The sequence below is a fragment of the Cannabis sativa genome, chromosome 7 (genome assembly GCF_029168945.1).
Source record: "Cannabis sativa cultivar Pink pepper isolate KNU-18-1 chromosome 7, ASM2916894v1, whole genome shotgun sequence".
NCBI lineage: Eukaryota > Viridiplantae > Streptophyta > Magnoliopsida > Rosales > Cannabaceae > Cannabis > Cannabis sativa.
The window spans coordinates 6,144,173-6,195,323 of NC_083607.1; the positions used below are offsets into that span (position 1 = coordinate 6,144,173).

Sequence of the window (51,151 nt, forward strand, 5' to 3'; positions counted from 1 at the left end):
AAGTTCTCATCAGCATTTTGAATGGAAACTTCATCTTCCTCAGCTACTATCTGAAGCTCCGTGTTTTCCCAATCTTCATAGACGGTGATTGCATTCTTAGTCTCCCATGTTTGAAAAACCCGATCTGGACCAGGCTGCCACAAGACCTCCCCATTGCTGTCTTTAAGTATGAACTTAAAGTGGATCGATTTTCCAATAGGTATATCCTATCATAGTACAAAACAAAGCACCATATCAAACATTGTCTGTAACAATCAACTTGTAAATATGTAGTAGTCTATCTGAATTCCAACTCACCAGCTCAACAATCCACGCATGCCCATCTGACCAGTTCAACGGTATTGCACTTTCTGGATCCCACAAACCGAAAATAGGATCATCTCCCACTATGAAAAAATGCTCACCAAACATACATTCTTTCTGTAACTTGAATATGACACGAGCTGTTTTTGATTGATCTACAATACAGAGATGTGGCATTGAAACTAAAAGTTGCAGAAGAAAAGATAAGGAATTAGATAACTCAAAGTCCGAACTCACATCTGCCTTTAGCTTGAACATTCTCTGCCTCCAAGTCCACCTGAAAATGAAATCAGATGGGGTTGTCAGTATCAACAACAAGATCACTTTCTCCCAATCTACTTACATTAAGAATATTAAAAAAGGAACTTCATTACAATGTGGTTACTATGTATATGCCCTCTTCAGTTTCTAGTTCTTATTTTTCAAAAAAAGTAACCATTCTTCAAAAATGGGGTAAAAAACTACAAAAAGAAAGAATTTAAAGTACAGAACTAAACTTTGTTAGCAGTGCTGACAAAGTTTATTGTATTCCTTGCTTGATCAGCAAACAAAAAGAGAAAAAAAATATATAAATTGAAAGAGCTGTAAAGGCAAAAAGGGTCATTTTGGTATGAAGCAGCTTATATAGAATAAGCAAAAATAGAAGTAAAATAGTCAAAAATTAACTTCATGGGATTCTTTAAGCTCTGACACACACACATACAAACACAAAAGCTGACAATGAAACTTCCATTGATGATCTAATCATAAATTCTGTAAATATATAAAACCACAAACCAATCCAAAAAAAGATTCCAAACTTTACTTATTGGACTTGGACACGATAAACAACAAAACAAAAGAATTATCAATAACAACTTCAAATAAAAATAAATAAGAAGAAGAAGACGAAGACAGACCTGGTTTTTGGGTGAGATACAAGAAACGGGATCAATAAACGTGTTGCTTAGCTTGACATTGTTGAAGTTCAAGAACCCAAAACCAGAAACTTTAACCCAAGGCCTTAAAAAACACGTCTCGATCAAAGACGAACAAGAAGAAGAAGAACCTCTTTCCCTGCAGTACGAGTCGAAGGAGACCCTGCAACTTGGGTTGGTTAGGGTTTTCATGACTGTGGTGACTCAGTGACTCAACTCGGTACTTCCCCAGTCCACAACAAGGTCAGTTTTTTTTTTTTTTTTTGTTCGGTTCTGTTTTCACTCTCTTTCGTTTTTTTTTTTTTGATTAAATTTCAGTTTTGAATGATTAATCTGTTTTTTCCTGGGTGGTGGAAGTAGGAGAGTTCTATATATATAGTGGTGGACCCTACCACATCTGATCCAGTGTGACGGATCTTCTGCCACGTGGTGAATGGACACGTCATCTGTGTAGGACCCGATTTGTGTTGGCCTTTACTAATCTAATAATTTACTATATATTTTACGGGAGAATCTCTAACAAAAATTAACTTAACTGTTTCTCCGGTTTACTTCCACACTAAATCATTATTATTACTTTAGTTAATTAATCACACATAAATAAAACTGATTAAGAACTCTTCTTTAAATCCTGACCGTCCATGAATTATTTCTTGAGATAAAATATTTTGTTTGGACCTTATTAAGTTAATTTTGAATCCACTTGTAAGATTAGAAATAAATTTAGGGGAGATTGAGACAAATATAAGAATTGTAAAAATGTTTTTCAACATCATTAATTTTGCCTATTGTTTTGAAGAAAAAATAAATATTGAATAAATAAAGTGATGTTGGAAATATTATTAGTAAAGCTCTTAATTATTGGAAACTTAGTGAATTATGGGATTGTGTGTTTGTATATGAGTACTTGATTAGTTCATATATTGTGTTTATGGTATAATAAAAGCTTAAATGACTTTCAACTACTTTTTACTTAAGTCATTTCATTACAACCTTGAAAGTTCTGTTGATTCCAAATAAGTATTGTTGATATTGTTAGAAAAAATAGAGAGATTACAATGGAAGAATAAAAATAAGATGAATAAAAGATTAAGACAATTACAACTCTAAACAAAATATTACAAGGACAATATATTAAATAAAGAGTTACAATCCCAAAGCACAAAATACAAATAAAAGAAAAGAGTTACAACTCAAAACTCAAAGATACAAGTAAATATAAACTATATAAAGCATATATAAATAATAGTGAATATATATATGATATAGAATATATATATATATAATAGAGTATATATATATGATATAGGATATATATAATAGAGTATATATATATATGATATAGAATATATATATATAATAGATGATATATAGTAGAGATATAAAGAGTGTATATATAGTATGTATATAAAATATATATAATACTATATAATCAATATATAAATATATGATATATAGGAGAGTTTAGAGGAGGACAAGAAAACAATATAAAACTTGAGAATAGAACAAAATAAGAAAGAAGAACAAACACCCAAAGTGGAGATGGGGATCACCAAAAGCTTGAACAAAGTTTCTACACCTTTGTCCAAGAAGATTATTTCCCCCTCTATGAAACACTTAGGGCTTTGTGGAAATACTTCTAGGAATTATCAAGCCTTAGAACTCTCTAGCTTTGTGTTTGAAAGATAGAAGAGAAGAGTGTGTCTCAAAGGATGAACCAAGACCTCTATTTATAGTGTTTAGGATCACAAACTTTGAAATTCAAACATCACACACCCAATGGCTGTTACCATTTCTTAATGGGGTGTAAATGGGATTAAATGGGTGATTTGGAGGTTATGGGAGTTGTTCAAAGCCATCCCAATAGCAAAAAACGTTCTACTATTAATGCTGAAAAAATAGTAACTAGTTACTAGTTACTAAATTTTTCAGCTTTTGCAAATAACACTCCAACATATTCCAAACCATTCCCACTTTATTTTATATCACTTATACACATTATAAATGATAAAATTCAGTCCCCAACAACTATATTTGAATTATAGTTTTTGAATTTCAAAAATTAAGTTGTGTAACCACTCTTTACACACTTAATTAGTGATCATGTGGAAGTTACAAAATATTAACTCCACCTCTTATATGTTACAACTATATGTAACTCCCAATCACATAATATTGTGATTATTACATGCACATAATTCCTAATTATATTATATGTAATAATATATATAGCATATCACAATTTTAATCTTAAACATTATATTATATAATAAATAATATAACATTCCCTCACTAGATTAAAATTTGTGATACCTCATTGTAACACTTTATTTAATCAATCAAATATCTCATATATCCCCCACTTTGATTGAATAAATCAACACTCTCTATAGAGTCCTTGCTTAAGTGCATAAAGTTAACTTGAACTTAACCATAGTGTAATCATCACAAATTTTATTGAAAATTTGGTTGACAAAGCATTGAACCAACTTTTCTTTATAATAAAACGGTAATGACACACACACCTTTGCTAGGTTCACCCAAGACCTCATGTCTCGCTTTGCACTGTTAATGGCCTTGTGCACATTCCATTCATTGACCTTGTTGAGAAAATATACTCCCTATTTCTCATTTAGGGCGGCACCACCCTCAGGTCAATATAGGTAGAATTCTTACAGTATTTGTTACCAAAATACTTGTTTTCCAAACTGAATTCTATTAAAGACTTTTAAAAGTCTAACCCTCAAATTGGTAACTCACTAAGTACTTCACAACTTTATAGGATGGGACATATAGTACTTATCACATTTGTTCACACATTGATTTGTTCTTACCTATTGAACCTAACACTAGTAAAGTTACTAGTATTAAGATAGGTTACCCTCAATTGTGAACCGGTTTAGGGAGTTTTAGTCCCATCCCTTTAGAAGTCTTTTCCACTAAATCTCTAGTTAGTGGCTTCGTAAACGGATCCGCCAAGTTTTCACTTGATCTCACATAGGATATTGAGATGACTCCTCTTTGAATCAACTCACTTACATATCCATGTCTTAGACTAATATGTCTAGACTTCCCATTATATACTCCACTATATGCTCTAGCCAATGTTGCTTGGCTATCACAATGTATCGATATTGTAGATACATCCTCTTTAATAATTGGAATCTCAATTAAGAGATCTCTTAACCATTCGGCCTCTTTCCCGGTGGCAGCTAGAGCTATAAACTTCGCTTCCATTGTGGAATGAGAAATGCAAGTTTGTTTCTTGGACCCCCAAGAAACCGCCCCTCCACCTAGGGTAAATACCCAACCAGTTGTGGACAAATTATCCCCAAGGTTGGCTATCCAACTTGCATCAGTATATCCTTCTAAAATTGAAGGAAATTTGGAGTAGTGAAGGCATAGGTTTTTGGTTTTCTTTAGATAACCCAAAACTCTCCCTATTGCCTTCCAATGATCCACACTTGGATTACTAGTAAACCTACTAAGTTTACTCACCGCAAATGATATATCGGGCCTTGTACATTGGGAAGCGTACATAAAGCTCCCTATAGCACTTGCATACTCCAATTGAGCCACTGCTCTACCACTATTTTTAACTAGTGGTTTACTATGATCGAATGGTGTGTTGGCCTCTTTAACCTTTATATGGCTAAACTTATTCAACACTTTCTCAATATAGTGTGCTTGCCCTAAAGCAAAACCCCCACTATGCCTTGTAACTTTGATACCCAAAATAGTATCGACTTCTCCAAGGTCTTTCATTTTAAAGGTTGAAGAAAGAAACCTCTTAGTTTCTTCTATTCCTTTCATGTTATCACTAAGGATTAACATGTCATCCACATATAGGCAAACAATTATCACATAATTTTTACAAGTTTTTGAATACAAACACTTGTCTCCATTATTATGCCTAAAGCCATTTGAAAGAATAGCATTGTCAAACTTGACATGCCATTGTTTCGGAGCTTGCTTTAATCCATATAAGGATTTCTTCAACTTACACACTTTATGTTCATTGTTTGGTAGGACAAACCCCTCGGGTTGTTCCATATAGACCTCCTCATCAAGGTCACCATTTAGGAATGCCGTTTTTACATCCATTTGATGAACATACAAGTTGTGTAATGAAGCCAATGCAAACAACACCCTTATGGTAGTTGTTCTAGCAACAGGAGCATAAGTATCAAAATAATCAATACCCTCCTTTTGCCTAAAACCTTTAGCTACTAACCTAGCTTTAAAGGTTTGTATAGAGCCATCAGTGTGATATTTCTTTCTAAATATCCACTTACACCCAATTGCTTTGCATCCTTGCGGAAGATCCACAACTTCATAGGTGTCATTGGAGAGAATTGAGTCCATCTCATCATCAACTGCTTCTCTCCAAAATGCACTATCTCTAGATTGCATGGCTTCTAGAAAAGTCTTGTAACGTCCCCGCTTCAAGCCTCCATTGGGTCCTTACACCCACGGAATAAATGGCTCTTATACACGAGTACGTCACTCTGGCTGCTTCCCGGATTGATGACTGACCCTACAGACCAACACGAGTGTTTTCAGCGTGCTTTGTCCTCACTCGCACGCATCCTGGGAAAACTTTCCAGGAGGTCACCCATCCTTGAAATTGCTCCAGGCCAAGCACGCTTAACTGTGGAGTTCTTTCGAGATGGGCTACCGAAAAACAAGATGCACCTTGTTGATATAGGTAGTACCAATCAATCCATTTAAGCTCTCTTCAACTATGCAGTCCCATACCCACACAGTCTCATAATCATCCCACTTGACCTTCCCCAGGCGATGTGGGATTGCACAGCTTACCCGGTGTTTCCCCTTACGGATCCCGGGACTACTGACTGTCACAATCACCCCCCCTTACGGGGTCCGACGTCCTCGTCGACCACACTTCCGGCTGGGTCAAGGCTCTGATACCATTTTGTAACGCCCCGATTTCCTGAGACGTCACACTAGCTAGTCCGTTTAAAACTATTTAAGATAAAGACAATAAAAGACTTCTTTAATGAAAAATAACTAAGCATGAGATCTCATTATTTTTAAAACAAAACATTTATTTATTCATAACCTTAAAATATAAAGCTTTACAAAAACTATTTGAATCATAATCTTAAATGAAATATTTTTAAACCAAAACATCGTGACAATCCCCTAACATGTAATCCATGCCTCGAGCTCGCCACCCTCACTGTATAGTTTTGCCTTTACCTGCACACAGAGTACCCGTGAGCTAACGCCCAGTAAGAAGAGCTATGTAGGACATAACCCCCCAACCAGATAACATAGTCATAAGTATAACAATATCACAACATCAAATCAATTCATACCATACTTGCATACATATAACAACATGTCATATCACATATTATTCTTACATACAATACAACATCATATCACAGTGTAATCTTAACGCATGCTATACTCACACACATAACACATAGTATCTTATCGCACATTGTCCTCACATACGATAATCTACTCCCACTCATGTTGATCAGACATGAAGTGTAACTTGCCCTGCCTTGTGCTGTTCTCACACTCGGCATCCAATAGGGCAATCCCTTTTCACAAGTTGTACTCACCCATGAAAGGATAACCTGCAAGTAAACCCATACAAGCAGCCAAAAATATATCCTGCAGTGCTATGCTCACCCCAGCAGCAGAAAACCTATCCTATAAGTGCTATTCTCACACAAACAGTCAAAAGCCTTATCACTATCACACACTAATAACATTAGCATAAAACAACAATCTACCATAGAATAAAACATGTAAATACAAACCCATAATACAGTTGTATGTTTCAACATACACCCTGTGCACAGATGTCCACTCTTCTTACCTCAGTTGTTAAGAACACCTTCTTGCTACTCCAAGCACCTCAATAAATTTTCTTGTTGAGGACAAGATCCTCAAATCCCACTGCTTAAGACTTGTTATCTCGTCACTACTACCTATAACAACACATGGTTCAAGGCCCTAACATTAAAATTCGTACTCTTACAGTACAGCAGAAAGATCACTATTTTTAACCAACAAATATACTAATTCAGTGAAAGTTGTCTTCATAAAAATTATAGAAAATTTTATTATCTTTCCAATGATATAAAGATCATTAAAAATGGATTAAAACTGAGGGAGTTATGATTGTTTTACTGAAACTATTTCTGAGAAAGAATATGGAGTAACGAATTACACAACTTAGCAAAAATACAAACTTTTGACATTGAATGGTTCAGAACTAGAAGATAACATCTTCATCAAAGTTTTAGGAAATTAAATTCCCTTTCCAATGATACCAAAATCTTTGAAATTGGAATTATATTCAAAGAGATATTACAATTTTACCAAAACAGTTTTGCAAGAACAAGATTCAAGAAACGAATCACATGATATTGAATAAAACTAACTTTTTGACATAGTATGACTTCGAATTAACAAAAAGTTTCTTGTATGAAGTGCATTAAATAACATTATAATGGAATTAATGTCACAAAAATTCGTAGGTTTTGATAAATTCGCAGGATTAAAAACTGTTTTACTAAAATGATCATATCTAGAGTTTTTGAGCTCCGATTGAGGTGATTCCAGTGGCTTTGGAAAGATAATTCAAAGATCTATAAATTTTGTAGAAATAGTTATGTCATAATTCGGAAGTTTTCTGGGTGAAAACTGAGCCTAAAGTTACGAAATAAAGGGCTTACTTTTAAAATTTAAAAATTTAGATATTTGTTGATTTAATAATATTTTAGCATTTTATTATATATTATTATTTTTAGTTAACATAAACCTATCAGAATACGATATCTCATAATCTTTTTATCAAACCCTAAACTATCATAGTTTTATTTTTCCTCTCCAAACCAATTAGTCAAAGCCTCATTCTTCTTCATGTTTGCTCCTCTCAAACCTTCCACAATTCTTCTTATTTTCTACCTTCATTCTTAAAGTTTTGGATTTATAATCAAGGCTTGCGGGCTTGAGACATCGAATAGAAATATGTGAAGAGGTATGAAATATTTTCTTGCTCAATAATGCTAAATTTTATCTAGGGTTCGGATCTATTATATTTTTTCGTTTTCAGAAAAACAAGTTTCAGTAAAGTGACGATATCTCTCTTGATATTGATCCGTTTTTAGAGATTTTTATATCGTTGGAAAGCTTATTCGATTTCCCATACGTTTTATGAAGAAACTTTTTGTTAATTCGAAGTCATACTATGTCAAAAAGTTAGTTTTATTCAATATCATGTGATTCGTTTCTTGAATCTTGTTCTTGCAAAACTGTTTTGGTAAAATTGTAATATCTCTTTGAATATAATTCCAATTTCAAAGATTTTGGTATCATTGGAAAGGGAATTTAATTTCCTAAAACTTTGATGAAGATGTTATCTTCTAGTTCTGAACCATTCAATGTCAAAAGTTTGTATTTTTGCTAAGTTGTGTAATTCGTTACTCCATATTCTTTCTCAGAAATAGTTTCAGTAAAACAATCATAACTCCCTCAGTTTTAATCCATTTTTAATGATCTTTATATCATTGGAAAGATAATAAAATTTTCTATAATTTTTATGAAGACAACTTTCACTGAATTAGTATATTTGTTGGTTAAAAATAGTGATCTTTCTGCTGTACTGTAAGAGTACGAATTTTAATGTTAGGGCCTTGAACCATGTGTTGTTATAGGTAGTAGTGACGAGATAACAAGTCTTAAGCAGTGGGATTTGAGGATCTTGTCCTCAACAAGAAAATTTATTGAGGTGCTTGGAGTAGCAAGAAGGTGTTCTTAACAACTGAGGTAAGAAGAGTGGACATCTGTGCACAGGGTGTATGTTGAAACATACAACTGTATTATGGGTTTGTATTTACATGTTTTATTCTATGGTAGATTGTTGTTTTATGCTAATGTTATTAGTGTGTGATAGTGATAAGGCTTTTGACTGTTTGTGTGAGAATAACACTTATAGGATAGGTTTTCTGCTGCTGGGGTGAGCATAGCACTGCAGGATATATTTTTGGCTGCTTGTATGGGTTTACTTGCAGGTTATCCTTTCATGGGTGAGTACAACTTGTGAAAAGGGATTGCCCTATTGGATGCCGAGTGTGAGAACAGCACAAGGCAGGGCAAGTTACACTTCATGTCTGATCAACATGAGTGGGAGTAGATTATCGTATGTGAGGACAATGTGCGATAAGATACTATGTGTTATGTGTGTGAGTATAGCATGCGTTAAGATTACACTGTGATATGATGTTGTATTGTATGTAAGAATAATATGTGATATGACATGTTGTTATATGTATGCAAGTATGGTATGAATTGATTTGATGTTGTGATATTGTTATACTTATGACTATGTTATCTGGTTGGGGGGTTATGTCCTACATAGCTCTTCTTACTGGGCGTTAGCTCACGGGTACTCTGTGTGCAGGTAAAGGCAAAACTATACAGTGAGGGTGGCGAGCTCGAGGCATGGATTACATGTTAGGGGATTGTCACGATGTTTTGGTTTAAAAATATTTCATTTAAGATTATGATTCAAATAGTTTTTGTAAAGCTTTATATTTTAAGGTTATGAATAAATAAATGTTTTGTTTTAAAAATAATGAGATCTCATGCTTAGTTATTTTTCATTAAAGAAGTCTTTTATTGTCTTTATCTTAAATAGTTTTAAACGGACTAGCTAGTGTGACGTCTCAGGAAATCGGGGCGTTACAAGTCTTAGGATCATCCTCAATAAGAAGTATTAAAGGAATTTTCCTTATTACTTCTTCTCTAGTTCCTTCTACCACATAGAAAGAAATTAATTGAGAATCTATTTCATCCTTATTTAGACTTTTCTCTTTTCTCACCCTTTGACCTCTCCTAGGTTCAATGGGTTGTTCTACAACTTTAGTAGAATTCTCCTCTTGAGATCCTCTTTTAGAAGTAGAAGCTTGAGAATTATTTTTATATAAAATATTCTCACCTAGAGGTGTAGAATTTTGAGAGTTGTCCTCATACAACTTATTCTCAAAAAATTCTACTTCTCTTGATTCAATTACAACATTGGATTCCACATCCAATAGCCTATATGCCTTACTATTGTTGGCATAACCAACAAATGCACATTTTATGGCCCTTGAACCCAACTTGGTTCTATTTGGTTCGGTCTTCTTACAATAAGCAAGACACCCCCACACCTTGAAGTAACCAATATTTGGTTTTCTTCCTCTCCATAACTCATATGGAGACATGTCATTTTTCTTCATAGGTATTCTATTAAGAATATGACATGCGGTTAAAAGTGCCTCCCCCCATAAGTTGTTGTTCAACTTGGAGTACACTATCATAGAATTGACCATTTCAAGAAATGTTCTATTCTTCCTTTCAGCTACACCATTTTGTTGTGGTGTATGTGGTGCCGAACTCTCATGAATTATACCATTTTCCTCACAAAAATGAGTAAATTCATTAGAGAAGTATTCACCTCCTCTATCACTTCTCAACACTTTTATTTTCATGTTAAGTTGATTTTCAACCTCCGCTTTGAAAATCTTAAAAGCACCAAAGGCCTCATCTTTTTACTTTAACAAATATACATAAGTATATCTACTATAATCATCAATAAAAGTAATAAAATACCTTTTACCACCTCTAGTTAGAATACCATTTAATTCACATAAATCACTATGAATTAAATCTAATAATTTTGAATTTCTCACAACATTTGGAAAAGGTATTTTAATCATCTTTGCTTTTACACAAGTTTCACATTTACCATAATTCCTTATATCACAATCAATCATGCCACATTTTTTAACTCTTTTCATAGTAGAAAAACCAATATGAGCTAATCTAAGATGCCACAAAAATAAAGAATCATGCTCAATCATATAAGTGGAACTAGAAGCTTTATTATTGCTAACATTAAAAGTTACATCATTGGTGCACAATTTCACCATTCCCTCACAAGAGTAACCCTTGCCCAAAAATACATTAGACTTGGTAAGTATGAGCTTACCGGATTCATAAACGGCCTTAATGCCGGGCTTTCCAAGTAAGTCACCACTAATCAAGTTTCTATTCATGTCGGGCACATAAAGCACATTCACCAATGTGACTTTCTTACCAGAGGTGAAAAACACATCAATGGTACCTTTGCCTAGTACCTTTGATTTGACCTCATTGCCCATTTGGATCTCATGGTTACCCTTTGACTCTTCAAAGGTCTTGAACAATGATTTGTCATATGTGACATGAACGGTGGCACATGTATCATACCACCATCTCTTCACTTTCCCTTGCACGGAATTCACCTCACTAGGAGTAGCAATGATATCCTCCTCGATAGCATTTACTTTGGGTCCCTTAAAGTCTTTTCTATGCTTACAATCTTTAGCATAGTGTCCAAGTTTGCCACACACAAAACATGGACCTTTTCCACCTTTGAATTGGTTTGGTTTAGACTTTGGACCCAAGTTATTACCCTTTTTGGTCTTTCCCTTGTTCTTATTAGGAACTTTGGAAGTTGCATTTGCTTTGGAAGTCTCTTCATTAGACCCCTCCACAAGCTTATCCCTACATATCGATTCCTCCTCGATTTGAATATGTTTTTGGATTTCTTCCAAAGAGTAATCCTCATTTTTATGAAGGATTCTCTTCCTATAATTCTTCCAAGATGGTGCCAATTTTGCCACTATTGCACCAACTTGGAATGCCTCGGGAAGTTCAATTTTGAGCACTTTTAATTTATTAACAATAACTTGCAACTCATGAATTTGAGGTAAAAGAGGTTTACCATCAAGAAATTTTAAATCAAAATATTGAGAAATTAAAAATTTCTTGGTACCTTCCTCCTCGGCCTTGAATTTCTTTTCAAGGTGATCCCAAATTTCTTTGACATCCTTAGTCTCGGTGTATAGGTCATAAAGCCTATCCGAGAGTGAGTTGAGGATGTGTCCTCTACATAGAAGATTGTCATCTTCTCTCTTCTTCCTTTGTGCCTTGACCTCATCGGTATCCTTGTCGGTAGGTGCGGGTAAGGGCTCCAAGGTAGACTCAAGAATATAGGCAATCTTGAGTGTGGTTAGGAGGAGCCTCACCTTGTCTTGCCACCTTGTGAAATTGGTGCCATCAAAGCGGTCCAATCTCACCAAGTCTTGGTTCATCATCTTGATAGTTTCTCCTTCCATTGAAAACAAAAAATAATCTTCTTGATTGTTAGAAAAAATAGAGAGATTACAATGGAAGAATAAAAATAAGATGAATAAAAGACTAAGACAATTACAACTCTAAACAAAATATTACAAGGACAATATATTAAATAAAGAGTTACAATCCCAAAGCACAAAATACAAATAAAAGAAAAGAGTTACAACTCAAAACTCAAAGATACAAGTAAATATAAACTATATAAAAGCATATATAAATAATAGTGAATATATATATGATATAGAATATATATATAATAGAGTATATATATATATGATATAAGATATATATAATAGAGTATATATATATATATGATATAGAATATATATATATATATAATAGATGATATATAGTAGAGATATAAAGAGTGTATATATAGTATGTATATAAAATATATATAATACTATATAATCAATATATAAATATATGATATATAGGAGAGTTTAGAGGAGGACAAGAAAACAATATAAAACTTGAGAATAGAACAAAATAAGAAAGAAGAACAAACACCCAAAGTGGAGATGGGGATCACCAAAAGCTTGAACAAAGTTTCTACACCTTTGTCCAAGAAGATTATTTCCCCCTCTATGAAACACTTAGGGCTTTGTGGAAATACTTCTAGGAATTATCAAGCCTTAGAACTCTCTAGCTTTGAGTTTGAAAGATAGAAGAGAAGAGTGTGTCTCAAAGGATGAACCAAGACCTCTATTTATAGTGTTTAGGATCACAAACTTTGAAATTCAAACATCACACACCCAATGGTTGTTACCATTTCTTAATGGGGTGTAAATGGGATTAAATGGGTGATTTGGAGGTTATGGGAGTTGTTCAAAGCCATCCCAATAGCAAAAAACGTTCTACTATTAATGCTGAAAAAAAATAGTAACTAGTTACTAGTTACTAAATTTTTCAGCTTTTGCAAATAACACTCCAACATAATCCAAACCATTCCCACTTTATTTTATATCACTTATACACATTATAAATGATAAAATTCAATCCCCAACAACTATATTTGAATTATAGTTTTTGAATTTCAAAAATTAAGTTGTGTAACCACTCTTTACACACTTAATTAGTGATCATGTGGAAGTTACAAAATATTAACTCCACCTCTTATATGTTACAACTATATGTAACTCCCAATCACATAATATTGTGATTATTATATGCACATAATTCCCAATTATATTATATGTAATAATATATATAGCATATCACAATTTTAATCTTAAACATTATATTATATAATAAATAATATAACAGATATTAGTGGAGAAAGATAAGTCATGCAAACATTTTGAATATTGGTTTGTGGAGAGTTAGAAAGAGGACATTTATATGTTGTTGTCCAAATCTTCTTGAGTTGTAATTTACATTTATACACTACTTTTCAATAGAGGCATTTGGTTTAATTATTAGAGTAATTGAGTTAAAATTTTGGTTAAAAAAATTATTAAAATTCTGCAGACAGTAGCAGTTTGTGAATTAAAAAAAATAAAGGCTTAATTATTTGTGTTAGTTTTAATTTAAGTTTAATCCTATTCTTACTCGAGGGCGAGTAAGGATATAGTTTGCAGAGTTTATTATGCTATTTTTACCCTAATATTCAAAGTATTTTTAGTAGTTATTTTCTTCTTAAATGTTAGTTTTTGGAACATAATTACGCTTATTTTCTTTAGTTTCAAGTTTCACAATTGAAATGTGCAAATTAGTTAAATATTAGAAATATGGTGTAGAATTGAAACTGAAGAAATTGGAGTTGCCATTTTACGTGCCAGGCGTTGCGGTACCCTAACACTGGCGTCTCAGCAGAAATAGCACCGCGAGGCCACCACGATGGAGAATTAACAGAAAGTTCGTATGTTTTTCAAGATGACTCAGGCGTCGTGGCGCCGTTGTCGTGTTTTAGGGTTTTTTTTTGTCTTGTCGTGTTTTTGGCTAAAAAATCCAGTTTTATATAAAAAGAGGGCTTCGAAAATTAGAGGGATATACAAAAACAAGCCCTAGAAAAAGAAGAAGAAGAAGAAGAAGATTGGAGTGAGAAGTTGACAATCCGTGACAATCCCCCATCTACTTTCCTTCTCGTTCTCTTTACTTTCTATGTTATTGTCTCTGTTTAGTTTGATTATGGATATGAATTCTGAGATTATGAGTTAAACTCCCAATTTAGATATTTGATGGATATTAATTGAGATTACGTTATGAGTTAATATGAATTGATTATTCTTTCTTCTTTGATTATGTGATTTATTTATCTTTGTGCTTAATGCATGTTTGATTGATCACCTTGAGCATGATTTATGATCTTAATATGAAATCTGAAAAGTGAATATTAGAAATGCTCTAAATGAATAAACACAAGTTTTGATGTGAGACGAAATTATTTACATAACTTGTTTGACTCTTAAATTATTGGTTAATGTGAATTGTTCGTTGAACTAACAGTTGACTTGCAGTTCAATTCTTTATTATCTAAAAAGAATTTAGGTAGTTTTTATAATTTGTCATCACATAAGAAGAAAAATAATAATTAATTTTTATTAATAATTAGGTAATCAAAACAATTGAAATCATTTTTCTAAGTTCATATCTATTGATTGAACCCTTTTATTAATTGTTTTATTTTTTTTTGCATTGTTGTTTTCAATACCATTAATCTAATTTAATTGGTATTTAACTACAATTTCTTTGAATTCGATGTCACCTGTGTGAGTTACTACTTAAATAATACATATACTTATATGTGTAAATATCTGCAACAACCTTTATGGAAGTAATTTTAATTTTATATTATGCCATTGAATCTCATAAGAGAAATATATTTTTTTTACAAAGATGTTATAACTATATTGATTATGGGCACATATCATATTTTTATTTGTATTCTGTCATTTTTGTATACTGGAATTTTTGTTTCATATAATTCTAATTAGGGATATTGACGGCTAAACTACCTGAACTTTAAGGTTTGTAACACTTAACCACAAAAACTGAATTTTTGGCGGCTAAACTACATAAACCCTGGTTCCGTTTTGCTCTGCACACCTCCATCCAAAAATCACAGTTAAGTGCCAATGTGAACTGTCCACGTGTACACACTTGTACAGGTGACAAATTTTTAGTGGTCCACGTAATATTAGTTTTAAAAAATAATTATAAGTATTTAAAAAAATATTAAAAATCAAAAATTCTTTTTTACTTTTTTTTTTAATTTAAAAAAATAATTTTTTTTTACTTTTTTTTTTCTTTCTTCTTTCTTCTTCTTTTTCTGCAGAAACCTTCTGAGCCATCTTTTTCTCTCTCGTCTCACCATCAGAGCCAAAGCACAGTCTCACCATCGTAGACCCAAAACCTCCGAGACCCAAAACCCCGAAACCCAAAACCCCCAAGCTCGAAACCCAAAACCCTGACCTCCTCCTCTCCCCAATCTCTCTCTGTCTTTGACGAAGTCTTCGTGGTGGTCGACTGACCTCCGGCGACAGCAAATATAAAAACACCTACTTTGACAGTGGTACTGAGAGAGAGTGAGTGAGTGATTGAAGAAAATCAGCTTTAATGGAGTATTGAACCCCAGTCCTCTGGAAGTAGAACCCATTTGTCATTTCTCACAGTCCTCACTGTCTCCCTTCAGGGGTCGTGACCTTCATTCTCTTAAACCCCAAATGTACGTTCATTTATCTTCTACCTCTGTCACTCTAAGAAACCCCATCAAACACCACAACATCACTACTACTGAAAGAAAAGGGAGAAAAAAAAAAGAAAAAAAAACGAGAAATAAAATAAAAAAAAAAAATAAAAGAAAATAATTTTTTTATAATTTATTTATTTTTATAATTTTTAAATTATTTTTTTAAAAAAAAATCAAAGGAAAAAAAAAGTAAAAAAAATATCTTTAACTTTTTTTTTCTTTCTCATTTTTTAATTTTTTAATATTTATAATTATTTTTTAAAATTAAAATTACGTGGACCACTAAAAATTTGCCACATGTACAAGTGTGTACACGTGGACAGTCCACCGTAGCACTTAACTATGATTTTTGTGTTGAGTTTTATGCCCTAAATAAAACTCTTTACAATCTGATTAGTTATCAATATAAGAAATTTGAAGTGATTTATGTTTGCATGAATTTTACATGCTAATGGTTTAATATGTTTATTACATTCACACACACAAAATCAGTTAAATCCAGATCATATGCTTATTTACAATTACAGTATCGTCAACACAGTGGAATGTGATTGTCATCATATGAATCAAAAGACTAAGTCCCTGTTTCATTAGTGTTTTGGATTTACACTAATGTGATAATCAGCGATGATGTGTACTTACACTTGGAGTAAGTGTTATGTTCTTTCCAGGACATTAGTAAAGTATATTACAAACTTACCGTTATATATATATATATATATATCTTTCCAAGTCAATTTCAGTAGTTGATCTTAAGATTAAAAGAATCTAAATCCTGATATGCTTAGGCTCAACTCAGGAGTACTATTCATGTTCTTTGATTTATTAGTTAAGCCTACTTTTGGGTCAGGGTGATACGTATATTTTGGGAACATGATAGTATGATTGAGTGGGAGTGCTGAACATAAATATGGAATCTATAGCTTCTACTGGTGTATAGAAGTCAAGTGATGATTCCCTTCGAGCTTAGCAAATAGAAGTAAATGGATGAGCTCTTGTTTAACTGACTAATTATTAGATCACTAAACACCATTTACAGGTAGCTAAGTGTTTTAAGGGCAAAATACATTAAGGGGTGAGAACGGTAAAATTATCCCATCTCGATGTAGATCATCTATATAGAGGATCTTTTAAATCACAATAAGATTATAACAATGGTTAAATGAGATAGCATATTGATATCGTGGAACATATAATATGCTCTATATAAGTCTGAGAGTGCAATTCTAAGTTCTAAGAGTGGATTCAACGAAGAATTAATAAGTAGGAATTTACTTGGTAAATTTGGTTCACTTATTGGAAGCTCAGCATATAGATCCATGGTCCTCATTCTAGTTGAGAACATTCTGCTTGAAAGACTCATTAATTGATTCGTGATTGATCAATTATAATTCTAAAGTTAGACTATGTCTAATTTGTGAATTTTCACTAAGCAGGGGTGAAATTGTAAAGAAAAGAGATTCTAGGTTTATTTATTTATTAATGGACTTTATATGTCTAGTTAATAATTAAATTAAATGACAATATTATTTAATAATCTATTTTAGTTATTAAATAATTAGTTTTGGCATTTAATTGGTTAGAATTGGAAAATTGGCGTTTTTGAGAAAATAGAAATAAAATTTGTTAAAACTGCAAAATCAAGTGGGGCCCATTAACACACCATGGCCGGCCACTATTTGTGGAAATTCAAATTGATATTTTCATTATTTTAATGCCAAATAATTCCTAACCTAAACCTAGTAGTTGCCTATAAATAGAAAGTGATGGCTCAGTCAAAAATACAACTTTGAATAACATCATCTGACAGAAATTTCTCTCTTCAGAAAAACTGAGCCTTCCTTATTTTCTATACTTGGCCGAAATCCCTCTTCTCTTTTCTTCTTCATAAATTTCGACCCTAGTGAAAGAGTGAGTGCCCACACACAGCAAGCAGTAACTCAATCATAGATTGGAAGACTGTGAAGGATCAAACTTAAAGAAGAAGGACATTCGGGCTCAGATCTTGATAATACTCTGCAACAGAAAGGATACAAGGGTTAGAGATCTGAGTGGAAGGAGACATTAATTCCGCTGCATCAATGTAAGGTTTTCTTAACTTTATATGTGTTTAATTTATCGTTTTAGAAAGTTCATATTTAGGGTGTTAAACAACATACTTGTGAGTAGATCTAAGATCCTGATAAAATAATTTCCAACATTTTGGACGGAGGTGTGCAGAGCAAAACGGAACCAGGGTTTAGGTAGTTTAGCCACCAAAAATTTGGTTTTTGTGGTTAAGTGTTACAAACCGTAAAGTTTAGGTGGTTTAGCCGCCAATATCCCTTCTAATTTTCTTTCTTCGAACTGATTATGGGCACATATCATGTTTTCATTAATCTTTTGACTTTTTTTAGCTTTTTAGTAACTAGCACGATACTGATATGTGTACGGGTATAACATATATGCAACTCTTATTTGTATGCTATTTCCAACTCTTATTTTTTCATTGATATTGTTAACCTCAAAAAATAATCAATCGACAGCGGGGTCGTATAAATTTGATATTTGTCACGTGTTACATAACAAAAACAATAAAGTAAATGAGACAATCATTTTTATAGAGATTTGGTCCCCTTAGATAGTGGATAACGACCTACTCTTTTTTTGGTTGTATTGATACCTAGAGATAATACTATTCAGATAACTAAACATGGATCAAGTTGACAGATCTCTCTGAGAGAGAGAGAGAGAGAGAGAGAGAGAGAGAGAGAGAGAGAGAGAGAGAGAGAGAGAGAGAGAGAGAGAGAGAGAGAGAGAGAGAGAGAGAGAGAGAGAGAGAGAGAATAGAGATTAGGGTTTCAGACTTAGAGTGGTTTGGAGGCTAGAATTAGGCTTAGTGACATAGGTTTTCTAGGTTGGAGTTAAGGCCTTTATGTAGCAAAGCCTAAACCCTAATTTACAACTGAAACCTTTAGATATTTATATATTAAATTGATTAAATACGAAAAAATTAAATTGCCCCTTGAAAGTAGATATTTTCTATCAATTTGTTGGGATGTTAAGGGCCCGATTCGTAGGTATCTTTCTGTACATAGAGTCCTGCTAGATTAATCCTGGCTGCCCATACACATGTAGAGGAGGTCTGGTCACCCATGTACCTGCAGAGGAGGTCTGGTCGGCCATGCTCCTGCCAAGACCTTGCAGGTCATGTGTCTGCTAGGATTTTGTCGGTCACTATAGCTTTACCAAGAGAAGGCCACCCTTTTGCAAGTGGAGGACATATTTGTACATTGTTTCCTTGTAGAGGCCAAGTTCCCTTGGTCGAATGGAAGCTCTCTTGGTCCAGAAGTCACCTTTTGGCCAGCCAGTTTGTGCCCAAATCCTAGCTGGCCATACAAGCTTACTCTAGTCTGCCTATAGGCTTACTCTAGCTATCCATACATGTTGGTACAACCTCTTGATGGCTCGCTTCACTCCTTTCGGTTTCTGCTTGACGGTTTTACCATATCTTGTATGGAGACCCTGTCTTGCTACTGATAAGGCTGTATTCCACCTGTACTCTATCTTTGGCTTATGTGGACATGCCACGTTAGGTGGACAAAATTTGAGATAACATTTTCCTCCCAAGTCACTGTTCGAACGTCTGGTCGGATAGGAACTTTCTAGCTCTCATCTTATTTGTAGTAATTTCTGTTGTCCAGCCTTGTCTAGCCGAGTGTTGGCTTTCTGTATGACATGCTTTTGGATCTTTGATCTTCTCTCTCTATCTACGTTTTATCTTCTCTTCTTAGATATCTCTTCTTTGTACCTACCATTAACAAGTTTCAAGCTTTTCAAGCTTTGAGAAACTTTTTTATTCTCATGTTAGTTTGTAATCTCCTTGGTATATTGATCCTTATAACAGTTTTAGAATGTATAATGTGTGACTTTTTGATGGAAAAGATTTAATTTAGCCTTTGTTGTGATTCTTGACTCATTGAGTCATAAAGAATACGAGGCACATATTCGAGTTTTGAAAGAAAAACACATATTGAGATTCAAAACTAACCTTGGCTGGCTTGAGAGGTCTTGCTTGAGACTTGGTCGGCCCTAGGGGTTAATCATGGGAGTTGGCCATCTCTAAGGTTTTATCCTATAAAGCTAGGTTGATCATGTTTAAGTTTGGTGACCATGGCTGGTTCCTGACTGAGTCATGGGACCCTGGCCGATCCCTTCAAAGCTTGAGAACCTTGGCCGGCATGGGCCTTGGTTCCAGGTGGGTAGCCAATTTTCTATCCTCTTTTGACTTCGGCAAGATTATGGTTTTGTAGGCATATATAACCTTAGTCTCATACATGGTTCCCTTGGAAACTCTGTACGAAACTTAATGGTGAGTCTATTATAGTCGGATGTTCAACTTAAGACTCAACATGGCTTAGAACCTGTAAGGAACTCTGCCTTAGTCGTAGCCCGGTACGTGGCCCTTATAGGAGCTCTATCCGGTTCATATCCGGTCTCAAGGCTCTCATGTTCTTGCTTATTTTCGAACATTACTATTATTTAGCCTTAAAGCCTTTTACGGCAGACATATGATCATCCTAACTATCTTCTTATGGCCTTGACATGTGAAAGTCTGGATTTACTTTGTCAAGTCAAAGTATGCTTACACGACTTAGAGACAGGTTTAGTAGCTTATTCTAAGCGTTAAAATTTCTCTGCATTTCTTTGTGCTAGTTTGATGCATTGTACGGTGTGTGTGCTCCCCAAGTAACCATGCAGGCTTATATCTCTTGGTCACTTGCTATTCACCAAGTCTCATAGACCTTGCCTGAGACTTTTCTTAGGGTGCTGCCTGTTGTACGCATGTGGAATTGAAAGAATAACTTTAAGTAGTTAATCTTGTTAATAGTGGTTTAGACACAGTTGGTCTTACGTGTAATAAAAGTTTACAGCTTAATATCTGCTTTTGGAATCACGTAGTGGCTACCCTTGTGTGGCTTACCGCGCAATGACCATCACTAAAGAGTGATGGGAGGCCATGCTAAAAAGCAATAGGTACTAGCTCAAATTTTGGTGGTAAAATCCTCCGAACTACTAAAGTGTTAGGAAATTTAAGGTGCCGTCCATTTATCACGGTTAAATGCCAACATAAATTGGTTATGTGTACACTCTTGTACACATGGCACATTTATATTGGTACACTTAATTTTATTATTTAAAATTTATAAAAAATATCATTTAAACATTTATTTTAAAATTCAAAAATAATAATTTTTCATTATTAAAAGAAATTAATTTTTTGTTTTTGATACCATTAATGGTGGTACACCGAGATAAGAAAGACGACTTCCATCTGCGGTGTTAAGGCTATTTTCTTGGATTGGTTTGGGTCGTGTTGAGTTTCTGGCCTCCATGGAAACATCCTCCAATTGATAGAATATATCAAAAGCCCTTGGAGAAAGAGTTGCCATCTCACCGACGTTGAGATCGACAAAGCTCCGATTTGGTACTCCCAAAGTTGCTAAACTTTTTTTTTGGCTTTTAATTTTTGTTTTTGCATGTTATATGGATGTGTAATGACATTTGCGTTTAATTTTAATTATTTTTATGTATATAGATTCATGCTTATGGTGGTGGTGGTATGTCTACTGATGAAGAAGATAAAGGGAACAAGAAGATAGAAAAAAAAAAGTTAAAATAAATAAATAAGAAAAGATGAGTCAGAGTACGTGAGAGAAGAGAGAGAAAGAATATGTGGATTTTTTTAAAAAAAATTATTTATTTTAAATATTAAAAGCCTTTTTTATGATAATTAAATTATTTGGGCCAATATAAATATGCCATGTATATATGAGTGTACGTGTATATTCCAACTTAGTATTTAACTAATGAAAATAAATGGAAAAATAAATTTACTAGCAGAACTAAAGTTTGATAGGTTTAGCCACCAAAATTTGAATTTAGATAGTTAAATGTAAGTAAAATGACAATTATGAGGGTTTAGCCACAAAAAACTTTTTGTGTTTAATTCATTTATTTTTCTTTTAAAATATGGAGATGTATTATTCTTTTACAAAAAATTATATTAACAAATTATGGGTGTAAAAAGATAGGGTGCTTTTACAATACACCCTATTAAAATAGGTGTACTGATGCAACCCCTAACTATTCAGTATCTATAAGAATTTTTTAGTCTAAATTTTTTCATAATCGTGTACGTTATAGTTATTTAAGGCATCCTATAAAATTTTGAGAAATTCGGAATAATTTACAATATAGAAATTAATGTTTAAACCGTCTATTTTACACGCGTATGAAATAAAAAAGTCACGCGTGCAATAGATTCTTTGAACACTGCTTTCGACGTGTTAAATTTTTCTGAATTTCTTAAAATTTTGCAGGATGTCTTAAATAACAATAACGTACACCACTATGAAAAAATTTAGACCAAAATTTTTTTATAGATACCGAAAAAGTTAGAAGTTGCATCAATACACTTATTTTAAAGGGGTGTATTGTAAAATTTTCCAAAAAAATATTATTTTTTAATTTTTTTTATATAAAAAGATAATTTTATACCAAATTAAAATTGGTATTAGTTAATTTAAATTTTATAAAGGGTATATGATTAGAAAATAAGTGATAAAAAAAATTGAAAAAAGAAAAAGAAAACAGAAGTTGCATTTTTTTTTTCTTCAAAACGCATATTATTATAGATCTAACAGATGATAATGATAAGCATGTCAATTGTCCACTGAAATTTGTTTTGAAGGTTTCTTTGATTTCTTAACATATAATGAACTTCCCCAAAGTCATCCAAAGCTGTTTTGTTTCATTAAGAAACCAAAATATTCTTTCACACAATTCTTCCTCTTATACACAACAACAATATTGATGTTATTAAATAGTAATGAATAATTAATTTTTTTAGTCCCTGTACTTATGACACTATACTATGATGCCCCTTAATTTATAAGTATAGTTAAAAATACCCCCTAAAATATATCAGTTGGAATAGTATAATCCTTCTATCTAATTCTGTTAAAATTGACTAAAGTTGACTGTTAAATTAATAATGTGGCATTATGCATAGATAGTAGTTGAAAAATTATATACCATTAGGAAAATAAATTACAAGTCATAAAAATTACAATCACAGGAAAAAAAAATAAAAAATAACATCCCAAAAAATAGAATATCATTACCTTAATTTTCCAAAAATCCCATGTTCTTTCTAGTGATATCCATCTCTTCAAATACTGTAGAATCCTAATTTTACACCTTTTTCTAATTTGAACTGCTAAAAAACGATTGGAATTATTTTAATAAAATTATTTTTATTAAATTTTTTTTAAAAGGTTATGAAATCATTTTTTAATCATCTTTCATTGTCAGTTATTATGCCACCTCATAGTCAATTTTCCCTCTAAAAAGAGATGAAATTACTACTCTATCCTTTGTTATAATACCACATCATCAATACAAATAGTATTTTTAAACAAAATAAACAGAAGGACTAAATGTATGCATATAAAATTATACAAGGACTATTTGTAACAAGCTGAATAGATTAAGGGGCATAATAGTATAGTGTCATAAGTACAGGGGGTAAAAAAGATAATTATTCAATAGTAATCACACTAATATTAATTTTAATTTAAATATATAAAATTTGATATAAAATTACGCTTGTCATCATAAACACAATTTTTTTTCTAAATATTATAAGAGAATTATGAACTAATCCCCTTATTTATAAAGATATGACGAATAATTAAGAGTAAATACTATTTTGGACCATGCGTTTTGTAAAAGTTACTATTTAGACTTTCTGTTTATTAAATGACATAATGGACCTTGTATTTTTTAAAATTGTACAACTAGGGTCATGAACTGATTTTTTGTCAAAATAAAATTCAATAAATAATCTGATCTAGAAATGTTATGACAAAACTAGTTACATTTTTAGTATCTGTTCATGTTAGAAATTGTTGGTTATATTAAAAAAATAAATTATTGAAAATTGAGCTCAGGTCTTATTTTTACTATTTTAGAAAATATAGGGTCCATTTTGTTATTTAACAAAATAGAGGGTCCAATTAATAACTTTTACAAAATACAATCTCTTAAATAGTATTTCCTCAATAATCAATTATGTTGTTTTTAATTAAAAAAAATATGGTTAAAGGGTATCAGCAGTACCAATATAATAATACCACATATCATACTGATAAGACATCTTTTCTAACTAAAATAAGCTAGCTTCCTTAATATGCTAATATTTGTCCAATCTAACTAGTATTATTTTGATCACAATACATTCGATTTATACTAAGTGCAGATTTCATATTTTAGATCCGATTCAATTCGCAGAATAATTCAAATATCCAATTTACAAAAATACAGATTGGATCGATTATTCTGGATTGGTTATTTTTTAATATTAAATTAGTTAATATTTATTAAAAAAGATATATTTTTTCATATGACTAACAACAAAATAAAATAAACTATTATTATTTTATATATGCAACAACAAATAAAAATACATAAAATAAAAAATAATAAATTCAGAGGAAAAAAAAATTGTATATTGTTGACCGAGGTTTTCGGCAACTATTAAAATATAATTATAATAAGGAGCTGTAAGAAAGTGAGATGAGGACTTTTTACGTGGTTGGGGCGTTAATGAGCCTTAGTCCACGAGCCACTGCTATTAATGGATGTATTTAATACAGATTCTACACTTGAGAGAATGTTTTTCTCTTAAATACAGAGAATGTTCTTGGTGAGTTTGTTCTCTTCTTGCTCTTTTGCAACCAAGATTCTCGACCCCATTAAATGAGCTTTGAGGGGGTATTTATAGTGTTTTGGTGGGGTAATCCCTAGAATTGTTCTTACACATGTGTCTGTAAGTATCCATAAAGTTGGGCATTTCCGATGAATATACCATGGGTGATGCATGGTCAAATCCCTAGGTGCTGTAGGGTTTTTATGGAGAATGTCCTTTTTGTCTTGTGATTGACGTGACTCTTCGCAGAGTAGCCGTCGCTAGACTTAAATGATCATTACTGTAGCGCTGCTGTTCGGGGGTTGTGCCGTCAGACTTTATTGCGTGTTACAGTCCCAACACGCTTCCTCCCATGCAGCATTAAATGCGACTTGATTTCTCGGGAGAGACCTGACACATCCCGGAGAGCCTTCATGCTATACTAGCTTCCTGAAATACCTTGTACTCCGGGTGTCTCCTCCGGGACCCATGCTAATAGCACTTCCTGGTGGCATAAAAAGACTTAGCAAATCTTTCTAAGTTATCTGATCCACGTGTCCCCTCTCGACTGGTCCACGTATTTTGGGCGAATTTTGGAGCAACATTTACCCCCCAAGCCTTGTTTACTTAGTAAAAATAAACCAAGGCTTGTTCAAATGCCTCCGGTTGACCCCTCGTTTCCCTAGCTCGAGCCTCGAGCGTGTGGGGGCAAATTAAATGATGTCATTTAATGCAGCGATATGCTTTTTGCAGGAATGTTTCCAGCCGCCTCCTCGGTCTTCTGGTACGACTTGGGGGCGCGTGGAGGTGTGTCTGATAATGGCATTAAATGCAGCGATTCGCTTTTGCAGAGGTCGATTCGTTTCACGCCCCATGATTGATGCGGCGCATTGATGGTGTCAGACGGATACTCAAACGTTTCCACCGCCTTAATGGTAGATTGATCTGGTCCGTTGATCTTTGGGGATTCGAATCGTGCGTTTCCCCCACCGTGCGATTGGTAGGTGAAGACGCCTGTTCCTCATGCACTTTTGTCTATAAAAGCCACCACCTTTCCTTCATTTCGGTTACTTTCCATTCCTTGCCATTTCTGCTCGAATTTCCTAGAGAGAAAATTCCTCAAAGTAGCACGAACTGTCTTAATACTCAGACACTTCATTTAATTTTCCAGTGTTCGATTTTGCCAGTGCTTCTCAACTCTCACTCAACCACATTCAGTACCCCCAGTTCAACAATCGACTGTAAGTTTCTTGCATCCTTAGATAATAACATGCTTATATTTACTTCGTTTGTTTTCTGGGTTCGCACTTAGAGGCTTCTGGGTGTGTGAGTGTTTAAGTTCTTCGAGTTCTGTTTTATGTTTACTGCATTAGTTGTAGAATCGCCATTTATCATGCCCCTGTTGTAGTTATACAGTTCTGTTTGGAGAAGGCCATGTGTTCTTCTTTTAACAGTTGCTTAGGGCATAAGATGGCTTTTCTCTTTTTTTTTTTGCGAAACCACTTTCTGCGATTTCATTGCACCCGACACTTGTTGAGGGATTCTCTCCAGAGTTTCCCAGGTGACACGTGTCCGGAGGGGGCCTCTTTCCAGCGGTTAGGGGACCCCCACTCCCTTTTTCTTGATTTAGGGTTTGGTATGGTACCTAACTGCTGGGCTTTTCTTTTTCCCTTTTGTTTTTCTCAGAACACAAAATGTCTGCTTCTGGCTCAAAATCTTCTAAGAAGAAAGGGAAAAGTATGGCCACGCTGGAGGAGGTTTCTTTGGGACCCGTCGCCCAGGAGGGGTACAAGTCCCGTGCAACTGGCTGGGAAGCGGCCGAGCTTCGGTCGACCCTGACTTGTCCTCACCAGCTGGAGAACATTATTAATGTGGCTGGGATCAAACCCTCTACCTCAGGGACCTTCCACCGGCCTCCTCGTGACTCGGAGACGCCTAATCACAACTATGACGGCTTCGGGGCTTGGAGTCAGACCCATTTGATGGGCGGTGCCATGCTCCCGCTCCAAGATTACTTTGTGAATTTTCTTGTATTTGTCGGCCTTGCGCCATACCAACTTATTCCTCAAGCTTACCGCCTGCTCTCAGGCTTATTCATTTTTTACACCGCCCGTGGCTGGGGGTCTCCCGGCCGGCGGAAATTTTATATTTTTATGAACTTGTATCCGTCCCCAAGAAAGGGGACAAACTTAAGGATGGTTTTTATGGGTTCCGGATCCACCCCCGCTAACGAGAGGATGGTTCCATATAATAGGCGTACTCATGTTAAGGAGTACCGCCACCGCTTTTTCTTCTCGTCCGGTTCGTGGCCGTGGACCACCCGGAGCTTCTCACGGAGTGGGTGCGGATCCCACCTTACCAGCGGACGCTTCCCACTCAGGCTTTCCTTCGAAGGGCCCAAGCCTTCGCCTCCTACGACCATGCCGATCTTGATGTCGGGGCCTGGTCACCACGGAGAATTGTAGGAAGGCCAAACTTATCCTTTCTCATCAATCCGTGGATGACTCCAACCTCTCACGGGTCATCTGCCCCAATGTGAGGGCACCGGTTGCGGAGAAGGCTTTCCGGGATGAGCTCATTGCTACGGCAGAGAAGAAGTACCAAGATTATCTCTACCGAAGGCCCGGGAGAAGGCGTATTCTAAGGCCCAGTGCCTCTCGGGAGAGGGCTTCGCGTGGGGAGTCCGTGGTGCGAAGGAGCCAAGCCATTGGCGGGAAGTCCAAGGCTAAATTTTTTGACAAGATACTTCAAGAAGAGATTGGGGGTCCTTCGCGCCGGACGCCCCTTCGTCTTGAAGATTCTTCGAGAATCGACTTCCCGGCCTCGGCCTTCGGCCCGAACCAAACTCGGGTGCTCCCGGTGCTAGCACTTCTGGTGCCGGTGGTAAGTCTCCCTTGATAATTCGCTATGTTCCTTCCGTTGATGAATATACCAGTCATAGGCCCATAGGGTTCGACGAGCGTCTCCGTAGGTTTAAGATGCCGTCGACCCGGTGGGGGGATCATTTGAAGGAATTTTATTTTACGAACTTAGGAGATTACCTAGGTCGGTCCCGGATGGGCTCCGGCCCTCCGGAACCTATTCCCTTAGGTCCGTCGGCTTACATAGCGTCCAGCTGGTTTCGGCCTTCGGACAGTTATCTTGGAGATGATGCTGCCAGCATTAAAGTTCGGGACTTTGCTAGGGCCAAATTAGGAAGTTCGGGTAGGAGTAGCTTATTTGCTGCATCTTTTATAAGCGGTTCCTCACGAACTTCTAACACTTGCTTATTTTATTGGAACAGGTACCTCCATGGATGCCATCCTGGAGCAGCTTGCCGGGGTTCATACTCCCGTGGCTCCTCCGGCTTTCACCCCCTCTCCCCCGGCTCCTTCCTTGAAGGTTCCTTCCGGCGCTCCCCCCGAAACCATTGACTTAGTGGATGACGAGGAGGTGCTTCCGGGAGAAGGCCAAGGGAAAGGGTGGGACTTCTCGGAGGAAGCCGCTGAGGGTGCTGGAGAGCCTCAAGCCCCTCCAGTGGTAGCAGAGGAGGACGAGGAGGAGCCTGAAGTGGCTCTGATTCGCAAGCGTAAGGGCAAGATGATTGCCCAGGACGAGCCGAAGAGGCCTCGGAGGGCCGACACTCCTGCTCATGGCCTAGACGGCGGGGTTTCCCCGATGGAGGAAAATCCTGCTCCTCCCCACATTGATCTTACCCCGATTCCGGGGGATGAGGTGAGGCAAGAGCTTCGCATAGCCAAACACAACTATGCTATGGACGAGTACTCCCGGGGGTATGCCGAGGTGGAGGCCCTTAGGAGGATTCTGCGAGCTGAGGTTGAGGCGAGCATCAACCACCCGGACTATCATGATCCGTGGAACCTCAATCTGGACCCCTTAACGGACTGGTTCCGTCCCCTCCTAGGGCCCACTTTGGCTCCCTTTGCCGCGGAGATGACCGGTGAGTTCGCTTCTCAGCTTACACGCTGCGCGCCCAAGCGGTTTGCCACTTGTGCTTCCCTGAACTCTATCTTCCAGGTCCAGGACCTCAGCCATTCTCTCACAGTGGTAAGTACTTTGCAATTTTTTGCGTTTCCTTTTTGTTGTTTGTATTTTGTTTTCTTCCTTTGAGAAATTTTTCCTTATATCTCGTTATGGTTCAGCTTGCTGCTGAGGCTGGTCGCCTCTCCAGGAACATCATAAACCATGGCTTCGCTCTGTCCGACTTTGGGGACATGAACGACGTCAGGAAGGTCCTCCAAGACCTCACAGCGGAGAGGCAGATCTACCAGGAGGCTGCCGAGCGCCAGGAGGCAGCGGCCAAGGCCAAGGAAGAGGAGGCCCACCGGAGGGAGGCTCAGGCGGAGGCCATGATCCGGGACGAGGCCCAGCGGAGAGACAGGATGGAGGCCCAGCATCAGGAGGAACTAAGGGCTCAAACCGAGGCTGTCGAAAAGGCCAGGCGAGATCTCCGGGAGGCCAGGGAAGCTTTGGATGAAATGGCCGCCAAGGTGAGGTCTCTAGAGGAGACTCACCAGTCGGATATCGAATCCAAGGCCGCTCTAGCTGCGGAGTTGAAGGAGCTTAGGGATTACAAAGATCAGTCTACCAGGAAGGCCAAGAGGGCCGAGCTCCTTTCTCCTGTCTCCTGCGCCCGGTGCCCGAAGCGCTTTGATGATGGTGTCTACATGGCTTGGGCCACCAATGATCAGAGTATCAAGCTTACTTTTTATCCCAAACCCGAGGACATGATTGCCAAATTTCGGGAAAAGAAGAAGAAGCTTGATGCTGCGCTTGAGGCACGGATTGGACCTCGTCTTCCACCGCGGGCTGACTGAGCTGCCGTATTATTGACCCAGATTCTACCCGTTCTTCTTATAACTTTTTTTTTGTTTGTACATATTTGCTGCTGCCTTAGAACAATTTACATATAGGCGGCAACTTTTATTTGAAGGGGAGACAATTATATTTTAAGGCCTGTCCCCGGGCCATTTACATGTGTATGACCTACCCTTCGGGCTAGGATATATTTTTTTTTTTTATATATATATGCGATCTTTATTTGTCACACTTAGGTATTTTAACCTGTCCTTTGGCTCAGGGTTTTTATACTTACGCTCTTTATTTTTGCGCATATTTTTTGACCTGCCCTTTGGGTCAGGATATTTTACTTAGATTGACCTGCCCTTTGGGTCAGGATATTTTACTTAGATTGACCTGCCCTTTGGGTCAGGATATTTTACTTAGTTTGTTTTTGTTTGTCCGTGCGGTATACCCTAGTACCCCCCTGAGTGGCATAGAAACTTTGTTTTTAAGGCACTCAGTTTTATTTAATATAGAGGAGGCATACATTTGGACGGTACAAACCCTTTGAACAAAATCTAAGTTTAATTCGCTACTGGTAATATTTTCTGAGGTGATCGGCGTTCCAGGCTCTTGGGACAGTAGTTCCGTCCATTCTTTTCAGTTTGTAAGTGCCAGAACCGATTTCGTCCTCGATTTCATATGGTCCTTCCCAATTTGGTCCAAGTACCCCCACTCCGGGTTCTTGGGTGGCTGGGAAAACCGTTCTTAGGACCATATCCCCAATAGCGAATTTTCTATTTTTAACCTTGGAGTTAAAATACTTGGTCACCTTCTTTTGATAAGCAGCCATCCGTATTTGGGACTCATCCCGGAGTTCTTCGACTTGATCCAGAGCCTCTTGGAGCAGGGCCTGATTGGTGGCCGGATCATAAGTCGTCCTCCTGTGGGATGGGAATAATGTTTCCACCGGGACCATTGCTTCACAACCGTACGCCATTGAGAACGGCGAGTGACCAGGTTGTGGTTACGGGGGTCGTCCGTAGGCCCACAACACCCTTGGCAATTCTTCGGGCCGGTTATTTTTACGGACGGCGGCTTCTTTTTCAAGGTGACCTTTAGGATTTTATTGACTGCTTCCGCCTGGCCGTTTGTTTGAGGCCGGGCTACCGCGGAGAAGCTTTTTACCACTCCGTGTTGGTTGCAAAAGTCAGTAAATTCCTCGCAATCAAATTGCTTTCCATTGTCTGAGACTATCTTGTGAGGCAAGCCGTATCGACACACTATGTTTTTGATAACAAAGTCCAACGCCTTCTTAGCGCTATTGTCTTCATAGGCTCGGCCTACGTCCACTTGGTGAAGTAGTCCACTGCTACTATTGCATACTTTACCCCTCCTTTTCCCGTAGGTAGAGACCCGATGAGATCTATTCCCCAGACCGCGAAGGGCCAGGGGCTGGTCATCAAAGTGATCTCATTTGGAGGAGCTCTCGGTATGTTCGCGTACCTTTGGCACGAGTCACACTTTTGGACATAGTCTATACAATCTTTTTTCATTGTTGGCCAGAAGTACCCCTGCCTCAATATTTTCTTTGAGAGGCTGGGTCCTCCCGTATGATCTCCACAGAACCCTTCATGGACCTCCAGCATTATTTGTCTAGCTTCAGGGTCCGATACACACCTTAAATAAGGCATGCTGAGTCCTCTCCGGTAGAGAATTTGATCCATCATTACATAACGATGAGCCTGATACTGAATCTTTCGAGACAGTGCCCTCTCTTGGGGCAACTCACCTGTGGTTATGTACTTTATGATGGGGACCATCCAGCTGGGTTCTTGCCCAACCGTTTGTGTGGTCTCTTTTATTTTGATGCTTGGCTCTGCCAAGCGTTCCACTGGTACTACCCCCAGCTCTTCGATTTCGCTGTCCGAGGCTAACTTAGCCAGACAGTCCGCGTGAGCGTTCTTTTCTCGGGGGATTCTTTCTATTTTATAGTCCGTGAATTCGTGGAGTAGTTCTCGGACTATTGTTACGTACGCGGCCATCCTTTCGCCGCGAGTTTGGTATTCTCCGGAAACTTGGTTTACGACCAGCTGAGAATCGTTGTAGACTTCCACCCTCTTGGCTCCTACAGCTTTAGCCAATTTTAGCCCTGCTATCAGGGCCTCATATTCGGCTTCATTATTCGAAGCTGTGAAGTTGAATCGGAGTGCTGCCTGGAGCCGCAATCCAGTAGGTGATATCATAGCCACTCCGGCTCCTGAACCGTTCTCATTAGAAGCTCCATCCACAAATACTCTCCAAGTGGGGATGGGTGGCTCCTCGCATTCATCTGTCCATTCGAACTTTTGGCATTTCTTCAGTATGTTGAAGAAGGGTATGCACTTGTCCGTGGACCGTGAGATAAAGCGGCTTAGTGCGGCTACCTTTCCGGTCAAACTCTGCACGTCCTTATGTTTCTTGGGGGATGGCATGTCCAGGAGAGCTTGGATTTTTTCCGGGTTCGCCTCGATCCCCCTTTGGCTGACTATGAAGCCCAGGAATTTTCCCGACTTGACCCCGAAGGTGCATTTTTTCGGATTGAGCTTCATGCCGTATCTCCGGACGACTTCGAAACATTCCTCTAAGTCGTTTGCATGGCTGTTGCATGCTTTGGATTTGACGAGCATGTCGTCTACATATACCTCCATGTTTCGTCCCAGGAGGCTTTTAAACATCCGGTTAACCATTCTTTGATAGGTTGCTCCAGCGTTTTTCAGTCCGAAAGGCATGACTAGGTAACAGTATACCCCCTTGTCGGTCCTGAAGCTAGTGCACTCCTGGTCTGCCGTATGCATTTTTATTTGGTTGTACCCAGCATAAGCATCCATGAAAGACAGCAGCTTAAATCCGGACGTGGCGTCTACCATCTGGTCGATCCTGGGCAGCGGAAAGCAGTCCTTTGGGCAGGCTTTGTTTAGATCTGTGAAATCTATACAAACCCGCCAAGTCTCGTTCGGCTTGGGCACCAGGACCGGATTGGCCAGCCATTCCGGATAGTATACGTCGCGGATCATGCTATTGGACAAAAGTTTGTCCACCTCTTTCTCTAAGGCCTCGGCTTTCACCGAGTCGAGCGGGCGTCTCTTTTGCTGTACAGGGGGCATGTCCGGGTTGACGTTGAGTACATGGGTGATGACATGAGGGCTGATGCCGGTCATGTCCTCTTGGCGCCATGCGAAAATGTCGATGGCGCCCTTCAGTGTTTTTATTATTTTATCTTTTTCCTCCGGATCCAGGCTTTTCCCTATCCGGAGTACTTTAGTGGAGTCGTCGTCGCACACTGGTATTTCTTCGACGTCCTCCATTGTTCTACGACCCTTTCGGACCCTATGCGAGGATCCAACTCGTCCTCTTCAGCCTTCTCTATCTCAGGGGGCCCCCGGACCATAAGTACTGGCAAGTGGGTGGCAACATTGTAACATTGCCTGGCCTCTCCTTGATTTCCCCTCACCGTTCCGACTCTGGCTTCCTGGGTAGGGAATTTTAGGCATAGGTGTCGGATTGAAGTAATTGCACCAAAGTCGACGAGGGCCGGTCGGCCTAAGATTGCGTTGTAGGCTGTTGGACAGTCTACCACCACGAAGGTGCAATACTTGAATGTGCTTTGGGGGGTATCCGGGCACAGGGTAACTGGGAGCCTGACTTTTCCCATCGGGATTAGCGTTGTCCCGTTAAACCCTGTGAGCTGCGATCCACTAGGAGAGAGGTCCCGGTCGGTCAACCCTATCGCAGTGAAGGCTTCTTTGAAGAGCAAGTTCACGGAACTCCCATTGTCAATCAGGACCCTAGCCACCACTTTATTTGCGATGGGGGTCTCTATGACCAGCGGGTCGTGGTGAGGAAAACGCACCGTCTTGGCGTCTTCTTCCGTGAACGTTATGGGTTGGTCCATTAGCCGAGGCCTTTGAGCCGGGAGTTGAGTGACCTCCCACACCTCACTGTGTCTTGCGGCCTCGGCATATCTCTTTCGCTCCTTGCGAGTGTTTCCTCCGATATGGGGACCTCCGGAGATCATGGCTACCCGTCCATTAGGTCGGGGCGGTAGTCCGGGTATATGCTGGGTGTCACTGCGGGAGCGGTAGGAGGCAATACTCCTGCTGTACCCCCTGGTGTTCCCGAAGGCATACCCCCTGCCACCTGCCCCGGATTAAGGTGGGGCAACCTATTTTTGATCCACTCATAGAGGTGGCCCAAACGGATCAAATTTTCAATCTCGTCTTTGAGATTTTTACACTCATTGGTGCTATGACCAATGTCGTTGTGGTACTCGCACCTTTTACTCGGATCTCTCCGGGAGCTGTCTTTGTACAATGGCTGTGGTCTCCGGTAGTGCGTATTCTGCCTTGTGGCAAAATATACACGTTCCTGAGAGTCCGTGAGCTCTGTGTCTTGGGTGTATTGGGGTGTGTACCCCTTCTTTTGGCGCTTCTCTCCCGTGCGGGTGCTGCCCTTGGAGGACCTTTTGCTCCTCGACCCCCAGGTAGGGCACGTTAAGCTAGCGGTCGGGGCAGCCCGTGAAGGGGTCCGTCCATTCACCCGGACGGGTTGCCGTAATGGGAAGATGCGGGGCCAAAGCTTGGCCCCGGCGTATCCGGAGTAGCGCAGAACCGTATGCCACTTACCGGAAGGGTCGCGGTCGGGACGGTGCCGGGCGATACTCCTGGCATGTATCCCGCTATCCCGGTGGGATAATAGTCTCCGTAAGCCACGATCTGGGCTTCTTCGAGGTTAATATATTTTTGGACTCGCTTCTGGAAGTCCTGAAGGCTAGCAGCGCCTTCTTGCTGTAATTCGTTCCAGAAGGGAGTCCCAGTGCGGATTCCTGCTTGGAGAAGCGCAAGCTGTTGTCCGTCGTCGACCTTCTTGGTCTTCGAGGCTTCCTCTCGGAACCTCTTGATGTAATTCTTCAAGGTCTCGGTGGGCAGTTGCTTGATGTTGGTCAAGGCACTAACCTCCAAGTTGACCTTCCTGGCAGCGACAAATTGTCTCCGGAAGTTGGTTTGGAGTTTGTTCCAACAACCCACCGATCCTGGTTCCAATTTCTTGAACCATTCCTCTGCCGATCCGCTCAGAGTGAGGGGGAAGCATAGGCATTTGGCGTCATTGCTGACCCGCATGACTGTCATGACTCGGTTGAATCGTGACAAGTGATCACTGGGGTCGGAGTTCCCAGTATATGCCGCCATTTCGGGCATCTTGAAGTTTTTAGGGAGCTCCGCCTCCAAGATATGTTTGGCGCAAGGCTCCCGATCCTCACTGTCCGAGTCGGAGTCGTCTCCCTTCTGCCTCCGGGAGACTCGGGCAATATCTTTTCGAAGTATGGCAAGTTCTGCCATAATCCCTTCGTTTACGATGCAAGGAGACTACGGGCTCGTATCTTTTTTGGTCAAGGTGATCCCGGAGGTCACCTTGATTCCCATTGATTTGATTTCTCAGATCAATGGGTGGACATCTCTGTCCTCTTCTTCCTCTACCCCTCGGTTCTGGTGCACGGAAACGCTTTTCGGTCCCCTCGATCCCGAGGGCCAAGACTCCCTCTTTGGGGCTTGCCCCTTCCGCGACCTTTCCCTTTAGGGAAATCCGAGCGGACCTTTCGCGGATCCTGCACCTTTTTCTTTCGACCAGGGGAAGAAGTAGGGTTTTTTGTTTGGTTTTCCTCAGCAGGGTGCCTTATAGGGCTAGGTTCCCTAGGCCTTTGCTGCTAGGAATTAGGCGAAGACGTTGCTGGCTCCTCGTCGAGTCCAGCGGCCATCGCCTTGGGATGCACGTGAATACCAGCTGCCTCCATGGCTTTCTGCATGGCTAGCATCACTTCCTGCATTTTTTGATTTTGCGCTTTCTGAGCTTCGATCTCAGCTTCATGATCGATAGCTTTTTGTCTAAGGAGCACCAGCTCCGAGTAGCTTCCTCCGTCGTAGGCATACTCGTCGAGGTGTTCCTCGTAGTTTTCATCGGGAACTATTTCTTCTTCTTCTTCCTCGGACTCCTCTGCTGCCCTTGAGGCTACATCTTCCTCATTAGGGTCTTGAGCGTCTTCTAGAGGGCGAGGATGACGTGTAGCTCTTGTCTCCACCATTGTCGTGAAGTTAAATGCTTGTTATGAAGCAGCTTTCCTCAGCTCTCAATGAAAGCACCAAAATGTTGACCGAGGTTTTCGGCAACTATTAAAATATAATTATAATAAGGAGCTGTAAGAAAGTGAGATGAGGACTTTTTACGTGGTTGGGGCGTTAATGAGCCTTAGTCCACGAGCCACTGCTATTAATGGATGTATTTAATACAGATTCTACACTTGAGAGAATGTTTTTCTCTTAAATACAGAGAATGTTCTTGGTGAGTTTGTTCTCTTCTTGCTCTTTTGCAACCAAGATTCTCGACCCCATTAAATGAGCTTTGAGGGGGTATTTATAGTGTTTTGGTGGGGTTTCCCTAGAATTGTTCTTACACATGTGTCTGTAAGTATCCATAAAGTTGGGCATTTCCGATGAATATACCATGGGTGATGCATGGTCAAATCCCTAGGTGCTGTAGGGTTTTTATGGAGAATGTCCTTTTTGTCTTGTGATTGACGTGACTCTTCGCAGAGTAGCCGTCGCTAGACTTAAATGATCATTACTGTAGCGCTGCTGTTCGGGGGTTGTGCCGTCAGACTTTATTGCGTGTTACAGTCCCAACACGCTTCCTCCCATGCAGCATTAAATGCGACTTGATTTCTCGGGAGAGACCTGACACATCCCGGAGAGCCTTCATGCTATACTAGCTTCCTGAAATACCTTGTACTCCGGGTGTCTCCTCCGGGACCCATGCTAATAGCGCTTCCTGGTGGCATAAAAAGACTTAGCAAATCTTTCTAAGTTATCTGATCCACGTGTCCCCTCTCGACTGGTCCACGTATTTTGGGCGAATTTTGGAGCAACATATATAAACAAAGGTTTAATTTTAATTTAAATTGTATGTACAAAACAAAAATAAATCATATATAAGAATAGAATATATATATATAAATTTGATTTATTAAGTTTTGAAATATATTTTTATTATATGTATTAGATTTTTAAAGAATAATTAGTATGTTTAAACCCTGAAATTTTAACACTACATGTTCTTGCCCCTAAAATATACGATTTGTTGAAAATTCTCCTTAAAATATAACAGTTACATGACCATGTCCTTTTTATTGTTACTTTAAGCGTTAAAAATTGATATTTTTACCCTTTGAATTTTGACCAACAATAAATTTTGCCCCTTTTATCAAAAAAAAGTTAATTTCAAAAATTATAATTTTCTATTAATTTTGAAAAAATTAAAAAAATATATTTAAAAAATTGATAAAAATATTTTACTTCAAAATAAAAAAATTAAATTACTCTTAAAAGAATATTTTTCAAACTTTATTTTATTTATTAACACATATCTTAAAAATCAAACTAAAATTATTAAAAATGTAATAAATAATTTAAACAAATTAATATTTTGTGAAGATAAAAACCAAACTTATTTGTGTTACAAATTCATATCCTAAGAATTAAAGAAAATAATTGGAAATCCAACAAAATATAAAATTATTTTTTAAAAAAGTAGAAATTAAATTGAAAAAAAAAATATTATGTTTATTTAAAGAAATCTAGATTTTTGGAGTAAAAAAATAAACTCAAATTAGTTCCCATAAAAGTTTAATTTTTACAAAATATACTTTTTTTTTTTATATCTAAACAGATTTTTTAATAATAAATAATTCATTTTATATTAATTTGTTTTAAAATTTTGGTTTCTTTTTAATTTTCTTGATTATTCAAAATGATTTTTGTTTTAAGATCTAAATCAATTTTTCAAGATTTAATAAAAAAAAATATTAAATCTTTCTCATTTTTATTTAGAGGGACCGAGGGGGTAATATTTAATAGTTAACAAAGTTTAGAGGGTAAAATTATTAATTTACAAAGACATGCTATCATTTATACTGAACTAGGAAACTAAGCCGCGTTGTTCAACTTTTATAAATATTTTATAATTTTTTTTTTTACTTATTCAATGGTATAATCTAAAATATAATATTTTAATGTGTGCATTATAAATCAAGTAAAATGGTTGAAATTAAAAACATAATTTATTATTTTATAATACACAGAAAGATGACAAATTTGTGACAAATATTTAATAGTGGAATTAACAAAAAAAATTGCATAATGATAAAATAAAGAAAAAAGATAACAGTCTCTTGAATTTAATAATCTAGACTTGTAACAGATGATGTAGTTGTTTTTAAAAGATTGTTTAGGACTTTTTCTTTATTTATTAAAGTTTTGATATTTTGTTTTATGGTGTCAGCGAAATGCATTTATCATAAAATTGAATGTAGGATGACAACTGTAAAATAAACTGTCACAATATTATATATTTTCCAAAACTAAAAAAGTGAGGGTTTTATAAAAAAAAATATTAAAAAGAATTTTTCTATATGAAATATTTAATAAGGAGATTAGTTTTAATAAATTATATAGATTTAAAATTTCTACCTTAAATTATAACGATGAAAAGGGAATCATAATTCATGTGACTAATTATTTCCATAATTTATTTGTCTTTATGTTTTGTAGTAACTAAAATGATAAGTATCGTATAACGTTGGTTGAGCACACGTGAGATTGTTATAAAAATATTGTGTCACATATGATTGTTATAATCATTAAAAAATAAAATTTAATTTATAATTATTTTATTAATTTAGAAATTCATATATTAATTAAGTAGTTGTTAATATTTTTACTAAATAAGTAAAATATTATAAATCATTCTTTTCTTATTTTTCAATTATTTCTAAATAAAAAATGGAATAATTTTTTATTATTTTATATATGTAATAGTATTATATATTGAAGTAAAATTAACAATTTAAAATAAAAAAAAAATTATTTTCTTATTTGTTAAAAAACTTAAAGGATTTTTTTTTTTCAATTTTTAATATTTGACATGTAGAGTGAGTGTAATATAATATTCATTATTTTTTATTTGTACCGAATGAGTGCAATATAAAATATACTATTGTGTTATAAAAATTATAAATTTTTTAAAAGAAATTTATAATAGTAAGTATCAAAATCAACTAAACTACATGACAATGATGTTAAAATTTTAAAACTTATTAATATATTTATTAATATTAGTTCTATTACATAGGTTATTAAAATCTATTTAGTATTGATTATATATATATATATATATATATATAAAAAAAAGAAATTTTTACATGAAAAATCCTTTTTACACACTTTATTACATAATTACCCTCACACGCCTATTACTACATTTATACTTACAAACTTATTTTTATTACACATTTACCACTTACTCATCATACCATGCATACACGTGTTCTCTCCCCATGCATCATCAATCAAATCATACTCTCTTCCCTCTCTTTTTTCATTTTGTTTTCATTTCATTTTCTATTCTTCATTTATGTTCTCTAAGTTCATTTTGAATTCAAGTAACCTCCATTAACCACCCATAATTTATCACGTTTTTCCCTCTTATTTTTGGTTCATCCACGAATTTTCAACTTCCTCTTAGCCCACGATTTAGCAACTGTTTTTCCCTCTCTGTTTCATTTTTTTTCAATCTTATTTATACCATGGCAATCACTCGGTCATCTTCATCCCCTTCTCCAGTTCTCAAAAAAAAATCAAAAATGGGCAAGAAATCTTTGGCCAACAAATCCAAGGGTAAACGCCCAATCAATGATGATTTTGATTCTGATTTTGAAGCTCCCATGCCGAAGCGTGTGAGACCCCATTCTTCGAAGAAATCGAAGCTGAACTTGGAGGAGCCCACGCTTCCAGAAATTTCTGGGAAAAAATTTCAAAAATCTATTACACATGCTGAAGATCGGACTGAGGTTGGTTTTTCGTTTTATTTTCGTTTCCCCCTTTCTTCCATTTATGCTTTACCCAGATTTTGGCGTTTTCATGTTCATTATGCTTTGTGTGATTTTAGGGTTTCATTTGCGCATTTTGTTTTATGTTTTTAAATTTTTTAGTTATTTATTGTTGCTTTTGATCATTTCATTTGATTCTGGTCTGGGTGTTGTTCTTTAATTTTATTTTGTTTTCTTTATTTTCAGTGTTTTTTTGTGCTTACAGGTTATGTGTTTTGTTTTCGTTTTTGGTGTTTTCAATCATTCTTCGGTAGTTTCTTTTCAGTTTTTTAATAGTTTGTTACTGGTATGTTTTGATGTGTTTTCGATTTTCATTAGGTTTAGTTGTTTGCTGTTATATTTTAGATTTCAAAACGATTTTCAAATCTTTGCTCTATATTTTTCTATAGTTGTATATGTTTTTTAGTTTGTTTGTTGTTTTAATATAGTTTTGTTGTTCTTTTTATACGCATTTTTCGATTTCTTTTAGGGTTAGTTGTTTCTTGTTTTTTATGTTTCCAAACGATTTAAGGTCTTTCTTTGTTATTTTCTCGTGTAGTTGTTTGCCATTGATAGTTTGTTTTTAGTTTGTTTGTAGTTGTATTACGGTTTTCATCTTTGTTTAACTCAGGATTTATAATTTATTTTGGCCCTTTTTTGTTATGTTGCAGGTTTGGGACTGTAAATTTAGTCCTTCTGATTTTTACAGATCTAAGTGTGTGTGCACCAGTGTGTATTCTGTGATAAATAATATTAAAAACACTTTATCTGTTAATTTGCTTTCTTTGTTTCGTCAAACTCAGTTTGGGCATTTTCTGGATATGCCTGAGTTTGTTTTTCACCCACAAGTCGTTCATAGTTTATTACTAAGGGAAGTTTTACAGCCTAATCCTAAGGAGTTTTGGGCTAAGGTTGCTGGCCGTTGCATACGGTTTAGTGCCGAAGAATTTTACCTTATTTCGGTTTAGATTGTTTCGGTGATTGCAACAAGTTGTTGTTTTCACAGGAAACAAATCAATTGGTAGAAACATGTTTCCGTGGTGTAAAAACTATTGACAACAAAGCCATCGAGGATGCTTTTTTGGGTAGTCGGTGGGGTTTGGATGAGTCTATTGGTTTGAAAATGGCTGTTTTGTATTTCATTCAGTGTTTTCTTCTTAGCAATACTCCTGACAAAGAAGTGTCTAGGTTTGTTCTAGATGTAGTTGATAGCGGTCGGTGGGATGAGTATTGTTGGGGTAGGGAATCATTTGAATTGACAATTGACTCATTCAAAGGTAGGATTGAGCATGGGATCATTATGAAAAATAGAAAGGCAGAGAAGGGAGGCCAATATGATGGCTGGTATAGGGCATTGGGATGTCCTTGGGTTTTTACCGTTTGGTTTTATGAATGTTGTCTTGCAATGGTGAACTCTTTACGTAAGAGAGTTTCATCTTCTATTCCCGGGATTCCGAACCGGAGCAACACCATCGTCACCAAAAATCCAACCCTTCGAGACTTGAAGGGCAAGATTTTTGATTTACCTTTGGAGAAGGTACTTTACGCTTTCTTTACCGTTTTTTTCCGTTTCTTTTCGCCTTTATATATGTTGTTGTTTTTTGGTTTTTCCAATTGTTTTAATTTTTTTTTCATATTATGTTTAATTATCTTGTTCGATTGAAGATAAAAAACATGCGTCCTACTGATGAAGAGAGGCGGCAGCTTCAACTTGACGGTCTATTTCTCGATGAATCTATTGATGAACGTGGTGTAGCGAAGCAATCCTTCGAGGGTGGCTCATCTTCAAAGAAGTCTGATTCGGCAGATATTGATTGGATGAAATCTAAGCTGGAGATGCTCAGTTCGAATCAATCATCATTGGCCGAGGACTTCATTTCGTTGAGGTGTTTTGTTGATTTTAATTTCAAATCCGTAATGACTGTAATTAAGGATATCCAAGAGAAGGTTAATGCCATTCATCGTCGTCCTTCTGACGAGGTATTTATTCTTATTTTATTGTTTAGGTTTTTTTATTTTTTTTTTGTATAGTTTCTTTACTGTTTTATTTAAGTTTCATTTATGTTGGTTGATACAGGGAAAGTCATCGGATGAATTAGTAACTCAAGATTCTGATGATGATCCTGATGATGATGATGATGATGATGATGCCGAGGATGATGAGAAGCAATTGCCTGATCCAGAAAATATTGATTCCGACTCCGACGATGGTGGTGAGTTGGTTAAAGTTGGTGGGGATGCTGATGATGCCGACAAGGCCGTTACCGCTTGTCCCTTCGCCGATGTGAATCCTTCGAGGATGTTGGAGGGAGTGATAAAAATGTTAAGGATGTTGAGAAGCCGAAGGGCGATGAGTCTCGATTGAAGGGGGACGATTTCTTTGATGGGTTGAGCCGGCTTGTAATAGATGATGATCAAGTTGTGTTGGTCGCTTGGAGGCCGTTGCTAAAATCAATGTAAGTTTACTTTTAATTGTTTTCAAAAAAACTAGGTTTCTTTTTGGTTGCTCATTAGTTTCTAGTATGTTTTGCAACTGTTTTAATGCATTCTTTATTTTTTAGGTCCCCGCACCCAATCCAGATGTTGTTGGTGAAAAGTCGGATGCCCTTCATACCGATGAAGAACCGAGGATACTTGTCTACGATACACCTCTCGTTGGATAAGAGGAAGCGTGCTCCGCCTTGAAATCTCCATTTGTTGATTTCGGGTCCGTCGATGTCGGGAGCACTCCAATGGAGCTTATGTCCTCGGGTTCTCGGTCGAGTGGGGATGATAGGGATTTCAAAATGGTGACTTATGTGAAGGGCCTTTATGCTCTTAATGATGCTTTTGCCGATCCCGTATCTACCGAGATTGAGGCAAAATTTGACTCTTGGATTGGTGAAGGATTGCTTAAACATCCCGTGTGATCGTTTTTTATTAAATCTGTTTTTGTATTATTTTTTTTTCCAGTTTATTCCCGTTTTAATGCTATTTTTTTGCCGTTTTTTTGTTGTTGTAGGCATTATAATTGTTATGAAGACGGCGCAAAGAAATTTACCCCGGGTTTTAGGCTAGGTGTTGATTATGTTGAGGATAAAACTTGGTTTTACCATTTGGCCACATGCGACATGTTTATGAACGACTCGGTAAAGTTTCCAATTTATATTGTACTTATGGTAGTTTGTTTTTAGTTTCTTTATAAATGTTTTTTAGTTTTGATACTACATTTCGGTTTTTTACGGTTGTTAAACCTTTTCATTTGTGTTTCTATGTTGTTTTTTTTTCTCAGCATATGAACACCATATTCTATTACCTTCGGAAAAAAGGTAAGTATTCTTCCGCTGTGACGTTGAATTTCGCAACCACTGATTGTCTTTTTGATGATTCCATCCAAGCATTGTACCACAAATTTAACAAGGCCAAGTCAATGAAGACTAAGATGTCACACATTCACGCCGCCCACCCAATTGCGCATTACATCCGAGGTATGCGCATTCCCTGTTCCAAGCCTTGGTATGAAGCCGATCACGTGCTTTTCATCATCAATTTAAGAAGGGAAAGTCATTGGGTTTTTGGGCGTCTTGACGTGCACGAAAGGACGTTATTTCTGTACAATTCTTTGAGAACCGCGAAGATGAATGCCGCAGCTAGGAATGCGATGAAGGCTTATTCCGTGTTGCTGCCTTTGTTTTTCGATTTACTTGGGTTACGGAAGAATAGAGCACAAGTTCTGCCTCGGTTTCGACCACTACGGCTCCATTCGGAATCGTGGAGCTTAGTGGTCTTGCGTCTCGAGAAGAAGTGAGTGTTTCTTTTAAGTTTCTTTTATGTTGTTTTTTAGTTTCTAATCTGTTTATTTTTTCTCTATGTTTTTTAACAGTGATTGTGGAGCATATGTTGCTGCCTTTGCCGAATTCTTTATACACGGAAAGGATGTCCCCGTACTTTGACATCGAAGTTTATCGAACCCGACTTGCTTCACTTTTCTACTCGTACGGACAAAGGAAAATTGACGAAAGTATTGACAGCGAGGATGAGAAGCAAACCAAGTCTTCTAAGGCATCTAAATTGAAGAAATAGGAACTTTTAATTTGGTGGCTCTATTATGTTATTTGTTGAATCTATTTACTTGACAAGTTTTAGTGTTGTTGTGTGTTTAAAACTATGTAGCTGGTTTAAAACTTTTAGGATATTTGACATTCACTCCTTATAATATCTTTATTGTATAGGTTTGTATTTCCCAAAGTTGTGTGTTTTTTTAATTGTTCAAGTTCTTATATACGGTCGCACAACTATAGAGAAACTATTAACCAACTAAATACAAACTATGTTTTCATTTTTCCTAAATAGTGCTATGAATGTATATTTATTCTTCGTATTCCATTAACTCTTTTCCCTTATTCAAGTTATGTTTTATCAATTATTGACTGACTGCCTTTAAAACTGTAAAGAATAAGTCATTCCGGTACTTAATATTTTACAAAGGGTCGCAACTGTAACAAAACGATTTTGAAATTATTAAAAAACTGTTTCAAATTTCATAAAAATGAAATCCCATGTATTTAGAGCATCACAGATCAACCTGTTTGAATTTGCACACAAAATTAAACAATTCAAATATTTAATATGTATCTATTTTATTGCTTGATTGTTGCATGTCTTTCGATTGTGTCCGTGTTGTCCACATTTGTCGCACCTGTTATGTTTTTTTGTATCCCATTCAGATAAAAACCTTCGTTTCCTTGGTCTTCCAGATCTTATTTTTTGGTTTGGTGGCAGAACAATGATATCTTTTATGTTTTGTGGCACATCCCAAGTTGTGTGATTGTGTACCGGATATGTTGAGCCGCTGTATGTTTCAAGCCATGTTCGCGTGGTGTAATAACCCGAACAGTAGTTGTAAACATTCAAGTTCATCTCTTTTATAACGAGCGCATGAGCACACGGTAACTCATCAAGTTGGAATCTGTTGCAACCGCATGTTTTCTCCTTGAGGTTGATGACCCATGATACTGGTTAGTTCAATGACTTCGAACATGGTCTCGTTTATTGGTTTTACTCGCGGATTAAGTGTAAAAGCCGTTAATATGTATAACAACGAAAAACAAACTATAAAGAAACTAAAATGCAACTAAAATATTTAACATGTCATTACATTTTCTGTCAATGATTCCACAAAGTTGTCGACTAATTTCTTTTCTGCTGTAGGTGTTAAAAATGTTGTTGTTTTCTGTGCTTTTTCTGTTGGTGTATGTCCATTGTTGAATCAATGCTCTCAATGACTCCATCAGTGTTGTGATTGGTAGCTCTCTAGCTGCCAAGTTTGCTGCATTTAGAGATTCAGCAATGTTTGAAGTCATAGTTGAATACATGTTGTTTTTGCAGTGGTATCTTGACCATTTGTGGTATCCAACTTGTTGTAAATATGGTCTTACACGGATGTCCAAGCCGTCCAACTCGCTCATATGGTATTCAAATTTCCTCTCTGTGTATGCTGCCGCCGGCGAAGAATGGTTTATCCGGCTTGCTTGCATTCTTCTTGAAGGTTGCTTTTAGGTTGCTTAACAGGTGGTATACACAATAGCAATGTGTGATTTACGGAAATACTTGACAAGCCGCCTTACTTATGCTCTCATGTCTATCCGAGATCAAGCTTCGTTCCTCTCTAATCCCATATGTTTCTCTCACTTTTGTGAAAAACCATTGCCATGAGTTGTTGTTTTACGAATCCACAACGGAAAAAGCTAGTGGAAAAATGTGCCCATTTGCATCCCGTGTACAAGCGAGAGAGTGTACCTCCATATGTTGATTTAAGGAAAGTTCCGTCAACAACTATTATAGGTTTGCATTTCTTCCATCCTTTTATTGATGCATCCGGTGCGACAAACAAGTACTTGAAGCCGTTGTCATTCTCTCGTTTCCATGTGCACTATTGTTCGGGATTAGTTTTTTGCAACATGTGCAAAAAACCGGCAGAACTCCGTATGATTCGTTGGCTTTTCCTCGTAATTCTTCTTGCGCGTGCTCTTTGCTTCTCCATGCTTTCATGTAGTTCATTCGACCCCATACTTGTGTTTCATTTCTCCTCGATGTCTTGTGGCGTTTGAGTTGTTTTTATGTTGGTGAACCGTGGTTTGATGTAGTTTCCAATCAATTTCGTTGTAGCTTGTCTCTTGTCGGCAAATCTGATGTTTAGATCACAAGTGTGTATCACCTTTCTGTCGTACTTTCGAATGATGAATGACTTTGTTGGACCGTTTCTGGATGCTGTTAGTGCCCACTTGCATTTTGGATCCAAACAACAAATCTTGTATGTTCTTGCACATGATTTTTTAACTCGAATTGGAAGTTGTTCCTAATTGCATAGAAACCAAGCACACTCTGCGGTGTTTCTTTGTCTTTGTATATTTGTGCTTCTTCTATTTACGGATGATGCGGATCGTGATTAGTAGTTCGTCATAATCTGTGATTTACGGTTCCTTTTTCTCGTTGTTTTCCAGTTGCTCAACCATTTCCTCTGCCACAAGTTTTGCATAGTCCATGAAGTCAAAACTTTCTTCCCCAAATTCCAGTACTCTTGCTTCAATTATATGTTGTTGATTTGTTGAGTCTTCTGTTGTTGCTGCATTGTATTCGATTGGTTGGAAGGCGCTTCTATGTGTAATTAATGAATTGTCATTTCCAAAGAATGTTGCATCGATGGTTGTTGTTGGGTTGTTGATGACATTCACACACATTGGGTATGTTGTGAAGTCGGGGTCTTTCAGTTTGAGTTGTATGTAGAAATGCAGGCTTTGATCATCCTTTATCCTCAATGGTTGGTATCCTTCCTTCACTTGATATTTCAGTTGCAAAACAGTGTTTTCTAGGTTGCATTCCAGGGCATCTTTGAGTTTCTGTTGCAAATCTTCATAGTTACAATTGGCAGAAATGTAGTGTCCACTGGCTTCATAATTTTCATAATTCATTCGATCATCGAATTTTCCATTGTAGAAGACTAGGAATGGAATGTCTTTCCTTTCCTGTGTTTTTGCAATGGTTATTAGTCCGAGGCAACGAATTTTAAAACTGGTTTTATTATGTTATGAAATAGAGTACAAACTTACTTCTATCTCTGTTCCTTTGTTCAAGCATTGTATTTCCTGTCCTGATTCCTGATTTTGCCATTTTTTTGGTTGTTAATAAACTACAAAGAAACGAGAATAAAACTATTAAGAAACTTCATTTAAATTTTGGGAAGCTAACCATTTCTCAAACTGTTCTGTCCTCTATCTTTTCCACAATAAATTCCTGCAAAAAACGTAATGAAACTATTATTAAATGATTATGCAACTGTAAACCAACTGAAAAACCACAATTATATCCCCAAAATTACATAGTTCTTACGCATTGTCATTTTTCATCATGTTTATTCGAATCAGATCGATTTACAACTATTATAAAACTAATTTGCTACCATTAACATAGATCTTACCTTGTATATATGCTAGCTCTTGGTACTTGTCATATAACACTTCTTCATGATTTCTAAACCATTTTCAAACGATAATGCAACTGTAAGCCAACGCAAAAAAAAAATAAAAAAAAGTTATTAGTATCCCTTGTTTCCTTAATCAGAATCAGTTCTTGTTTATGGGTTTTACCATATGAATTTCCTGTTGCACACCAGTGAATCAACCAGAATGCAACTAAAAATGCCGTGTATCATTGTTGAAAAAAAAATTCAGTTCATACCTTTTTTTTTTTTGGATTTGAGGGGGAGCTCCAGATCTGTTCAATACAGATTTACATTGCTTCAATCTGAATTTTCGACGATCGTTTGAGTGATATTGCACTATAAAAACCGAAATCAAATGTTGAAATTCAGTTTCTCCACGGTTGTCCTGCTCTTTTTTTTAAAAAAATTTCTGTTTAGATCGTTGGATTTGTTCGTTTCCTATTGAAATTCGACGGGATTTACAGTTGTTTTACGTTCGATCTGGTTTCATTCTGGTTGCGTGGCCGACTGCATCGATGGAGCTTCATTCATCCTCTCCGTTTGTGACGTGCGGCTGAAGGTAAGGGCAAGTGGTATTTTTGTAATATTTTCATTTTGGGCTGTACAAATGTTCATTGGGCCGGCCCACAGTATTGTTGTAATATTTTTCCATTTTTAGAATATTCCTGTTTTTTTCCCAAAAAAAAATGTATGTTAATTATTAAATTATTAGAGTGTTTACCTTAATATTAATAGACTGCAATATCTTATATTAAACTTTTAAGATTTTATAGTAGATCATACTAAATTGAGAGATTTTTTTTTTATATATTTCAACAGCGTTATAGCTGCTACCATTAACTATCATTTATGGCTATTGTCGCTGTCAATCCCCATATATCTAAGTTGGCATTGCCACGATATTTTGTATCATCTACCATACTATTTGGAGTGGCCACCACTACTAAATAGTCATATTAGAAATTTTATGATAAAAAATTTCTACTAATACTAATACCAACTTTTAAGTGTTATTTTTTTTAAAATATTACTATACATAAAGTATGCCAATATTTATACTCAATACAAACAATTAATTTGTTTATAAAAGACTAAATAATGAAGAACTAATCAATATTGATCACAAAATTGTGAGATTATTTATTATTATTTTAGAATGGGATTTTTTTTCGTGATAAAACCATATAAATAGATATAAGATTAAGTATTTATTAAAATGGTAAAATATTTAGAGAATGTTAATAATAATAATAATAATGTGAGTTTTAAAAAGTAAAAGGATACTATTATTATTAATAAGAAATTATTTGATGATACAAATATTATTTTTTTTATTTTAGTTTAATAATATATATTTATATATAACTGTCAAATTAAAATGAAAAATAATTGGTATAGGTTTGCCTAAATTTGTGCTATTTTAAAAGGTGAAATAAGTTGATGGTATGTATATATTTAATATGTTAAAATAGGTTACTTGTTACTTATATAGAAAAAGTAAGAAGAAAAATATTATATATCTATCTATCTATATATATATGATATGTTATTTATTTAGAATGTGAGAGTATTTATATATAAGATTAATATATTAATTATGAATTATATAAAAATATAAAGAGAGATGAAAAGATATGTGAATTAACAAATCGTTTATAATATGATTATCTTAAAAAATTTAATTAAAAAATCATAAAGAAATATACAATGATTAAGTAATTAAAGATATAATAATTTTCAGAATAATATATAATTTTAATTATATAATTAAATTTAATATGTAACATATATATCATATATCAATTATTTCATCCTAATAATAATAATAATAATAATAATAATAATAATAATAATAATAATAATAATTAAACATCCAACTTAACATATAATTACACTTTTTATTCTAAAAATGAAAAGAAAACATAATTATACAATATAAAAATTACACATAGAATAAAATCACACATACATGATAGCCTAATAATTTAGCTTGAAAATTTTCTAATTTTTTGTCAAAGGTTCCCTTGTTTGTGAATGAAACTTTCTTAAAACAATGACTACTGTACTTGACTAATAAGAGAGGGATTTCTTAAAACAATGACTTGACTAATAAGCTAAAAACATGATGATCAATACTAAAAGTATTTTTTATAAGATATTAACTACTATATATGCACATGACACACACACATATATATTTTTCTTGAGAGTGATTATTATTACTATTGTTAAACTTCTTCTTCATAAACATTGTCTTTGTTGTTGAGATGATAATGTTGATGATGATTTCTTCTCCATAGCCATGACATTTAATGTTTTCCTACCATTGTTTTTGAAGATGAAAATAGAAAAAATTGAAAAAGATTTTTAAAAGATTGAAAGGGAGAGAGAGGAGTGTGAGGAGATCAAGTAGAGAATGAATTATATTTATAGAGAAAGTATTGGATGAGTGTGAGATGTTATGTGAAAAAAAAAAACTTGAAAGATAGGTAGGAAAATGAAAAGACTTTACAAATTGTAATAATTAAATTAGAGTGGAAGAGTCTCTACATAATATTTTGTGGTATTGGAAGGTCAATAGGTTAATTTATTAATAATTACATTAAAATATTTATGTATAACATAATTATGTCAATCTGTTACTTATATATTGTGTATAATTGTTTAGTTAATATTTTTTTATATATAATTACAATTATTAATATTACTATTATTATGTGTAAATATAAATTTGTGGTTCATTAAACTTATTACATAATTTTCTTTAGCAACTGAACATATATTATTTTGAAAGGATTTAGTAACTAAATATTTTATTATGTATACTATCACAATTATATATATTGTTAATAACAAATAATAAATATAGAATAATAAAATATGTTACTAAATTCATTTTAAAATTCATCATAATTCTTAACATTAATTACAAAACTTTAAATATGAATATTTTTTTATTTAAATATTAAATTGATATAAATTTAAATGAATAATAAATAATAAAATCGAATTAAAAAACTATTACAACTATAAATAGTAAGTTTTTTGTGAAGAATGATTATTATTATTGTTTTGACTTTTTTGAAGGGATTATTATATCATTGTTTGACTTATGTTTTTTTTTATTTACTTTTGGTACAAAAGGTAATTCTAATATCAATCTAAAAAATGTATTATGCATAATAATTATTAATTATTTTGAATGACTTTTGGTTTTCATAATACTTATTAATATTAATTGATATTTATAGACACATCATTTTTCTCTTTTATAAATTTGATTAATTTATTATTGTTATTATTACTAACTTATTGACTATAGATTATTATGATGTAATGGAATGAAAAAGTAATTTAAAAATTAAATAAATGTGAAAAATAGAATTAACAAAGAATTAGGAAAAAACTTCATATAAGATGCCACTTAGAATGTTTTGTGCATTCCTTTATATTAATATATAGATAATTAGATAGAACCTAACAGAATGACTAAATCTCAGTAAATGTAAAAGTTAGGTAGAATTTTTAGCAAACCGTATATGACAAAATCAATAGTGTCAAAAGTTCAAGAGGCGAAATTAGTAATTGTTCATTTTCAAGTTACTATTTTTACATTAAATTATTAATTCTATATATTACTCTTCAAAAATTTATATAAATATATATGTGTGGATTGAATGAAATTGATTACTTTTAAATGTCACTTAACATTTAGTCCACAGTACAAATTTTAAAATTTTCAATACAATTCAATCCAAACTTTATGGATTAAATTAAATTAAATTAAATATTAAATTAAATTAACTATTTTATAAACAAACACCCCTAAATAATACAAATTCACACACTACTTTCACCACTAAACATAGAGATATAGGCATACACATGCATTAATTAGTATTAAGTTTATCACCATTGAAGTAAAGATATGATCATCTCTCCAATATAATACAAGTGACTCCAAAAATATTCATATCAAAATATTGAACTTTGAATTATATTTCAGAAATGAAATGATGACACTCTAACTACTAGCAACTTCGAGAGATTGTAGTCTTCTTCTAATCTAAACCCCACACAATTT

General features: G+C 35.8%; 4 protein-coding genes across 5 annotated transcripts in view; 3 read left to right on the forward strand and 1 right to left on the reverse strand.

Moving 5' to 3' along the window:
- LOC115697742 (uncharacterized) overlaps positions 1 to 1,567 on the reverse strand; it is a 3,240-nt gene extending 1,673 nt beyond the window's left edge. The window contains exons 1-4 of one of the 2 annotated variants that reach the window (XM_030624858.2): positions 1,203 to 1,567; positions 541 to 580; positions 298 to 458; positions 1 to 206 (exon numbers count right to left, since the gene is read on the reverse strand). The exon at positions 1 to 206 is cut by the window's left edge and continues 475 nt beyond it. In XM_030624858.2, coding sequence (XP_030480718.1) covers positions 1 to 206; positions 298 to 458; positions 541 to 580; positions 1,203 to 1,412 — 617 coding nt within the window. In that variant the 5' untranslated portion in view covers positions 1,413 to 1,567. The remainder of the gene's footprint in view (positions 207 to 297; positions 459 to 540; positions 581 to 1,202) is intronic. The other variant, XM_030624859.2, reaches the window with a different exon arrangement.
- Positions 1,568 to 38,912: 37,345 nt separating this feature from the next.
- On the forward strand, positions 38,913 to 40,958 carry LOC133029297 (uncharacterized). The gene is made up of 2 exons (XM_061101788.1): positions 38,913 to 39,569; positions 40,259 to 40,958. The coding sequence occupies exons 1-2, from the start codon at positions 39,306 to 39,308 to the stop codon at positions 40,553 to 40,555; spliced, it is 561 nt and encodes a 186-aa protein (XP_060957771.1). The 5' UTR covers positions 38,913 to 39,305; the 3' UTR covers positions 40,556 to 40,958.
- A 34-nt stretch (positions 40,959 to 40,992) lies between these two features.
- Positions 40,993 to 42,250, forward strand: LOC133039589 (uncharacterized). Its single transcript, XM_061118484.1, has 4 exons — positions 40,993 to 41,124; positions 41,253 to 41,567; positions 41,665 to 41,898; positions 42,149 to 42,250. Exons 1-4 carry the CDS (start codon positions 40,993 to 40,995, stop codon positions 42,248 to 42,250), a joined length of 783 nt encoding a protein of 260 aa, XP_060974467.1.
- A 69-nt stretch (positions 42,251 to 42,319) lies between these two features.
- LOC133039590 (uncharacterized) lies at positions 42,320 to 43,649 on the forward strand. Its single transcript, XM_061118485.1, has 4 exons — positions 42,320 to 42,467; positions 42,540 to 42,715; positions 42,859 to 43,357; positions 43,450 to 43,649. The coding sequence occupies exons 1-4, from the start codon at positions 42,320 to 42,322 to the stop codon at positions 43,647 to 43,649; spliced, it is 1,023 nt and encodes a 340-aa protein (XP_060974468.1).
- Positions 43,650 to 51,151: the final 7,502 nt, after the last annotated feature.

Coding starts and splice junctions, on each gene's coding strand:
- LOC133029297 (XM_061101788.1), top strand. CDS start 39,306: ATGGCAATCACTCGGTCATCTTCATCCCCTTCTCCAGTTCTCAAAAAA. Junction 39,570..40,258: donor ATGCTGAAGATCGGACTGAG/GTTGGTTTTTCG, acceptor GTTATGTTGCAG/GTTTGGGACTGTAAATTTAG.
- LOC133039589 (XM_061118484.1), top strand. CDS start 40,993: ATGGTGAACTCTTTACGTAAGAGAGTTTCATCTTCTATTCCCGGGATT. Junction 41,568..41,664: donor ATCGTCGTCCTTCTGACGAG/GTATTTATTCTT, acceptor TGGTTGATACAG/GGAAAGTCATCGGATGAATT. Junction 41,899..42,148: donor CTTCGAGGATGTTGGAGGGA/GTGATAAAAATG, acceptor TTTATTTTTTAG/GTCCCCGCACCCAATCCAGA.
- LOC133039590 (XM_061118485.1), top strand. CDS start 42,320: ATGGAGCTTATGTCCTCGGGTTCTCGGTCGAGTGGGGATGATAGGGAT. Junction 42,716..42,858: donor ACATGTTTATGAACGACTCG/GTAAAGTTTCCA, acceptor TTTTTTTCTCAG/CATATGAACACCATATTCTA. Junction 43,358..43,449: donor GTGGAGCTTAGTGGTCTTGC/GTCTCGAGAAGA, acceptor GTTTTTTAACAG/TGATTGTGGAGCATATGTTG.